Here is a 60948-nt window from a genome sequence, read left to right on the forward strand (position 1 = left end):
ATTCGTATAAACATATATTGAGCTTTGAGAACTCTAGACGGCAAGAATTGTCTACTTCACGCCATAAAATTAATATAGAGAAAAAAAAAAAAAAAAAAAAAAAAAATCTAACTGTTTGTGTTTCACAACTCGCAAGAGCAAAGAGCAGGTACCTCATTCTTGTTTTAGAGGCCATCACTTCAAACTTGTTGGGGAAATGTCACTCACCGACTTTGGGAATAGCATTCACTGATTGAGTGGGCCTGATGATGATGTCACTGTGATTACGTGGATGAATCCAAATAGTACTACAAATAACAAAATCCATAATCCATTGCATGCTGGGGACGGATCGAAATGACTGAGAAAGCGTTGTAAACCGGTATGCGAAGACAACTAGGGGGTATGTGAGATCTCGGACCATAGAACCTCGGACGATTTGAGGACCGGGATCGTTTCTATAAAGGCGGTCGGACTGACCGCACACGGAGCATTAAATGCTCGAGATCCCCTTCATTTATTAGTATCTAAGCATTTATTAACCCTTGTACTTGAGTGGTCAGATCAGGTCATACGACTGATAAGCTGTTCCAATAAGATGTCAAAGTGTCTCCCATGATCCATATCGGGGACACTTTGGTGCGTCTCATCGCCATCCACGAGACTACTCGCACGTGGCAACAATTAATGCGGACCACTTCTGAGGCTAGAGTGGTAAGCATGAGAAAAACACACCCATATATAAGAAAAAAAAAAAAAAAAAAAAAAAAACAACCACAAGTAACATAATTGGTTTTTTGCCACTTCATTTACTCTCCCTCGTAAAAGCCTTCACTGACTTAACTATTGGAGGAAGCTTGCCGGCCAAACCCCGGCTAGTCTTTATTGTTTTGAAGATTCCTACATTCCTCCGGTCAAAGACCCAATCAGAGCTTGACACGTCATCGTTCGAAAACTGTCACTAACAAAACTATAGATTAATTTATTGTTAAGTCATTTATCAAATAGTAATGCTATTTATGTGGTAGTAAAAATTAGTTTTTATATACCAGCATATATATATATATATTAAAAAAATAATAATAATTTTCATTGTTATGGCATTCCACTTTATATAGCCTCATAGTCTTACAAAAGTCGTACATAGAAAAGCCTATTTATAGTCTCAGACTCTCATAAAACTAAGTTTACTAGTGCAAATAGGCGAATTCTGCATATGACTCTTGTCACTCTCATTGGGCTCTTTACCTGATGAGTGATGAGGTTGAGATGGCTTTAGCTTCTGAATTTGAGTTCGATCTGGATTCTTCAATTGATGCTCTTACAAGCCTTCAATATATCTCGAAATAGTTTCTAAAGCCCTAGTTGTGTCCGAGAGATTCTTTTTTGAAAACTTCAAGTTTCTAACATTTATGTATATATGGATATACTACTAAAGCTTAGTTATGGCTTTTTCCAAAATCTACGCGATTATATACTAGTATTTGAAGGAACTGTAAAATTCCAAGATCCATATAATTGCATATTACTAAAAATGGGTTTCCCATAAAGTTGACATTATACATGAAAACACATTAATCAACGTGATGAAACAGTACCATCCTCATATATTAAGATAGTATACAATATTATACACTCATAATCGCAGGACAAGGTCCTAGAATCCTTGGACACGTATGTACATGTTAACGCTACATTTCAAACTCATAAGGATATATTAGCTTAATTTGCACATTTTGACCTACAGTTCATATCCTGGGAACCTAGAGTTTTCAGGTGCTAGCAGATCAAACCAGAGACAAGCGGTTCCGGCGAGTCCTTGGAAAAGAGAGTAAGCATGGTCAGCCCCGGGAGCATGTCCCACTGTCACAAGCTCTCTAGCATGATGATACAAGAAGCTTGCAAATGCCTTTGCTCTCTCTTCATATATGGCCTCTCCTGTCAGTCGATAGAGGGATAAGAAGGCGTAAGCATTCCCGGCCACACCATCTGCAAGTCCCACCTTCTTCACCAGCCCATTTTTCCACACAACTTCCCCCGCTTCTATTGCAGCGTCCCGGAATTCTCTATCACCTGGAAACACCTGATTAAAAGATAGAACAAGTTCCCTTCAATTAGTTTATTTTTGCCAGATGCAAATATCTGTGTCCTCAAAATATTATTTCTAATGGCACTCCTATGCAGGTCGCCAAAATAAAAACCTTTGTAATTTAGAGTGCGAGTTATTCTTCTAGAAGTGTATGCATTGATATGTGTTCATTTTACATGGATTAGTGTAAACGAAACTGATTCAGGGATTCAGGATAAGTGATTTGGCTTATTATAACAATTTTTCTATTACGACCTGATAATTCTGTTTTGCATATATATCATGAGTGCTTAAACTTTATGCAAATCCTCAACCTTATGGAGAATTCCATCACAATGAATGGACCATTATGCCTAATAGTTCTCATACCTATGTTTATGTTAATTAATCCATTGGTAAGAATAGACCTGCTACTAAACCAAAAAATAAAAAGAATGGGCCTGAAGGAATGCAATTATAGTACTTAAGTTACTAACCTTTGATGCCTTGCACAGAGTAAGGGCCACGCCAGTCGCACCATGAGACCATTGCACCAACTTGTCCCTAGGGTTTCCTTCGCTTGTGGGGTAATTTCCACTATGAGGAAACCTATTACTCATCATATACCTCAAAGTCCCCTTGACATCATCGGCATCCTCTTTGGAGAGAGGGAAGTGGAGCAGCACTTGCAAGATTCCAGCTAGGCCGTTGGCTGCGCCCCAGTACCTAGTTCCATGCCATCTGTACATCAGTGGGCAGGCTGAGTTATCAGATGCCCCTGCCCTGCCCCCGGCTAGTACAGCATCAACGACAGGCATAAGAAGATCACTGGGCAATGTTTCCTGTCCAAGATGCTTGTTTATGAACAATGCAGCCCATAAAAAGCCAGCTCGCCCATAGAGAAGATCATATGACATTCCAAAACCACCCTCCTCAGGTCCAACAGGGAGAGCTCTCTCTTGTGCCAGCTGTACATGATTAAGTAGACAAATATTAGACATGCTTGTTACTTCCTGTGGACATGACATCCCTTGATAGAGATCTCCATAAAATTTCCACTTTTATATGTAAATGAAAACTGAGGCAGGTTTTGTGAGGCCATTGCAGAATACACAGAACATTTACATTTATGGCAGTTCTGGTTTCTTAAAATGTACCACCTAATATGAAATGATAGGTCCCCATTATCAGTCTCGTTTGTGGAACAAGAATGTGGATATCCTCAACCACAACGATAACTGACCCTTCTAAACAGCTGGGACACATCTCTGTCCCAAGTTTTCTTCTTGCAACTGGCTTCTAAGAGACTAAGATACTTATAAGCACTAGATGGCAAAGAAATAAAGAGGCAATCATCATTTCATAGTGTTTTTAATCTAAATCAGATCCACCAAATGATGGTATTCTTTCTCATCATTCACTAGCTAATTTTGACAATGAAAAGTCTAGAAAAATAGAGTAAACGAATTTCCCCAAAAAAAGGCAGATCCACAAAATGCACAGAACCACTTGTCATCTTAGGAATATTAGTACAAAAATACATGTGTAGATTCAATAGACGCAATGGCATTTTAAGTGGTATGGAGTCCCTACAGCTGAAGATATCTCAATATGCTTGGAATTAAGGCCTTAGGCCAAATGGTACCATTGTGGTGGCCCTGGTGGGTGATGCCAAGGAATAAATGATATTCACTGCCCCAAAAGTTGTAAAGGCAACAAGTATCCAGTACAACTATCTTCGCAGGGCTTGTGGACAACAATATTTTACACATAATAGTTGTACACTTCAAAACTGTTAACAATGTTAAACCCGTAGCTGTACAACAGATACTGTGGCCATCTTCTACTATTAATGGGTTCACCGCTTGTTCCTTGGTTATATCCACACTATAAAAGACAACTACCTCCACAAACCACAAAAGTTACAGGACCACATCTCAAGAAACCAAAAATAAATTCCATTTGAAAGTAAAGGTGCTATGATAGTTGTAAGCTTATCTCAAAACATCAAAGTATGGTATGCATAAAATCCTGCTACAAGTTATAATATTCAAATTGTTATGCACACTACCAACATGTGGAGCATGCAATTTCTTTTTGACATTAGGTTTCTAAATAAACTCAGTGTTTTCATAAAAATGATGAATATAAGTAGACGGTCCAATATATAGAATAATATCTCTCCACCTTGATTATATGTCAAAACTATTTCTCCCTACCAAAAGGTTTTCAAGTATTGTTTTAAAAGCTTATTTAGTACGAGTGAATCTGAAATCAGAATAATGATGTTAGGATTATGAAGTCTCTAGATGGTTGAACAAGGTTTTAAATGACAATCATGGGTGTGAAATGCATACTTTTGTAAAGCCTCTACTTAAATCTCAAGGAACTCTCATGATATCAACACTCCTAAAAGAAATGCATACTTAAACCCAAAAAGCAAAATGAGAAGATTGTGCCTTCGTTAACGTTACAGGGTTTGCAGCATCATGGGTGTGAATAATCAATAACCAGCCGCTACATTGAATCGATGTGAGGTGGATTTACAAATGAGAGCCACTTTTGAAAAGTTTTAGTTGAAAAAGAAAAGACACAAGAAGAAGGAATCCAGATTATTGAATGTTGAAGAAGAGAAATAACGGTCACTTTTGAAAGCAACTAATAAGAAAATACCAATAACCCTGCTTCCTAATTTCTTAGCCAAAAAAAGGGTTTTATTGAAATTCAAAGCATCAGTAGCTGTTTTTTGGGGGGGTCCTGAAAAGAAAAGGCATCTGAGCTTTAGCTGACACTAAATTAAGTGCAGTTTGACAAATATCTTCCCCAAAAAAAAACAAATTGGTTACTCCTGGGAAAACTGTGCTCGGCTGCACATGTTGCAATTCTGCCAAAATCTACTCTTTAGTTGGGACCAGAACTAGCAATGACTAGATTTTTTTCAGAAGCATGCATTGGATTTGGATAGATAATTGGTGGACAAGTTACTTATCAAAAAAATAATTGGTAGACAAGTCCCTTCAATAATATTAGAAGAACGTCATTTTCAATTAATAATTATGGATGCATTTGGGCATATGTGGCAGAGAAGATAATGTGACAAGGATTTTTTGTGACAGTCCATGGTCCATGGTCCCAATTCCCAAAGGGCCAAACAGATATTATTTCCAAGATATGTCGTTACTTGCTCTAATGGTGGACCAAGATATGAAAATGAAACCATAAATGGATTAAACGAGACTCCAAAACAGGACACAACCCAAGAAAGATTTTTGTATTACCTCAAGAAAGAGACTCAAGAACAAGTCTCGCCTCTGATGGTCCCCTCTGTAATTAGCCACCACAGCCCCAAGTGCGTAAACTCCACCTCGTCCACACAAAAAGGTCACGTGCCTGTCATAGCAACATCACAAAAATTACTTTACCCAACACATAAAAAATCTTTGACCATATAGAAGATGACCATACGCCAATAGGATGTCCAATTAAAGACAAACGACAAATAGCAAATACTATACTGCCATTCCATCCACCTTCTACTGGGTTGATGGACAATGCCAATCAACCCTCGCATAAAACATATTAAAAATAAAATAAAATTGAGGGTTGATGAACATTGTCAAATCATGGGAATAGTATATAACATTTCTTTTCTTGTAATGTTATATGCTATACTTTTATCCTACTTTGCTGATGCGACACTACCGATCAGCCATTGAAATATTTTTCTTTTAAAAGATGGCTAATTCAATGACTAATAAGCAATCTCACATCAAGTGAAATAAAAGTGGGATAAAAATATGTTTATAGCATTTCTCATTTGTCAAAATCTCTTCAAATCTTTCAAAAAGGAAATGCTACTTTTACAACACTAACACAACGTGGACATAATACTCCTCCTCCTCCCATGGGGTGGGACCACACACTAGGCCCCACCCCATATGAGGGGGTGTAGTGCCCATGTTGTGGGGGTGTAGTGCAGCAATCAGTAACCCCTTCCAAAAAATATCAAACATAAGATACAGGACGTGTCAAATGATGGTTGGGTTGATTAGGGTCCAAAACCGTAAGAACGAGTTCAAACTCATACATGGGCCCACACGGTTTCTAGCCCCTTGCTTCACGGGTTAAGTGCTAGTTATAGTAGAATATTCCTTGTGTTCTTGTGGATTAGGATGCTCCAACAAACGTACCATAGATGCCTTAAGCGTCAAGTTACACGTACATATATGATATATCCCTAGTGATAGATTAATTCTCTTGATATCTAAGTTTTTGTTTCAAACTGGAAATAGACATCCTTTGTTAACCCGATTCGAGGAATTTTTTCTCTTAGAGAAAACTTTGTCATTCTATTTAATTTAAACCGTATACTAAATTATGTTTACTTATTAACGACGTAGTTTCAGGGATATCTCAGACGCAACAAGGTCCTGTGATGTTCACCGCTCACCTTATTTCCGACAACTTTCCTAAAACCGATTAGACAAGATAAGAACCCACTGAACCTCTTTAAAAAAAAAGAACAAAAAAGAACCTGGTGGAGGCACGTGCGACGACAGCACACGTGTCGACGATCTCGGCCGACAACAGCAAGTCCTGCTGGCTACCGGTGGCCTCGTACGACCGCAAGCAGATGAAAGCTGTCCCGAGCAGACCCGTATAAACAGCCGGGTCCATACCCGCTTGTCCCCTCCACGTCGCTTGCACCACCTGAACACCAAAAATTACAAAAGCCTCGAGCCCTTCAGTTAACATGCGCAGTACTCATGGTGACACACCTAAACCTACTCCCCCCAACACGTACGTAACATACCTGGTCCTTCAGCGACACTGCCGCGCTCAAAAAAGTCTCACTGGGGAGGGACAGGCTCCCGGCCGTTGGATCCATGATGTGAATCAGCTGGTCCAGCCGCTCGTTGTCGCTCTCCTCGTGGCCCTCCTGGGACGACGCGATCTCCATCACCCTTGACATACTACGCACCCTCGCCGAAAGGTTCTTCTGTCCCTGTTTGTGGACGTGCGTGCTTGTGTGTTGCTCTAAATGCTCTACAGTGGTCAGTGGAAGAAGAAGCTAGTACAAAGGAATGGAATATATATGTAGAGGGGGAGAGAAGACTTGTGTGTGGGAAAAGGTGGACAGCTGTGGTTGTACGAGGTGGTCGGTGAGGCGCGGAGAGGCTGTGGACGCGTGCCACGTTAGCAACTTTTTGAGGATTAAATACGACCGTCAGATACACAAGGATCATGTGCTTCGGCAGATTGGGCAGGGTAATCAGATATGTGGGACCGGGGATTTTAAGATAATTATTACTGATAATTATGGTGTTTAATGACGATGATGATTTGGATATGACTGGTTTCAACTGATTTGACAATTTTAGTTGGGAAATGATCCGGTGGGCAGGATTAAAAGTCATTAAAATATTTTTATTTTTAAAAATAATTGGCAAGAAAGATTATATAAAATACATAACGCCAAACAGGTGTGAATTTAATAATTTAATAGCGTTCACTCTAATGGAATTGGCCGTGTGTTTCACGTGTATGGATTGAATTAGTGTGTTTCATTTGTGCTCATCCAAATATTCATATAATTTCATATTAAAATTAATTTATAAGAAAATAGATATAATTAAAGTTTAAACTAATAGCTATTTATATCTGATATAAAGCTTAAATTATATATATATATATATATATATATATATATATATATATATATATATATATATATATATATATATATATATATATTAAATTATTACTATAAACTAATGGCACATCCGGTGTAAAACTTTTGACGGTCAAGATTTAGTAACAACAAATTTATTCTAATCACATCATCAAGAACTGAAAAGAAAAAGAGGCGCCGTTGGTTTACAAATAGTAAAAAAATCTTGTGAGATTGACTCATAAGAAAAAGCCTCTTTTTCTTTATTTCTTTCTTCTTTCTTTTTTTATTTTTTTTCATTTATGGGTAGAAAAACAGTTTTTTTTTTTTTTTTTTTGAAGAATAACATTTCCTTTTTACAATAAATCTTTGGATCGGGTCTTTAACAATCTTATTTGAAAACTAATTAGTGTCCTGTAAGAAAAATTAAAGCTTTTTATAATATTTGAAATCGCATCCTCTAGAACATATTTTAAAAACGTAAGCAGAACAACACTGTTATACCCCAACGTAAAGGTTACATTTATCTCTTAAAAGTTGTAATTAAAATATCATGCAAAACAAAATCAATATAAAAATCACATTTTTTCATCAAAGTCGGAGCCAATTTTTGTGATATTTTTAACTAAAACAAAATATGGATTTTTTAATAATCGAAAGAGGAGGGAGGAGGACAGTCAGATGATCAAAGCCAAATTAATTAAACTGCTTATGATACTCGTGGTCCTTAATAGAATATGGATTTCTTTTTCCTAATGCGCCGACAGGGTAGCGTATGCCCATATGGTGCAAATGACAAATTGGAAGTGGGAAATGGGAAGGATTCTTCAAATATTTTATCCCAATTTTATTAAATTCGGACAAAAAATAGGAGGAAGTGCGAACCCAGATGTCATGGGCAATTTGAAATGTAAAAAGTCCACTTGTTCGAAAACAATGGAATTGTATTGAGCAACAATTTGTGTTCACGTTTCAAGTTCGAGTCGTGTTGAGATATGGGTATAAGATTATATAGGTCAACCCTAACTCAACACATTTAATTAATTAAAAAAAAAAAAAAAAAAAAAAAAAAAAAAAAAAAAACAAGATAGAATGTGATTTTACTTTATAACGATATTTGTTATATCTGAATGTTCTCCAATTAGTTGTCTGTTTTGTGTATTTATTTTGTAGATATAGACAAAGAAATAAGAAGGTAGATCATTTTGTTTCTGGAACCATCTCTCTTTTTAATTCGTTGTTTTTGAGTTGGTAACTGCATTGGCATGTGTAACATGAGATCGAGTCCTCTTGTGTGTATTGGCTTGTCACTTGCATTGGCATATATTTATTGAGTCTGAATGGTAGATTTCTTTTTTATGTTGTGAATGGTAGTTTCATGTTGAGTTGGGTTCTGATACGCACCATTGATATATTGCAGATATATTCTGCTTCAGATGGGCTCAAAGATGATGATGATCACATGATTTTGGTGGATTTACAAGATCTGTCTTGTTTCTTTTTGCTGTCTAACAAAATCTAACTAAATACTTTTGTAGCTTGTTGCTAACGTACTATGGGATTTACTTGAATGTTTCTTAATTAATAGTTGAGATTGTTTAATGTTATTTTATTATATATATTGATTAAACATATAATATGTTTGACAATATATATTTGTCAATTTCAATTCATTCTTAATTTTTAAGATGAGTTATCATGAAAATTTCATTTTTGGCGCTTTGTTTGATGTTATTCACAAGTTTTAAAAAATTAGATTATACTGGAATTTGACAATTCTAGTATAATCAAAATTTTTAAAATGAAAACATATATAGTTTTCTGGCACATAGATTAAGTGCCAAGAGGAACATCTTTTCCGGCACATAATCTATGTGCCAAGAAGAACTTCTTCCCTGGCAAATAGATTATGTGCCATCTATGTGCCAGGAAGAAAGGGAAGAACTTCTCTCTTAGCATATAGATTATGTACCAAGAAACTTTTTTGTCATGTAAGTTATGTGCTAGGAAATGCATTTTCTCTACTAAAGATGATGCGACCTAAGTCTAATGTCAGGAATTAAAGGTCAGGGAGGATTTCTTGACTTTTAATGCCTACTTCCTAACTCAAAATAAACGCAAAAAATGATAGAATTTCCTGTAGTGCCTCAACCCTAACGCTCAAATTTTCTATTGATTTCTTATCAGGTTCACGGGTAATGTCAAAATTTGCACGACATTATGTCGCTTGTCAGGTTCGGGTCATATCGAAGCATATATAAGAATAAAACTATATAAATCAACCTTAACCTGACCCTTTTAATGAAACGAATCAAACTCTTCAATTTTAACCCTTTAATATAAAACACATGACAAACAGTAAACACCCATGTAGAGGATATGCGAGGATAACGTATGAAAAAGTATCATTACATTTGAAATAAAATACGCCAATGAAATTCCTCATGATGGGGCCATGTAAAAAGGAATATAATAAAGTTGGAGGAATATGTGGAACAAATGGATTCTACTACGTGCATTTGAAGCCACATATTTTTGGCCTTGTGTGGCTAAACTATGTTTAATCCCTCGTTATTACTTAGAGCATTTCTAGTAATAATACTTATCATTAATTAATTGCTTTTAAATATTAATAGTTCTCATTCCTTATTTAATTGTATTCCATTTTTCATATTTTCATTTGGAAGAGAAAAGTATGGTGAAAGAGGGACGGTGAGAAACAATTTGTTATTCGAAGTAGTATTTTAGCTGGAGCTTTCAATTACAGTATAAGTCATATGTCAGTTGGGAATAACTTCAATCAGGCAGTGGCAAAAATTTCTTAGTTTTTGCCTTCTAATTAGAGATTAACACGTCAACATTAAAAAAGAAAAGTAAATATTAGCAATACCTAACAAGACACTGGATTTAAATCCTCTCTTTCACTCTTTTAGTTTTAAAACAAAAAACCATCCTGCCCAGACGCCGCCGCCGCTGCTACCCCACGCCGGACACCGCCAGTTTCGCCGCTTCGCCACCGGTAAGTTCAACCCTCTCTCTCTCTCTCTCTCTCTCATGGTGTGGGTCTCTCTCTCTATGGTTTCATCCGATTTCTAGATCGATGGCCACGATCATCTCCTATTTCTAGATCGACAACCGATTTAGTGGTTGTTGGCAACATCCAGCCATTAAAGGTGGTTTTAGTGGTTTCAGGTGGCTGTTGTGGATTTTTTGGGCGAGTTTCTGCAAGTTTGTGGGTTTTTTTTTTTCTCCAGCGGCGACTGAAGTTGGTGAAACCGGCGAATTTTCAGTTCCCGACGGCCTTTTGTGGTGATTCCAATGACGTCTGCATGTATCCGGTGAAATTTGGAAATTTCCCGGCAGTTGTTATGGACTTTTCCGACAGATTTTGAGTTTTCATATTATTTTCCTACAATTTTTGAAGTAACCAAACAGAGATGAAGCTGCAATTTTCGTAGTAACCAAACAAAGATGAAGCTAGAGGATACTGCTGGAGAGAGAGGGGGGTTGAACTTACCTGTGAAGGAGCGGCGGAATTGGCGGCGATGTCCGGCGTGGAGCAGTGGTGGCGAAGGCGGTGATGGCGAAATTCTTACAAACAAAATTCTTACAATAAAGAGTTATCTATGACTTTCATCTTCTGCTAACACATGTACAAAAATAGTTAAAGAGCAGATTTGCTCCGAGTAAATTAGATCTAAGACAAGGGTAGCCAAATATCCTAGAAAAATTTATTTAAACCGGCCGTGAGAGATAACCCTTCATACTGAACTATTCAGGCCGTGAAAGATAATTTCTCACACTTGACTAACCTTCATCACATAGATCACTCATGAGAACAGATTTAAAGAGAAGAAAACTCTTATTCAAATAAAAAACACAACCAGCAACTACCATCAGCGATAAGAAAGGAGATGTAGGCACAGCACGGACGTAGATGGACTAATACAATTGTATGAGTCTTTTTAGTTTCTCAATTGTGGTTAGAGTCTTGAATTTGTTTTACATTAGGATTAATATAGTTGTAAGTCTATTTAAATCAAGTTCTTGAATAAAATTAATATTAAAAAAAAAAGTTTATTTCAAAAAGTGAGTTTGAAGAAGGTCCACCATTATTATTCCCTCTAAGAACCTACTATAATTGTCACGTTATGGACTTGATATTCGATCTATAACAAAAATTCCTATGTTGTGTACATATAACTAATATGAAGCAAAAATCAAGTTAGCAGCTTTTCTTCTTATTATGTAAAACACATTTTTTGCTTAGTGATTGTCAACCTTTGGTCAATCATTATAGCAAAATATTCAGATACAATTAACCCATAAATAGAGAATATTTTAATATCATCCAAATAAAAATATATTATAGTTTTTCTGTATATTCTAACAAGTTTATTTTATTCATTCTCAACAAAAACAGCTTTATTTTATTGTTTCTCTTCTCAATTTGCCACTGTTGGTGTCCAACTCATTCAGTAAATTATGCCATAATTCCTAGAACAGGGGTGTAGACTCATTCTTCTTGGAATAATAATATGGCTTAGAAAAAAAGAAAGAGCATCTTTGACCCGGATGCCACTTTTGTAATTTGGAAGTTCCTTGATATTGAAGTCAGATATCCATTGACTTGGCCTGTACGTGTGGACTGTAGTCGAGGATATGGATGGAAAATAGAAAAAGATAATTTAATTATTTAATTGATATTTTAATTAGATGTGATAATTTATGTTCGCATATAGAGTTTATATAAGTCAACCTTAACATGATCTATTTAATTAAATGAGTCAAACCCTTCAAACTTAACCCGTTAGTTTCGTGTTGAGTTCGAATTAAGTTCGCGGACTGTTTAAAAAATTGTTTTGTGTCAAGTTTTGATCGTGTTGATACATGAATATAAAACTATATAGGTCAACCATAATTCAGTCCATTTAATTAAATGGGTCAGGGCCCTCAATCCTAATTTGCTAATTACTGTAGTCGAGGATATGGATGGAAAATAGAAAAAGATAATTTAATTATTTAATTGATATTTTAATTAGATGTGATAATTTATGTTTGCATATAGAGTTTATATAAGTCAACCTTAACATGACCTATTTAATTAAATGAGTCAAACCCTTCAAACTTAACCCGTTAGTTTCGTGTTGAGTTCGAATTAAGTTCGCGGACTGTTTAAAAAATTGTTTTGTGTCAAGTTTTGGTCGTGTTGATACATGAATATAAAACTATATAGGTCAACCATAATTCAGTCCATTTAATTAAATGGGTCAGGGCCCTCAATCCTAATTTGTTAATTTCTTGTCGAGTTGTGTTAAAAATTGTCAGTGCTAATTCTAACAATCTATCTTACTTGTAGGCTTAAACCCTTTCTAGTGAAGTCCTATGAAATATTTCACTGAAATATGGCAAACTGTGAGAGTCATAATTTGTACTCGTAACATTTGCTTTAAAATTATGTTAAATCATTATTTATCACAAAAAAAAATTCTATCATAATAAGTATTAATGGCTAAGAAAGTTATGATCTTCCCTTAATTATTCAGAATCAGGTTTGCAGCAGTTGGATTCCCAAATTTGGTTTCTTTGTTTGCTATTCTCACCATGTTTCTGGTGCTTGCCTTGCCTGGTTGTGTTAAGTATTATTTGATTATTTAATTCCTCTACTTCAAAATATATATGTCTATGAGGTATATATAAAGGGGAATTGCGGTACAGGCAATTCAAATGTGTTGCCCATAATGACAATTTCAATGAAATGTTGCATTCCTCTCTCTCTCTCTCTATATATATATATAAAGGATAGAGTTTTCATTTTATGGTAAGCAGGGTGATACTTTTGATTCAAGGGTCTTCATTTTTTGTGGTACCATTTTTTTTTTTTATTTGCAAGTGAATTAACAATGACACGTCAATATAGTGAGACAATAGCGTGATATATATATATAAAGCATTATTCTTTACTTTTATATTGTGAGTGTTGATCTTTGCACCTCTTTGCCTGCTGAAAGAAAGCAGTTAAGGGCAAGAAACAATGGCAAAAATCTGCCTGCTTGGCCAATCTCGAGAGAATTATAAGAGCATTGAGTTTGGGTGACCATGTAAAGACATTGGTAATTAGATAGAAAATGAAAGAGGAAGAGGAAGAGGAAGATATAAAGAAAATGGAGACAAATAATTATGGATGGTTTGGTGTTAAATACTTATATTTATCATTAGAAAAGAGTCTAATGAGACTACATTATGCTTTTATTAATTAATCTGACTGTGTACAATGCTCTATTCATAGAGCTTACAAATTATTTGAACAATTTTAAATGTAATCAAATCCATTCACTTGCTTAGGATAAACAAATCATGGTTTGTTACGAAGGATTTTTGTCTTTATCATATGCTCTAACTGCCCATTAAACTCAGGATGAAAGTTTGTGAAAGCTTGAGTTTGAAAAGAGAAATAATTGATTTTTTATTATTATTATTTATTTTTCGCTGAAACGAATCTGGTGCATTAATGACCAAATTCTGAACTTGAGCTTAGCCTTTATATACGTCGATGAAATGTTGATGAGATGACGAAAGTGATGACAATCTTGTATGGCAACAAAAAATGGTTGGTTGTAAGCTTGACCAGGACAAGAATAAAGTGTACGTAACGCGCAGTAGAATTTGAGCGAGAGCTCAATCGAATAATGGTAATCGAATGGTGGCTAGAGTTGGCCGGTGATGGTGGAAAATGAAGATGGTGGCGGCCGGAAACAGTGGCCGAAAATTGGGCCAACAATAATAGGCTGATAATGTGCCATAATAGGCCAAACAAAACCAACTATGGGCTAAAGAATAAGGCCAACCTGGGCTGAAAATAGGCATGAGTCAACAGGACCAACAATAGGCATAATAAATGGGTTAGCATAAGGTCAAAAGATAAGCCAAACAGGCAAAAAGAAGGGCTACTTGAGCCTTTTTGTTTTTGTTTTTTTTTTTTTTTCCAACCGATTAATTTTCTCGGTTTCTCTCCTCTTCATTTTTTTTTTAATAGAGCTAAACAACATGTCGTTTAGGGGTCAAATCTGCTCAACCACCTAAACATGTCGTTTACAACAAAGAAGGATGAAGGTTACCAATGCGTTGTCGCGTGACATGATTAGCATAAGCTTTTGGTGGTACATGTGGGCGGGTGCATGGAATGTCAAATTTTGGTTGATTTTTGTGGTGCTGTATAGATCTGCCAATGAGCTTTTGATTTATGTGGTCAAAAGCTTGAAAGGATTCTCAAGAGACAAGAATTCGAAGTAAAAGATGTTGTAATATGTGTGTTACAAACATTATTTCATTTTTAGCCATCTTTAAATGTTTTACCATTTGGTATTAAAATATATTCATGAGTTTTTATGGCAAAGAAAAAAATTGATTTATTAAAATATATATTTATGAGTTTTTATTTTATAACCGTTGGTTATTAAAAATTGTTTTTATGGCTTTTTAATCTTCAAACATTTTGTCATTATTAAAGTTTATTACTTTTGATTTGTAACGGTTAATAGTTATGAGTCTTATGACCGTTTGTCATTCATGAGCCTTAAAAGAAAATCTATAGTGCTAACATTTTTTGACCGTTTATATAAATTGAGTTCCCAATGCATTTGAGAACGATCTTCTTCTTTGGCTAAAACCTCTAACATATTTTTCTAGTGTGCATTCATATATTTCAACGTGAATTTGGTTTTAAGCCATAAAGCTATTGTTATATTATTAGCTTTTCTACAAGAAAATTTATTCTTAAGTCCCCCATCTACTTTGATCAAAGGGTTGTTCTATTTGATCTTTGTTATTGGAAGTGTGTCCTTAACGAAGATAGACGCTATAGTCTAATCCTGGGAGGTTGCGTGTCAAGAGATCCGATCACACCGAGTTATACACTCCGGGAGGCACGAATCAACCTTTAAGGACAACGTTCTTCTTGCGTGATTCTATAGCATTGTGAGATCTTTCCTTAATTTAATTTTAATCTATTGTACAGTATTTATTTTATTATTATTATTATTATTTCGGATCAATATGGTCTAGTATCAACAATAATTTTTCAACCAATTATTTGTTTAACAATTATTTATTTAATTGTTAATTTTCATATTGATATTATTTTATTTCAATAAGAACTTTGTGCACCATCCAAAATATATTTATTTCCAACAATCTTAAAGGTTGAGTTACATTGATGGTTGCACAAATATTTTGATTAAGGTGATAACAATGGTATTTGAACTTATGAGAAGTTAAATACAATTGGAGTTTGCGGTATGCAATTCGCATACAAGAAAGTTGAAATCAATTAGTGGTTGAAAAGATGAAGACTCTGTTGTGAAAAAAAATTTATCTGATTTGTTTGTCAAAAGAAAAGCTTGATTTCATTTGTCGATATTGGAAGTGAAAATATTTTTGACAAAAAGAATTTTTCAATTATTTGAACTCAAATTTGTATTATTTAATTTGCTTGTCAAATAATCTTTTCGTGTTAGGTCACAAATCTTGCAATAAAGGTTGAGACTTTTATAGATTTTTAGAACTTAGCAATTTCTAATTTGTTGTGCTGAGTTTGTTGGAGAACATTCACATCGATTAATAATAACAAATGTGAATGATTACTTATGTTGTAAAGAGAAAATAAACATTGCTAATTGTGTGCAAAGAATACCATTTTGCTAAATATTCTTGTAGGTAAGCACATGTAAGAGGAAGAGATGTGGTGTGTATGTTCAATTGATCGGTTTTCATGACATCCAATTGGTATGTGGTGACTTAGCCTATTTTGGAGGATCTTGGAGTACAACCGTTGGCTCCACTGTGAGTTCTTAAATTATGTTTTATATGCCTTGATTTTTTTGTTAAACATGATATACAATTTCATTTATTAAAATGGAAAAAAAAAATCAAGTAATGAAGGTGCTCATTGATTGAATTAAAGCTGATGAAAAAAATTATAATTATGTGAATATTGTATCTAATAAGCGGCATATGTTGATTGATCTATTTTAAAAAAAAAAAAAAAAAAAAAAAAGAAATAGCACATAGCACTTATGTTAGCTATGGAATGCTAGATTAGCATGAATACTTTAAAAGTATTTGCTAATTAATTTTTTATCTATATCATTTAACTTTCAATTTTCCTAACATGCTGATTAGGAATAAATATATGTGATGATTGATGTTCCTATTAGAGCTCATTTAACATCTGCGAATTTATCATATCGTAAGATTGATAACAATGGCGTATTTATAACAATGAGCCAATAATAGTTGATTATTACATGGTTGAGCCTAATACTTTGCATATTTATTGTAGCTTAAATTGGAAAGATTTTTTTCATCTTGGTAGAACTTAAAAAAATTGTTACAAGCAGTAATAATTATTTAGTGAAGTTCCTTAGAAAATCACAAGTGGTGATTCATATAAAAGAGAAAAAAAAATAAAAAAATCAATGCTTCAGAAAATTCTCAATTGAGAGAAAACAAATAAGAAAAAAAGATAACAGATCATACTTAGAGAAAGATGGGCTCATGTAAGACACATTTCTTAAAGCACTTGTGTGCTGTTAATGAATATTTGATTTCTTGTTCTTACTTGGGTTATTCATTAATATTTGATATGATAGATTTATGCATGTAAATCTTGGCTACATCAAACGAATGAAAATAAATTATGAATGCTACAATTGTTAGTTTTGGACTATCCACCAATGTGTGGGGGAAGCCAATTTTTGGCTTGTTACATTTATAATAAAGTGCTTCATAAGAAAATTAGTAAAACTTCTTATGAACTTTTTAGAAAGATATTATTAAGTCTATCTCGGAATACCTCAAAGTGTGGGGGTATTTGGCAAAGATTATGTTGCCTGAGCCTAAAATAAGGAAACTTGGTTCTAGAATTTGTGATTGTGATTTTATTGGTTATGCTTGCAGTAGTTCATGCTATAGATTACTTCTTATAAAAAGTGATACTTTAGATTACAATACTATTATTTAATCTAAAAAATGTTGTTTTTCTTGAGCATGTATTTCCTTTGAAAAATAAGGAAATGTTATTGCATGAATCTTCTGTTGCTTCTAATAAATTTGTTGATGATTTGCAAGAATTGAGAAGAAGCAAGCGAGCTAGAAAATAAATGAATTTCGGTAATAATTTTATTGCTTATATTGTTGATGATAATCCAACATGTTATTGTGAAGCAATTAAATCTATTTGATGCATTATTTTTGGTTAGAGGCTATAAATAATGAATTGGAATAAATTATGTCTAACCATATTTGAAACTCATTGAGTTATCTCCTTCAACCAAATCACTTGGTTGTAACTAGATGTTTAAGACGAAGCTTAAACTGGATATGATAGATAAGTATTCCAATTCAAGGCAATTAAATCTGTTTAAGTACAAGGCAAGCTTGATAGCTAAAAGTTATAAGCAAATGCCAAATGATGATTATTTAGTACTTATTATCTGTTTACTATAATTGCATATATAAAATGTTATTTGCCATTGCTTCTATTTATAAATTTGTTGTACATCAAATGGATGTCAAAGTTGTTTTTCTAAATGGTGAAGAGATTTATATGGAGCAGCCCAAGGGGCTTATAATCCTTGTTCAAGAACACACAAGTGTTCAAATTGGTGAAATCCTTGTAGGATTAAAGCAAGCTCATAAACAATGGCATAAAAGTTTGACAAGGTGATGTTGTCTAATGCATATTTGATTAATAGTGCAAGTAAATGCATAGCATGTTTTTACAATAATGAATGTGTCATTATTTGTTTATATATATTGGTGACTAGCTTGTTTATTTTATAAACTAGCATTGATATTGTGCATGAAACTAAAAGATCTCTTGCGTATAATTTTGATATAAAATAAATGGGTAGAACTAATGTCATATTGGACATTAAAGTTCTTAGAGATAATGATTGCATTATTTTATCTCAGACATATCATGTTGAAAAGATGCTTAAAAGATTTGAGCACTTTGATTATTTGTCCATGTTTACACCATATGATTCAAAATACATTTGGTAAAGAACTACGGTGATGATGTTATGCAAGAAAAATATGCACAATTCATTGATAGCTTGATATTTTGACAAGTTGTACACGTCCTGATATTGCATATGTTGTTGACATGTTGAGTAGGTATACTTATAATCCTACTATTGGGCATTGAGATGCTATCTCTAAATTGTTGAGATATTTAAAGGGCACAATTAATTTTGGTTTGTCATATTGTGATTATTCTCCTTTATTGAAAGGATATTGTAATGCTAACTGAATTTTTGATTCAGATGAGCTAAAGCCTATATGTGGTTTTATGTGTTTACTCTGACTGGATGGACTATCTCTTGGAGGTCCTTAAAACAGAATTGCATAGCAAGGTTTACTATGGAGTCAGAGTTAGTTGCCTTGGAGAAGGCAGGAACTGAAGATGAATGGCTAAGGAGCTTATTAATCAATTGATTTGCCTTTATATACTAATCCAGTTCCATTTGTGTTTTGATTGTGATTGACAGGCTGCCATAGCTCGAGCACTGAGCAAGATCTATAATGAGAAAAGTGCACAATATTGTGAGGCAGCTTATTGAGACCGGTATAAATTCCATGGAATGTGTGAGGTCAAAAAGGAATTTTATAAATTCTTTGACCAAGCCACTAGCGAGAAGGCTGGTGAGTAAAACATCGAGGGGGATAGGACTGATACCCAAATTATGACACTGTGATTGATACCCAACCTCTGTGATTGGAGATCCCATGAATGAGGTTTAATGTGAAACGAAGTCACAAGTGATCATGTTGAGGTACTGTCATTCTATGTTTATTCATTATCTTGTTGAGAAGATAGTGATGAGTCCATCCCTATGGTGTAAGACAGTACAAGATGCAGAGTGATTAAGGATGAGTTTAAATACTCTTAATGGATCCATAGTCCCTACGTGTTGGGATGGGGTGTTCCCTGCACACACTCTTGATGGATGCCACCTATGTGAGTGTGGAGGTGGTGCCGCCTCCTATGAGATTAGGGTAGGTCTCTAGAGCGCTCATGAAACCCAGGGGCGCATGGCCTGTATAAGGCGCCAACCCGCTATAGAACAACCCAATTTTGTTTTGAAGAAAGTTATGTGGGTGATAAGTTTGGTCAACTTGTGAATTTGGTTAAAAGAGTTTAACTCTACCACGATTCATTAAGTTCCTACTTATTTATCCTAGGTGTGGTTAAAACCTTCGGGTACCACATTGATGCATGCTTTCAATCTCCTTATATTCTAGTGTTTGTAACATGTGGGGGATTGTTGTAATATGTGTGTTACAAACATTATTTCATTTTTAGCCATCTTTAAATGTTTTACCATTTGGTATTAAAATATATTCATGAGTTTTTATGGCAAAGAAAAAAATTGATTTATTAAAATATATATTTATGAGTTTTTATTTTATAACCGTTGGTTATTAAAAATTGTTTTTATGGCTTTTTAATCTTCAAACATTTTGTCATTATTAAAGTTTATTACTTTTGATTTGTAACGGTTAATAGTTATGAGTCTTATGACCGTTTGTCATTCATGAGCCTTAAAAGAAAATCCATAGTGCTAACATTTTTTGACCGTTTATATAAATTGAGTTCCCAATGCATTTGAGAACGATCTTCTTCTTTGGCTAAAACCTCTAACATATTTTTCTAGTGTGCATTCATATATTTCAACGTGAATTTGGTTTTAAGCCATAAAGCTATTGTTATATTATTAGCTTTTCTACAAGAAAATTTATTCTTAAGTCCCCCATCTACTTTGATCAAAGGGTTGTTCTATTTGATCTTTGTTATTGGAAGTGTGTCCTTAACGAAGATAGACGCTATAGTCTAATCCTGGGAGGTTGCATGTCAAGAGATCCGATCACACCGAGTTATACACTCCGGGAGGCACGAATCAACCTTTAAGGACAACGTTCTTCTTGCGTGATTCTATAGCATTGTGAGATCTTTCCTTAATTTAATTTTAATCTATTGTACAGTATTTATTTTATTATTATTATTATTATTTCGGATCAATATGGTCTAGTATCAACAATAATTTTTCAACCAATTATTTGTTTAACAATTATTTATTTAATTGTTAATTTTCATATTGATATTATTTTATTTCAATAAGAACTTTGTGCACCATCCAAAATATATTTATTTCCAACAAAAGATTATTGAACGACAGTGAGTTGTCTTAGGAGGAAGGCACCACTATGAAAAAAAAAAAAAAAAAAGGAGTCGTCCACTAATCGGGAAGAGCTGATAGGGCTACAATGTGCTTTTATTAATTATTTTAAGTGTGTACAAGGCTTTATTTATAGAGCTTACAAATTATTTGAATAATTTCAAATCTAATCCTTTCAAAATTCCTTTTCTTAGGATAAACCAATCCTCATTTATCACAGAGGAATTCTATCTTTATCATATACACTCTAACACGATGGGAAATCACTTGCTTAAGAATAAAAAAAGGGCAACATAAAGACTGTACATAACTATAGATCATGGGGAGCATGTTCAGTATAACTCTCTGGTGGCAAGTTTCATTTTCCAAGAATCAAAACTACGTGGATAATCTGTTCCAAGAATAAAACTAAGTGGTAGGAAAATTTGTTTACTCCAAAAGGTTTATTCAAATCAATGGTTCCTTCCTCTGAAGATGACTTCTCCTTATAAGATCTCCAAACCTTCGTAGTAGCGCTCTCTTTTTTCTTGAGCCTTTATCATTGTCTGGGTCATCAAAATGGGTTCCATCAGGATGTAGTGTTTCTCCTCCATCTCTGAATACAGAAGACGGATTTTTCCTCTGATGGGCTGCTGAATCTGATGAAGCTAAAGTGCCAAATATTGAGCTCGTAAGAGCCTCATCATTTTCAGGGTCCTCATCCACATTTCTGTGTTTATTGGGAAGTTTCAACTCCTTGAGACGAAAACTGAAAGCTTTACCCATTTTGTTGCCATCTTTGTGCTCCTTATCCTCCTTCTTGAACTCCTTTGTTGGTGATTTCTCCTTATCTTCTTTCCTAAACTCCTTTGTCAATGCCTCAGAAAGCAACCGCTTCAACTCTTTGATGTTCTCAAAAGCAGCAGCATCATTAATCCTAAGGTGTTCATTTTCTCGGGTAAGGAAATTCAAGGCATCCTCCTTTTCGGCCAGGCTATCCTTAAGTTGGGAATTTTCAGCCTTAGCAATCCCTGCAGCTTCTTTTGCAACATTGGCTTCATTTAAGGCCTGTTTAAGTATGTCACGCAACTTCTGATTTTCTTCCTTTGAGGCCATAGCCTTTCTCTCGGCTGCTGTAAGCAACTCAAGCAGTCTACTTGTCTCTCCTTGTTCAGCAAACCTCTCCTCTTCAGCTTTTTTTATACAATCAACAAAGCCAGTTTCTTTCTCATTCCATGCCAAGAGCGACTCTTCAGCCTCTAGTCTCAACCTTTCTGCTGTATTCTTATACCGTTCAGCTTCTTTCTTTGCTTCATCCAAGAGTTCTTTGTACATCTCCTCCTTGCTCTTTAACATCACCTTCAAATTCTCTCCCTCATCTTTTATGCAGTCTAGCTCTGCTTGGCTTACACTGAGTTTCTCCTTCGCCTGGCTAGCTTCTGTTGCCACTTCCTTTAGTGCTAGTGCTAAATCATCCATTGCCTTCTTCCCATTCTCTTCCGCCTCTGTTACCAACTTCAGTTCATTTTTAAGCATCTCCATTTCCTCCCTCAGTGTCTTCACCTTCAAGGAATCCATTTTCTCACCCTCCAATTTCTTCATTCTCTCATGAAGAGAAGCAATCTCAAGCTTTGCCTCTTCAAGCAAAATCTTGGTTTGCTCAAGCTGCTTTGTCTGCACAACCAATGAATCAAACGTTTTTGAATTCAGCTCCTCCCCTTTTTTTATTTCCTCCTCCAATTCCTGAATTCTAATATTTCTGTCAGACAATAAGGCAATCACGTTAGCCTCAGAAACTTTCACACTACTCAACTCCCCTTTCAACTTGCCCAATAAGGCATCTCTCTCTGCCAGTTTAAGCTCCAATTTTTTTGCCTTCTCTAGTTCAAGTTTCAAAGGGATCATATTATTTTCTTTGATGTTCAATTCCTGGCTTGCAATCGACAATGCATCCTTTACTGAATTCAGCTCCATTTGCATCTCTCTGACCTTCTGCCTCATGTTGGCCTCCCCAGCCACCTTTTTCATCTCTTTCACCTCATCAAGTGCTCGATCCCTTTCTTTCTCGGTTACATATAATTGGTCCTTCGTCTTCTTCAGCTCCTCCTCAAGATGTCCCGTATGCTGCTGCATCTTCGTAACAACGAACAATTCTTTTCTACACAACAATTAACATAAAACCAATCAATCATATGTCTAATCAAAATCCAATCTTAGACAAGAATTCAATTAATCAAGTTCCTCAAAACCAGTGATCATCTAATTGATACAAGAATTCATAAAATCATATTATAAATCAAATTGAAAGTCACCAAAATAAATAAATACCTCGGGCAGATTGGCAACCTCCACAGGCTTTTGGATACGCTCGAAGTCGAGAGACTTTGGATTAATTTCCGATGTTTAGAGTTTCATTTGACATGTTTTGATTCATGGATGGTCTTGGCTACAGCTAAAGAAGAATTCTTCTGAGAAAAAAGAAAATACCCAGATCTAGAAACCAAGAATATGTGACAGATTTGATGCGAAATGCATAAAAGAAAGGGTAACTAAGCAACGAAAGCGTGAAGGAAAGAAAAAATAGATAGAACCCACCAAAGCTAGCTAAAGCATAAGAAAAAACTATCAAGACAGAGACAATTAGACAAACATATGCAACACAAAAGCATGAAATCTCCTTGAAAGATTCAGCTAAGAGAATGGACCGAATCAAAGTATGTAGCTTTGAAGGCAACAAGCATTTTGAATTGGTGATGCTTTTATTTGTATTTTCTATATATATATATATATGTGTGTGTGAGAGAGAGAGAGAGAGAGAGTGGTCACGGAGAAAAATCCGAAGTTGGCGGGTGTTCCACTAAAGAAACCGACGGCTTGAATGTTTGACGTAGCGGCAAATATGAGAAAGTTAGAGGTGGGTACTTCGAAATTCGAAGAGACTAGTTTGGCGAATGTTGGACCGAACCTTCGGAATGTCCGCAGGTTGTTTCTCATTGGGTGTGCTTCAGCCGGCTGACGTGGTCTTAGGATACTGTTCCAACAAATACCAACTAAAAAAGGTTCATCTTGTTATTAGTTTATTCGATTAATGCATTAAAATTCGGATAACGCCTATAGGAGTATTGCAAGACTCACCTGCTCCTTAACAGATGGATTTTGCATCTTAGATTGTTTGGAATAAGTAAGTTTTGCGTTATTCAAACAACTTAATAACAGAAGATCTCAATCTCATAAATTCACAATAAGAGTAGGCTTAACCTTTAAAGTTGATCAAGAGACATTTTCTTGAATTGAGATTCTCTTTTATTAGTCTATTTAAATTTCCGTAAGAGATGAAAATTGAGAAACCCACTTATCCGAGCAGATAAATACCTTATTCAAGGCTGTCGGGAACGGATAAACCTTGTAACTCCTCTCTTAGACTTTCCAAATTTCGCCTAAAACCAGGATATACTCGTCACTTTCTCTCATGCCAAGCATTACTAATTTTCTCTACATCTTTGATTAGTTCTACGAGTGACGAAAGCATCACCTACTCGTCATAGTTTGTTGGAAGGTTCGCCAAGGTCGGCTCTTGACACCTTTCTCAAAACTCGAACTATATTTTAACAACAAAAATAGAACAGAATAAAATAAAAAGTTGTTGATGCGTGCATAACAAGTAGCAAATTAGCTTTGTACAGAATAAAGAAAGAAAGAAAGAAAGAAAGTAGCAAATTAGCCAAGGAAAGGATATAACTCGACCTTGGTCACTACTGTTCATGGAGATGTAAGGCCAACCAAATGTTGTACTGCCCAATCTTCTTACTTCCTGTCAATTGGGACATGCAATTGAGGGATGCTTCCGATGGGGGCTCGCATGTCCGACTGTTTGAACACTTGTTCGAGCAAGTAAGTTTTACAAAAAAAACTCTCAAAATTACGGTTAAACAAATTAAAATTCAGACAGAAAATTACAACGAATCTCAATCCGAATGCAAACCAGCATGCAACTGGTTCTCATATAGAGGTGGCATTATCAATATTATGGACTCACTGCATTCTTCCATAGCAAGTTATTCTAACTCATGGTCCCAAAAAGTGATACACTAAAGTTGTTCCTCTTCCAAATTATTCTATGTAACATGTGCTCTTAGCCTCTGATACGGAAATAAATGACCAAGATCCATTCAATTAAACGCCCATAAAATCTTGAGATTATTGCCCATTAGACAACTATTACAAAGTTGTGCCCATTATGAGGCCGAAAAATCAAAAAAGACCATCTCCAAAATCCCGAAAAATCCGGGAGTATTAGCCAGGATACACCTCCAAAATTATGTAAGAAGGGTAAAAGAAACTCTAATGATGTAGAGTATAATAAACCCCCAAAAATTATGTTGAGGATATTTTAAAGGTGTTCAAACTTAATCATTGGAGGCTCTCCGCCGGGATCACTCTGGTAGTCTTTTCAATTTTGCCTATGCCTATCGATCAGGGCTGGCTTAATAGATTTTGAGGCCTAAGGCGACAAACTTAGGTGGGACCTTTTTTATATTTAAATTTTTATTTAAATAATTTTAATTTTAAATAATTCTTTTTGCTTTTTGCCTTTAATTTTTTTTCCAAACAATTTGCAAAATTCATATTTGTTTGGAAACATTTAATTTCAACAGGTGTCATATTTTGTGTTGAGTTACATATAGTTTCAATTCTTTGAATTTATTTTTTTACTGTAATTGAGGCCTAAATTAAAAAAGCACTAACTTTTTTTGTCATAATATTATTTTTGACCATATATAATTGGGGCCAAAATTAAAGAACATTGACTAACTTTTTTTTTATCATAAATAGGGCTTAATTGTTTTTCTTTTTTCTTTTTATATATAAAATGAAACTTAATTATACTATCTGTATTTGGGGCCTTACTTAATTGGAGGCATTAGACGATTACCTAATTTGCTTAGGCATTGAGCTAGCACTTCTATCGGCTAGCCTAATTGGGCAAAAATCCGCATCAATGTGCTCCTTAGTTCTTGATTTGAAGCACTCCCTCCCTCCATCCTCCGAATCCCCATTAATTTTCTATCAAAATTGCTATCAATGTGAACAGCAAATATGAAAGAGCCTTTATGAAGCCCATCTACCCAAACTAGTCTCAGCAGCAAATTGGACAAATGGGCTTCATATGAAAACTCTCACATTTGATGCCCAAATTGCTCCCCCCACTCTTTTGTTAAAACTTCCCTGTTTGATTTCCAAATGCAACCCTAATTACTGAAATGCAATTTCCTAGCAAGATGTTCAATCTTATCATGCTTTGTTGCTCCCCCTGTTTTCTAAATTCAACATAGAAAGCTCCATGCATATCATCTAAATTTTTTCTCTCACCAATTTATCTCAATTAAGATCGAACTCTATTTACCTCTTCAAGAGCAAATGCAGAGATGCCTCTCAATTAAGTAGTGCCGAATCTGACCTCCTTTCGACGCACAGCTATTCATCATGTACTGCATTTCAGTTTATGTTGACAAAGTAAGGTAAAATTGACAAGCAAGCTTAACAGTCCAGAAATTCGCATAGCACTATAAACCAACACTAATGGTAAATGGCCTTTAGGCTGATTTTGAGAGCCATTGGGCAAACTTCTAGGATAGTCTTCTCCGGCATCTACTCGTTCAATTCCTTCGCTTCATTGAATCTCCCATTTTCCACGTACCCACTAATCCATCACTGTCCAAGAAACAGCATTCTTACGCGGCATCAGCATGGAATTGAAGAACGTCGTCGACTTTTCAAATTAAAAAACCCATTTTGCCAGTACCCGGTAACGATAGCATTCCAATACAGTACGCCTTTCGTTGACATTTTATCGAACAGTTGGCACGACGCTTAGATCTGGCGGGCACTGATCATGGCGTTGCAAGCATACACGTCATGGATCAAGTAAACTTTTAAGGAGTGCCGTGAAGACGTGGCAAGAAAAGTATCATGTGCTAGCACAATGGAATGAAGAAAAGGACATTATTCCAAGATTAGGAATCTGAATTTTGGGCCAGAGGGCCATTACGTATGAGAAAGCGAATGACAAGGTAAAATGTTATAGTATAACATTTATATCCTATCCTATTTTGCGGTGACTGACATAATGCTTTTAAAAAAAGAAAAAAGAAATAAAAAATAAACGACTTCGTCGTTTGAAGGTGATTGATAACTATTTAAGAGTTTTAAATAACATTGTAAATTTGGCTTAAATTTAAAGAGTAATAATTACCTTTTTATATAATTTTTCACATTCTTCCTCATATGGTAAAAGTCTTACTTATATGATAAAGTGATAAAAAACTTTTATAAAAAAATTGACAATAAATCATTATTCAAATTTAAAATGGTCCCTTGGCACGCACAACTTGACAGGGTCACAACCATTACGAGAAAATACCTCGACACTCCTCCCCAGCCAATGGGGCAGGAGGACCCAAAACTCCAGATGAGATAGCAAATATGAAACGGCAATTATGCAACTACTTTCGACCTAACGTACAAGCAAAACAATTGGGCCACAACCTTTAAAAAAATCAACTTCATTGTCATCATCTTCCACCACACACCGCAACATACAAATTTTTTTTATCTACTATTCGACAACCAGGTGGTATCTATCAAACAAGGCCTCATCAGACTAACAGGATACAACTAAAACAGCCCCAAATTCTAAGAATAACAAACTAAACTAGATTAGATGCAATAAAGGTTGTCCAACACATTACTGTGGCTGCACACATCCACAGAAAACAAAATTAACAGCAATACACCACTTTAAGATCCACCATTCCCAGAAACAAAACACCCCATTAGCACACCACCAATCCCAGGCAGGCATCATTACACAAAAGGTCTTTGTAGCCTGTTAACAATATTCCATATCAACTACAACTCAATACTAGAACTACATCAAACTAACTAAGAGAATTTTAACAGAGAGAACAAAACAAAGACACCTCCCCATCCACAATCACCAAAGCATGTTCAATTCGCTCCACCGCACGCAGCCACAGTTTCCCCCATTAGAGGCACATCCGCTTAGGCACGCTCGCCCCTGATCCTCCTAGCCAGCTGGATATCCTTCGGCATGATGGTGACCCGCTTGGCATGGATGGCACAGAGGTTGGTGTCCTCAAACAGACCTACCAGGTAGGCCTCGGCCGCCTCCTGAAGAGCCAGGACTGCATGGCTCTGGAAACGCAGATCGGTCTGGAACCAAAACATCCCGCACAATAAAATCATTAGCCAAACAAAAATTAACCACCAAACCCATCTACATAACAACACAAACAACATAAAAGATTACCTTGAAGTCCTGTGCAATTTCACGGACAAGCCTCTGGAAGGGAAGCTTCCTGATCAGGAGTTCGGTACTCTTCTGGTACTTACGGATTTCACTATATAACATTGATAGAAAATTACGTGTTAGACAAAACCAATAAACGCAAATCACTAAATCATGCAAATTTAAGAGCAAAGGGAGGGAAAACCGACTCACCGAAGAGCAACAGTACCAGGGCGGTAACGATGGGGCTTCTTAACACCACCGGTGGTGGGGGCAGACTTACGGGCAGCCTGTGAGCGTAAAGAACGAACAAATTAGGACTAGCAACAGAGAATCAACACCTTTATTTTGAAACAGAGAAGACGAGTTCGGTTGAAAATCACAAACCTTGGTAGCGAGTTGCTTCCTTGGAGCCTTTCCTCCGGTGGACTTGCGAGCAGTTTGCTTCGTACGGGCCATCTGCGAGAAATACAAGAATTAAAATCATCCACAATCTTGTTCTCTATGCTTGGGTCTCACTGGTCTATATAATTGAACATTGACTTTCTGTTTGGTTACCGTGAAAGAAACAAAGAAAATCCAAATACTCGGTGTTCTCCAAAATTTTCCGAAAATTCAGAATTTAAATTCTTTAAAGCCCGCTAATCGAGTAAAATCCAGAGAATAATAGATCTATGAAATTCTTTCAAGAAATGTTCTCGATAACCAAAACAAACATGCGCAAAATCAGAGAGGCCCTCTCAGATAAATCGACCACATGAAACAATAAAAATCCAATAAAATTTCATAATACCAATCCTTAGGGATCAGCTAATTAACGAACACACACACCTTCTAAAGCCGGAAAATTTCAGAACCCTAACTTTCAATTGAAATCATTTCTATCTACATGCAAAATAGAAAACCCTAAGTTAAGTTCCAAAGATAAATAGAAAGCAAAAAGAAAAACTTACCTCTCAGTGCTTCTGTCTCTCTCTCTCTCTCTCGAAGAACCAAAGATTTGCAAAGGACAGAGGTTGGGGTGTATATATAGCGTGTGAGTCGGGATCGGACGGATAGAATTCAGTATCTGTGTGTTTTCTCTGTACAAGATCGGACGAAGGATGAAGGCATAACTTGTGTTTTCTCGACTAAAGTGGACGGCGAGGATGAGGTATTGAGTGGTGACGCGGATCGTGACGCCTGAGTATTAGATTTCTATTGGTTGAACTTAATTGAACCTTTTTTTTTTTTTTTTTTTTGGATGTTGATACTTATTTTATTGTTTTTTTGAACGGATCGAGTGCTAGTTAGGAAGGTTTGCCTTTTCTTTGTACAGAAGTTTACGTGGCATTTAATTTTAGGTGTATTTTTAAATTTTAATGGACACAAATTAACAAAATATATACCGCTAATCGTTAGAGTAAAACTAAAAACTGCACGTGAAAAAAAATTAGGTACTCCATAAACATATATTAATTTGATAGATTAATTTAAAATTTATTAATTTTTCCGATTCAATTTAAAATAAAACTTTGTTCTTTAATTTGGACATGAGCCCTTTGAGTGTTCAAAAATTTTGGTGAACCACTTCTCGACTTTTTGCTTTTTGGTAATTTACACTTTTGTCACAAGTTTTTTTTCTTTTTTTCAAATATATATATATATATATACTTTGAGAAAGATTTTGTTTTAAGTGTTGAAAATATATATATATATATATATTACAGCCCATATGCTGTAATTTTTTCTAACAATACATATTTAATTCAAAGTTTTTCATGAGAATAAAGAAATTAAATTTGAATTATTGAAAAAATTAAAACACATATGCTGTAGTTTTTTAACTGCATCTAAGCCAAACCTAGCTATTTGAAAATAATTAATAGAATTATCTCATTGATAAGTGGTATGTCTTTTATGGTTAAGATCCCTATATCACTCACGGTATTCACCTCTCTAGCAAAAAATCATCAAAACATAAATACAAAAAATTTATAAAACACTTAAAACTATTTTTACCTTTATTGATGATCTTAACATTTTTTCAAACCAAAAGTTAAAAAATGAGGGTTGATTGGCGGGGGACGGGTTACCGTCCCCTTGCCCCCCCTTTTAATTAAAATAAGTTTTTTTTAATCAAAAAGCAATTTTGATGTAACATTAGAATTGCTTTTTGATAAAAAAAAAAAAAAAAAAAAAAAAAAAAAAAAAAGCATTTATTTATTATAAATGCGGTTGGGGGACGGTTTTTCGTCCCCAACAATCAATTCCCGTAAAAAAATACCCTCTGAAAGTACATTAATAAAGTACTGCTCTGTTTGTTAAAATCTTAAAAAATTCACATATGGCTAGCTTGTAGCAAAAAGTAACCAAAAAAAGAATACAAAATATTCACAAAACCTTCAAAATTATTTTCACATATATGTAATATCAGAACATTTTTTCAAGTACGGCTCTATTTGATAATGTGTTTTGAATGTGTTTTTGTTTTTTTGTTTGAAAAAATGTTCCGATATGTCATAAATGTGAATTTTTTTTAAATAATATTTTGTAAGTATTTTATGTTTTTAGTTGTTTGTTAATATTTTTATTTTGAACAACAAAATGCTACATCTTTCTAATTTGCAAAGCTTTTTTGGAAAATGTTATTGAGGATCAGGATCATGCGTTAATCAAAGTATGCACAACAAAATATCAATCCCAAAAAAAAATTCTTCAAAATAAATAAGGCTAGATTAATTAAACTAACATGCTCAAAGTACTTACAATCGAAATCAGCACTCTAATATGTATTTTCAAATTAATAAATCAATCACAGCTACATACTTATTTATTACATATTACCCCTCCATGGAATCATTATGTAACCGAACCAAAGTCAATACATTGTTACTTTCACTGTCTATTTTCCTTGATACTATTAATTTAATTACATAATATATCCTTTTTATATCTTATGAGTTTTTCATCTCACTTTGCACAAAACAAAATTTCAATAAATACCACTGAAACACTTAGGCCCAAACTTTATGATAATCAATCTCATTAAATCTACATAAAGGAGAATATTCCTTATCGCTCTGTTCCATAACAAAGGATTTAGATTCCTTATTGAAGAATGTATTCCCACAATACTACGAGCGATCACTCAACGCACAAAAGTGTTAACCATCGATTTGATCTAATTATATACGTCAAAGTGACCTACACTTTATATACAAGTTTACAATCTTCTCAGAATTTAGAATGACTGTTATAAGTCGTCATGCACATACATCATAATTAATCACAGTATTGAAAGAATAATGATTCGCATAGTCCGTTTGATGCATGACACTATCTTGCTCATCTACCAACATATCAATTATAAGCTCTTCTTGCCTCTCCTAATAAAGATAAATCGTTAAGATTGACATGTTATAGTCTATATGGATTTCTCGGATCTATTTATAACTACGAACAATCATTTATAAATTACAAGGACCGGCTTATGACTAGTATCTTATGTGTGATAATCTCATTACTTACACTTTAGTCAAATACAATATAACTTAGGGAACTTACATGTATATCATATGAAATATTCAAACATATATGTACATGTAAAGCAATAATTAATATATATATATATATATATATGTGTGTGTGTGTGTGTGTGTGCGCGCGCGCGCGCTTGTGTGTCCAATGTTCAATACTATACGATTTATAAAAAAGCAATATTAATGCAATTAGAGTTTTGGACACCAATCCCAACAAATGTTCCACCACTCACCAAGTATGTTGACTATTGTTGCACCCAACAAAGGCAAAAAAAGATGTTTATTCTTCATTCTTTCTCCTCTTGAAATAGATTTAAAGTGGTATTGTAAAGAAAAAATAAAATAAAAATAAGAAAAAGTATTTAAATGGAGTGAGAAAAATTTAGAGAGTAGGATGTGGGGTGTTTTTGAAGGATTATGGCTTTAAGTGCCCAAAAAAAGAAAAAAAGAAAAAAAGGGAGAGACTGGAATAAAGTATCAACTGTTGAAAAAATTACAAAAAAAATTCTTGAATTTTTATTTTTTATTTTTACAGTACTAATGCCAAATCTAATTTTGAAATATAGATAGTTAAAATTTAGCTAAAGTTTGGAGAATGGGATATGAACCGTTAAATAGATTATGAGGAATACGAAGGAAAAACTTCACTTATCCTACTAAACTACCAATCATTTTTTAATGTTTCTCCCTAAACTTTAAAAATTTGCAATATGTGTGTTCTAATCTTACCACCCCTTTCAAAGTACCCATTTTAAAATTAAAAAACAAAAGAAACAAAAGTGAAAAAAGAAACATGGCCGTGGGTCATTTTTTTTTTTAATTATTATTATTATTAATTTTTTAAAAACTAAGGGTATAATTGTATTTTTATAATTTGTATAGGGTAGAATGAGCATTTTACATGCTAGCCATTCAAGTTAATGAAAAAATTAAACGGTGCGGGGTGATTAAAAGGGGTCGAAAGATAAAAGCCCCACATTGCAAAATTTTAAGTTTAGAAGGACATTGAAAAATAGTTGGTAGTTTAGAGATGACAAGTAATGTTTTATCTAAGAATAGTGATCACATATTTAAGTAGATTGCCCATGTTTACTTTTATTATTTTACAACCCACTACATTGAATATTGGGTTAAATATAAGGGATAATTACATTTTTGTCCACGTAGTTTAACGACTTTTTTTTTTTACCCTATATGATTATTTTGCAGATGGTACCTTGATTATGGCAAAAGACGAAGATAATACTTCCGTCCAAAAATTAACGGAAGTTCACGACTACACCATTAAGGTGCTAATATGTGTCCTATGCATTAAAAGAAAAAAGAAAAAAGAAAAAAGAAAAAAAAAAAAGCATTTAAAAATTAAAATAGAAGGGGGTGGCTTGAGCCACCTCCTTTGGGCCAAATGGGGGTGGCCGAAACCACCCCTAAAAGCCTTGGGGGTGGATCGGCCACCTTCAAAGGCCAAACCCCTAAATCATTTTTTTTGTCTCTTTGACTTTGTGGGGGTGGCCGAACCACCTCATGGGCTACGAGGGTTGTTTGGAGCACCCCAAGACAAATGGCCACCCCAGGACTTTTGAGGGTTGCCAAATCATTCCCTTTGGGATATGGTGGTGGTTCGATCATTCTTAAACCGACCATGCCACCCCTTTCTATTTTTATTTTTAAGTTTTATTATTTTTATTTTTTTAATGCATATGACATATGTCAACACCTGAGAGGTGTTGACGTGGACTTCCGTCAATTTTTAGACGGAAATACTATCTCCGTCTTTAACTAGAAACGATGTACTATATTCGATACGAAATGAATCACGGGAGGCAAAAAATAAAAGCGTTAAAACACGTATGGGGTGTCAAACTTATTTAGAATAACATATGATTTTAGAATAACCTCTTGAATTTTTAAGTGTGCTAAAGTGACCCATCAAACTATCCCCGTGTTCCAAAAATGTCACTTTTTTTGAATAATACCCTTATTATCTAAAAAAGATCTAAGGGGTGGATTTATAGCCAAAAAAAATAAAAAAATAAAAAAAAATAAAAAAAAAATTATTTTTTGAGATAAATGCAAAATCAATTTCCATAATTGGCCTAAATCACATATCGCTTCCTACAGTATACAAATTACGTAATCTTTTTTTACTACATGGACTAAATTGTAATTTTAGCTTACCCTTAAGTTGGGTGAAAATGGAGGGCACTCAAAATAGACATTTCATATTTAGTTTTTCTCTACATTTTAACAAAAACCATAAAAATGCCCAAATAACAGAAAATGCCTGCTGTGATACCAATGCAAAGTATCAGTTCCAAATCCAATACCCCAGCTTTCACAAAGAATCAAATTAGCATATATATATATATATATATATATATATATATATATAAAAGAGTGTCTAGGGTTATGCAGGAAGGGTCCCCTTAACGCTTTCTTTTTTCTTCTCATTTTACAAAACCCCTCCATTTCCGACTAATTAAATCTATGCTCTTACCCTCACAAACCACATCTCGTAAAATCTGCTCTTAAGTTTTGAGTCTTGCCATGTCTAATAGCATTTCTCAGCAACCAAAGATGATACACAGCTGCACTTAAATTCCTCAGCTTGCAGAGGGTAACCAGAAGACTATTACCCAATCAGTTTCTAGTTCCAAAAGCCAACAATATGGACTTCCTCATAATACTCTTCCACAACTGAGCATTAAAGCCACAACCAAAGAAAAGATGCTCAGCAGTCTCAACACAACTACGGCAGAAGGAGACGAAAAACAAGCCAAAGAAAGAAAGCTTGTTCGGGGATGGCTAAAGCAAACCAAACCAAACCAATTTCCACCGCTCAATCTAGCTTAGGCTTAATTACTTTCCCTCATATCATCCCAAGCAGCCCGACTACTATACCTCAAGTTTTTTGAAGCATTAATCCAGATGGCCTGATATTAATACTAGGAATTAAGTTGGCTTAGAATTAGCATTGAGGAAGCTACCAGAATCATATATGACACGAAAGCCATATTTTTTCCACAAAAATCCCATCTAGATGCCGCCAAACTAACCAAAGGAAGAGAGAAGACCGTTCTCCCACTAATTAAGAGCACTCATAGTGAATTATGTAAAATTTACTTTTGGTTAGAATAGATAATGAAAGTGCCAAAAAATCCTCCATTTGCCTATCTATTTTAAAGCTAGAGTAGATTTAGTCTCCATTTGTGAACAGTGTGGAGTTGCATCGTTCACAAATCTATAATTATTTTATTATTTTTTCTTTCACCTTTTACCTTTCAACTTGTTAATAAAAATAAAAAAAATAAAGAAAGAATAATGAGTTAAGAATAGATAATCGAATGTATAGTGCCTTTTAAAACTCATTAACTAAACTAGATAAAAGTGAGTTTTGGTTAACTATTCTAAATTGAAAAATACATAAGCTATTGGGAGTGCTCTAAGAACCAAATTAATGATTTTTTTTTTTTTGGCAACATTTACCCCTACTCTTCAAAATCTCCCTCCAACACCAAGAACAACTTTGGGGAACCTTAACTTACCAAAATCATTTCCCCTTCAATAAATTAGCTCTAACCCAAGCCACCCACAAAATATGGGTTTAAACATAAGGTTTAAAAATAAAAATAAAAATAATAATAATAAGAAAGAAAGAAAGAAAAAGAAACCTACTTTAAACCCATATTTTCTCGTAACCATATCTATGGCTATGGGAGTGCCGGACATGGAGCAAAAAATCTAATAAAGACAAAACGCAAGTAAATTAAGAACTCAGAGATGGGTAGGAAAAGAAAATGATCGACGATCAAAAAGTGTTTCATTTCATAAAAAAAGACGCAGAAGAAGTACAAAAGGACAAATCATGGCCGGGGGGAGAGGTCTTGATCCTTGTCAATTAATGAAACTTGGTTAGCAGAAGGAAGACCAGCTCAACCGAGACGACTCCTTAAGATCCTCAAGATCTTTCAAGAGTTCGGGCGGCATGGGATAGTCATGAAACTCAAAACTCGAGACATCAATCTCTGGGTGAATCACTTTATGGATCATCATGCAGCACTCAAACCCAGCACGGTAGCCGTCCATAAAAGTGATCTCTACGATGGCACTAATATGCTCGTTAACAAGCTCAAACAGGGTCCTAAGGATGGACGACATGGTTCTCTCGGACTCCAAGTCATTCTTAACGGTCTCCCACTCGCCCCGAACCTTTTCCAACTGGTCAAGAGCCTTCCTGAGCAGCTCCTCGTGCTTACGGATTTCACTATATAAATAACATGCATTTTGTTGAAAAATTACGTATCAATCTCATACCCATAATAATGCATTTGGGAGCAAAGGAAGGGAAAACAACTAACCGGAGAGCAACAGCCCGAGAGCTGTAGAAACGGGGCTTCTTGACACCACTAGCGGTGGCGCTGGTGGGAGGAGCCTTACGGGCAGCCTGTAGTGAGCGTACACAAAGAATAAAATTCATACATTTATTCTGAAACACATCCACCTACGAGAGCAGACGAGTTCAATTGAAAAACACAAACCTCGGAACCGCGTTGCTTCTTGGGAGCCATTCCTCCAGTGGATATGCGAGCAGTTTGCTTTGGCTGCGAGAGAATACCGGCCAGATTTCAATTTCCTTCTGTTTGGTTGGGGTCTATATATAGCGTTGTCGGGAATTCGAAGCACTTCGGAAGCTGAATGGTTGTCATAGTTAATTTCCTTCACGAGAAGCATTTTATGGTTGCCAGTTCGTTAATTGGTCGATTTGTTTTGATTTCAAGTGTCTTTTGAAATCCTTGTGTCTAGTTATGTTCTTCTAGAATGTACAGAACGTGGGTCATTTGAATGGGTTGTTAGATAATGGGTTAATGGGTCGAAACAGTTTGTCAGTTCAATGGTTGTGTTGTCCGAAACTTAAGGTTATGGGCCGATGTTTTTACGTGGGCCTAAACTAGTAGTTGATGAGCAGTTATTTTATGATTGTATATTTTTTATTTTATTTTTGGGGCTTAATTATAAAAAAGCTTCTAAACTATCGGTCATTTTTAAAGTAGTCTCCTAAACTACTAATTGCATTACTTGAGCCCCATAAACTACTAAATTGTGCCAAAAAGATTAATTTTGTTGAAATATTCTTATAGTACCATTGTCACGTGTCATATATTCAGATTAAAACAATTCAAAAAATTAAAACAATTTAAAAATTAAATTTAAAAATCAAAGAAATATTAAAAAAAATTAATAAAAAAAATAGTTTAAAACATCACTGAAGGCTTGAAGCATAGTAAAAATTTGTTAATTAGCATAAAAATGGAGTGCACTCAAGGATTGGACTTAGTTGATTTTGAATGTTTAAGGGTATGCTTGGATTGCAATTTTAAAACGCACGATTTGAAAAATATAATTTTTAAAATCGCAGTTAAGCGTTTGGTAAAATTGTAATTTCGACTTTAAAAACGTATGCTTTTTTAAAAACACACCTTATTAAATAGGGTTTGAAAATGCAAATTTTTGGACGTTTTTAAATATATATATATATATATATATTAAATATGATTTGGTTTAATATCAAACTTTTAATCTCTTAAATTACAATGTAAAACTCACTCCAGAGATTGCTCATATGCTGGGCCTAAATTAATATGTTCTTTTTTTTTCGAAGGCTTCTACTGGTGTTGATGTTCCAACTTTCAATCTTTGATCCATTTTCTATCAAAGGGAGAAAAAGGAAAGGTTCGAAACTTCTTTAGTGAAGATTTATAGGCTTGTCAAAGTTCAATTCAGTGACCCACACACAGCAACAAAAAAAAAAAAAAAAAAAAATGGATAGGATCATACGGTAAACTTGAAAAAAAAAAAAAAGAACAAAAAAAAAAAAAAGAGCTTGTCGTGAGTCAAAGAAAAAAAATATTATTGAGAAATGTTTAGTTTCATTCTTTTACAAATCTCATGTCCATCTTTGTACAAACAAGGCCTTATTTGTTAAGTTCCATTACACTACACAGTAGTGCGCCTGGGTCCCACCGCAGAGCCTTTCAGTCCACTTTATCTCCATACCACGTAATGCTCTTCCTGTTAATGTTCCTGCAACGGTCAACGAAAATGAGTTCCAATTTTGCCCCTCATTTCAAGTGTAGCTAAGAAACCAGTTGTTCTGGTTCTCCTTTCTGGTGGTCCGGTTGATATATCTTCAGCCAAGAATGACAAGAACATCGGAAGCATCTTGTGGGCTGGTTATCCCGGCCAAGCTGGAGGAAGTGCGATTGCAGAAGTTATCTTTGGCGACCACAACCCAGGTAGCTTATAAGAGAAAAGAATGTCTCTGATTATTTCCTTTAACCGCAGCTTTCATGGTGTTCTTCATTTTTGCATGCAGGAGGAAGATTGCCAGTGACTTGGTATCCGCAAGATTTCGTAAAAGTACCAACGACAGACATGAGGATGAGGGCAGAGCCATCATCAGGCTATCCCGGGCGCACGTACCGTTTCTACGAAGGTGAAAAAGTTTTCGAGTTCGGTTACGGCCTCAGCTACTCAAAATATGTTTATGAGCTCCCAGCTGTCACACAAAGCATGATCCACTTGAATCAATCATTAGCTCGTTTTTGAAGACAAAGCATGATTCACGATTGAATTTATGAAATTACACGTAGGCTTCACAAATTTAATAGTAAATTTGTAAAATAAATTATAAGAAATAGATAAGAGAATTGTTAGAAAATATAATCGAAAGCAGAAAAACGAAATGCTCCTAAGGCGCGTTACAACGTCGCTTTCCTTAAGAAATTATTTGCTCCCACCAGAAAGGTATGCAAAAAGGTTACAGCAAATATTTCTCCAGGATACAATGGAGCCCAGAAACCTCTGTTTTTAATCTCGTTTTGCACTAACGAAAAATTAAACCCGAACACTCAGATTTTTCTATTATATCAAGAGACAGACATAGACTCTTTTTAATTTTAAAATACATAAGGTATCAGAAAAAGCATTGAAAATAAAAGAAATTTTATTATTTCTTTTTATTAAACACTGTACAGCAGTTATTTCTGTATATTTCTGATAACTGGACAGCAGTTACTTCTGTATAATATTTAAATAACTGCTAATCTAACCGTCCATAACTGCTTCCATAACAGTCATAAACTGCTGTTTCAACAGACACTTAAATCTGACCATCAGATCAAATAACTGTCTATGATTGATTAATAATAACCATTAGATCGTTATTAATTAATCTCAATCATTAGATCAAATGTGATTTGACCTTACAGTTTATTTATTTGATTGTCCAGTAAATCCGACCATTGGATCTACCTAAGAAGCATCCTATGGTTTAGATTAAACCACTAGATCAATTGATCATGACCATCCAAAATTGAAAGGTCATGATTAGATCGCTCCGAGCTCCGATGCCAAGTGCCAAGTGCCAAGTGCCAAGTGCCAAGTGCCAAGTGCCAAGTGCCAAGTGCGCGTGTGCGTCCGGTGCTTCGCACCGTACTATAGTATACGCATAAGAGTATATACCTAAGCATTACTTTAAATGCTTAAAGTGTGTTGGGCCTTATAAATGCCAACTTCAGTTTCTCTTTTTCCCATGTGGGACTATCTTCATTTAATGCTTTTAAACACCTTCCTTTTAAATCATTCCCAAGACACAATATAAATATTTATATACATATTAATTTTGAAAATACTTTAACAATTCCCCACCATTTTCAAAATCAAAACACAACTTGACTATAATAGGAAAAAGCATGCATAAATGAAGGTGTCTTGAGGACTTGAACCTTTACTTAGTGATAATATGTCAGAGCTAATCAGAATACCATGGTAGACAAGCTTTGAACCAGTTATCCTATTTGACTAGCCGGGCACATCTCACACATGCTTTTTCTTCTCTTTGAGTAGTTCTAGAAGCCGACACGTGGATTGGCCTTGTGTCAATATCCTGGTTTCATGAGCGCTCTAGAGACAAAACCTTAGTCTCATAGAAGGCGGCACTACCTCCGACACTCATATAGGTAAGCTTATCAAAAGTGCCCTGTAACTGATACACTTCAACATAAATCTGTTATAATCCTATTAAGTGCAAAAGGCACAACCTCCATTTTAACATTACAGATTCCAAGCACCTTAGCCTTGAGATGGTTTATTAATTTAAAAACTAATATTATATGGGTGCTTGCGATCACATCATATAGTGTACTTTAGCTCATTGAACTCAAGATCTTAATAATTTAAGTGTTGAGTTGAGTTTCCACTATTGGTGATCTAAAGGTTTTAACCCCATCTCCTTTGATGTTTTCCACACCAAATCCCTTGCAAGTCCTTTAGTTAATGGATTTGCTAAATTTTGAACAGATCTCACAAAATCAATTGTAATTACTCCATCAGTGAGTAATTGCCTTACATAACTATGCCTTAAACCAATATGCCTCGATTTGCCATTATAAATATGACTATAAGCCCGCGACAGTGTTGCTTGACTATCACAATGTAAAGAAACAGGAGGCATAGGTTTAGGCCACAAAGGAATTTCCATTAATAAATTCCTTATCCATTCCGCTTCTTTGCTACAAGAAGCTAATGCCACAAACTCTGCCGCCATGGTAGAGTCTGTAATAAGGGTCTGTTTCTTAGAACCCCAGGAAATAGCTCCTCCACCAAGGGTGAATATCCACCCACTGGTTGATTTGTGATCATCGTTATCCGTGATCCAACTAGCATCCGTATATCCTTCCAATACTGTAGGATACCCGCTGTACAAAATTCCATAATTAATGGTTTTCTTTAAATATTTAAGAATCCTTTGTACAGCAATCCAATGAATATGACTAGGGTTACTAGTATATCTACTCATTTTACCTACTGCATATGCAATATCAGGTCTAGTACATGTCATTGCATACATCAAGCAACCAATAACTCTAGCAAATTGTAATTGGTCTACAGCTCTACCAGTATTAGGATATAATTTCATGCTAGTATCAAAAGGTGTAGTCACAGGTTTACTATCAAACTGATTAAACCTTTTGAGAACTTTTTCAATATAATGTGATTGAGTAAGAATTAAATTTCCATTATTTCTAATAATTCTAATACCAAGAATCACATCAGCTACACCCAAATCTTTCATGTCAAAATTAGAAGACAAAAAATTCTTAGTATTAACAATGCTATCATAATCAGTACCAAAAATCAACATATCATCAACATATAAACATATAATGACTCCTTGATTTTTATAAAACTTACTATAAACACATTTATCAGAATCATGGATTTTAAAACCATTTGCAATTGCAGATTGATCAAATTTTTCATGCCATTGTTTAGGAGCTTGTTTAAGACCATAGAGAGATTTAACTAATTTACAAACTTTACGTTCTTGATTAGGCAAAACAAATCCCTCTGGTTGATGCATATAAATTTCTTCTTCAAGCTCACCATTTAAAAATGCAGTTTTAACATCCATTTGATGAATATCAAATTTATAAATAGATGCTAAAGCAATTAACGTTCTAATAGTAGCAATCCTAGCAACAGGAGCATAAGTATCAAAATAATCCAAACCTTCTTTTTGTTTAAATCCTTTAGCAACCAACCTTGTTTTGAATTTTTCTATGGTTCCATCTACCTTCAATTTTCTTCTAAAAATCCATTTACAACCAATAAGAGTGGAACCAGGGGGTAAGTCTACTAAAATCCACGTGTTATTACCTATTATAGAATCCATTTCATCATTAATGGCTTCCTTCCAAAATTCAGAATCTTGAGACTTCATAGCCTCTTCATATGTCAAAGGATCCGATTCTATATTAGGTGATATCATCTTTTGCTTACAAGATGAATCTCTAGATCCTTCAACCAAATATACAATGAAATCTGGTCCAAAAGATTTTTCTTTTCTCATTCTTTTGCCCCTCCTTATTTCAGAAGGTTCACTTGGTTCACCAAATTCATTGTTATTTCTTATAGGTTCCACCATCTTATCATTAATAGATGGAATTGATGTGAACCTATGTTCATAAAATTCTGCATCTCTGGATTCTATAACAGTATTTACCTCAACAGAAAGATTAGGTTCGACTACTAAAAACCTATAACCTTTACTATGTTGTGCATAACCTAAGAAAATGCACTCTATAGCTTTCTGTCCCAATTTCCTGATTTTTGGCTCAGGTAATCTGACAATAGCTCTACACCCCCACACCTTAAAATAACTAAGGTTGGGTTTTCTTTTCTTCCATAATTCGTATGGAGTAACCTTGGATTTCTTTTGAGGTATTCTGTTTAAAATATAACACGCAGAAAGAATAGCTTCTCCCAAAAAACTTTTGTTTAGTCCAGAATTACAAAGCAAGGAATTTACTATTTCAACTAAAGTTCTATTTTTCCTTTCCGCAACTCCATTTTGTTGTGGAGTATATGCAATGGATGTTTCATGAATAATGCCTACAGATTCACAATATGAAGGAAAATAATATTCTCCTCCTCTATCGGATCTGAGGCATTTAATTCTAACATCACATTGATTTTCCACTTCTGTTTTGTAAACTTTAAAATTTTCCAGAACTTCATCTTTTGAAAACATAAGATAAACATAACAGTATTTTGAAAAATCATCAATGAAAGTTACAAAATACTTTTTGCCTCCTCTTGTAGGATTACCATGCATATCACAAACATCACTATGTACAAGTTGTAACAAAATTGAAGATCTATCAATTTTTGGAAAAGGTTTTCTGGTAATTTTTGTTTGCATGCAAATTCTACATTTATCAATTATATCATTTACAGATTTAGGAATCAAATTTAAAACAACCATATCATGCATTCTTCTAGTATTAACATGACCTAATCTATTATGCCATAAAGAAATTGAGTCAATCAAATAAGCAGAATTATTAACTTTATTAATAAGGTTCAACTTAAACATTCCTTCAAACAGATAACCCTTCTCAACAAAAGCACCTCATTTGGTCAGCACAAACTGATCTGACTCAAAGACAGCCTTAAAACCAAATTTATTAAGAAGACCTCCAGACACAAGGTTCTTCCTAATTTTAGGTACGAAATAAACATCAGTTAAAGACAGAACTTTTCCAGAAGTGAATTCAAGATTCACTGTTCCTTTTCCTTTGACAACAGCAGTGGAAGAATTTCCCATAAAGAGAACACAATTTTCCACCGTTTCAAAGGTCTTGAAAAGACTCATTTCCTTGCATATGTGCCTGGTTGCACATGAATCAATCCACCACGAACCCTCTTCCTCGAGCATAAAACCTCGGAAATCATTGCCACAAACTCTTTCGAGTCAGAATCCTGCTGTTTCTTTTTCAGAAAACGGCAGTCTCTCTTAAAATGGCCTGGCTTGCCACAATAGTAGCAACCACCCTTAATCTTCTTCTCATGGTTCTGGTCCGGCTTTTGATTCTTAAAGTTCTTCCTCTTCTTCTGATTGGGCTTTTTGAATTGAGAGGGCTTCTTTGAAGAATTCCCTTCCTTTCCTTCCTCCACCATATGCACTTTCGAGGACAGAATTCCTTGCTCTTCATTTTCTTTGATTTTCAATTCTTCCTCTATCTGAAAGTGTTGGCCTAACTGATCAACAGTTATCTCCTCCTTTTTGTGTTTCAGAATCTTTCTCTGTTCTTTCCAGGAGGGAGGAAGTTTATCAATGATGGATGAGACAGCAATTTCCTCATCCATTTTCATGTTATGCTGACCAAATTGACTCAAAATATGCAGAATTTCGTTAAATTGTTCAACAATAGGTCTAGCATCAACCATTCTGTAATTCATAAATTTAGAGGCCAAAAACTTCTTACTTGTAGCATCTTCTAAAAGATACTTAGCCTCGAGTGCATCCCAGACATCTTTGGCCGTTGATTTGCTTTGGTAGATGTCGAACAGAGAATCCACCATAGCATTGCAGATGTGGCCCTTGCAGATGTAGTCATCCTGCTCCCATTTCATCCTTGTCCGAGTATCAGCAATTGTCTCGTTCTCATGCGCTTCGGGTTTGGGAGTTGTAAGCACATAAGCCACCCTCAGTCCAGCAAGGAGGAAATGCATCTTCTTCTGCCATCGCTTGAATGAGGAACCATCAAACCTTTCGAGTTTGATGAAATCAGCAGCAAGTTCTTTCAGAGATTGCGGTGCCATTGAAGCAAAAATAATTTCTTAAGATTGTTAGAAAATATAATCGAAAGCAGAAAAACGAAATGCTCCTAAGGCGCGTTACAACGTCGCTTTCCTTAAGAAATTATTTGCCCCCACCAGAAAGGTATGCAAAAAGGTTACAGCAAATATTTTTCCAGGATACAATGGAGCCCAGAAACCTCTGTTTGTTTAATCTCGTTTTGCACTAACGAAAAATTAAACCCGAACACTCTCAGATTTTTCTATTATATCAAGAGACAGACAGAGACTCTTTTTAATTTTAAAATACAGAAGGTATCAGAAAAAGCATTGAAGATAAAAGAAATTTTATTATTTCTTTTTATTAAACACTGTACAGCAGTTATTTCTGTATATTTCTGATAACTGGACAGCAGTTACTTCTGTATAATATTTAAATAACTGCTAATCTAACCGTCCATAACTGCTTCCATAATAGTCATAAACTGCTGTTTCAACAGACACTTAAATCTGACCATCAGATCAAATAACTGTCTATAATTGATTAATAATAACCATTAGATCGTTATTAATTAATCTCAACCATTAGATCAAATGTGATTTGACCTTACAGTTTATTTATTTGATTGTCCAGTAAATCCGACCATTGGATCTACCTAAGAAGCATCCTATGGTTTAGATTAAACCACTAGATCAATTGATCATGACCATCCAAAATTGAAAGGTCATGATTAGATCGCTCCGAGCTCAAGTGCCAAGTGCCAAGTGCCAATACAGCCCACTGCCCACTGCCACGCGCGCGCGTGCGCGTGTGCGTCCGGTGCTTCGCACCGTACTATAGTATACGCATAAGAGTATACACCTAAGCATTACTTTAAATGCTTAAAGTGTGTTGGGCCTTATAAATGCCAACTTCAGTTTCTCTTTTTCCCATGTGGGACTATCTTCATTTAATGCTTTTAAACACCTTCCTTTTAAATCATTCCCAAGACATAATATAAATATTTATATACATATTAATTTTGAAAATACTTTAACAAAGAATAACACTAAACACATCTCAATATTATATATTAAACAAATATCTACATTTCATCCAGCAAAAAAGATTCAAAACTGATGTAGGGTGGTCTCCCAACCTTAGCATCACCACCGTCAGCTTGGGCTTAGTCAGCAGCATCATCATCATCATCATCAGGACGCTTGCCGAAAGTAGTCCCCCATTGCCTTACCATCACGCATCTCTCTTCGTGACACCTCTCAAAAGGCGAAAAGCACTCTCATAGGCAGTCATAGCCTCAGCTTGTTGAGAAGGGTCCAAGCCCAAGGCCAGATTCCGACAGGTCTCAAAGCCCCAAAGGAAGCCGAAGCACCAGGCCTTGTCCCTAATTTGGGCCATATACGACAACTGCTTCGAATAGTACTAAGCTTTCCATTTGTAGGCTCGGCACTTCTTCTTCAGCTGATGGGCCTCCGTCCGCTGCTCAGTCTGCTCACCCTCAAGCTTTGCATGAGCCTCCAGCAGGCCTGAACTCAAGGATGCCTTCTCTGCCTCCAAGCACAGAAGCTTCATATCGGCGGCGCATAAGGCGTCTTTTGCCTCGTCCTTGGATGCCTTCTCTGCCTCAAGCTTTGCATGAGCCTCAAGCAGGACTGAACTCAAGGATGCCTTCTCTGCCTCCAAGCACAGAAGCTTCATATCGGCGGTGCATAAGGCGTCTCTTGCCTCGTCCTTGGTTTTGCAAAGCTCGTCCAAGAACTTGGCATGCATGGCTTCCAACTGGGCAGCCTTATTATCCGAGGAAGACGCCCTCTGAGTGGCGGCAACAAGCTCGGCGTCCTGTTCCTTCAAGATACCTTTCAACCGAAGGTTCTCTCTCGGACTCTCGAGCCGAGCGCGGAGATCCTCAATCTCTGAAGCAGACGCCTTCACGAACCTCCTGTGGTCGGCAAGAAGACCCACTGCCCTCACAGCACTCTGAAAGCCAAAAAAGGAAACAGTAAGTAAAACAGGGCATGCAGTGAAAGAGAAAAAACGAGAAGATGATCAGATTCTCTCACCAGAACCATGGACTGCACCATCATCTCGATAAGAGCAGGCGCCTCCACTCCACCGGCACCCATGGTGTAATTTTTAGGGATGATCTCTTCTAGCAGTAACAGGGGATTGGCCCGTAGTGCCTGCTCACCCCCCGACGGAATGGCCGGGGCTTCGGGAACAACATTCCCCTCCGGTGCCTGCGACTGCTTACATTCTTTCTTTCTTGCAGGTGCAAAATGGTCACTAGAAAACTATTCTAACAAATCCCATACCCATAATGGTGCATTTGGGAGCAAAGAAACGGAAAAGAACTTACCGAAGAGCAACAGCACGAGAGCGGTAGCAATGGGGCTTCTTGACACCACCAGTGGTGGGAGCAGACTTACGGGCAGCCTAAGAGCGTACAAACAAGGAATAAAATTAACACATTTATTTTGAAACACAGGTACGAGAACAGACGAGTTCGAATGAAAAGCACAAACCTTGGCACCGAGCTGCTTCTTGGGAATCATTCCTCCAGTGGACTTGCGAGCAGTTTGCTTTGGACGCTTCATCTGCGACAAAATACCAACATTAAAATCTTCAGTTTTGTCAACAAAAAATGAAAGAAAATCAAAATACTTGGTGCTCGATCTCCAAAATTTCACCAAGGCGGTCCTCTCAGAAAATCATCCACATCAAATATAATGATCAAACAATAAAAATCCAATAAAATCTCACAATGCTACCTCTCCTAGATTCTCTCCGAACCAAAAATTAGGAAAGGCCAGAGGTTGGGGCCTATATGTAGCGTGTGACTGTGTGAGTGATACGCGCATCTTCTCCCAAAGCACTTCGGAAGCTGAAATGGGAAAGTTGGAAACAGGTCTTCATGGTTCATACGCATAGTCTATAGAAGCAGCACTGTGTTATCACTTGTCATTTCCTAGTTAACGTCTTATCATTTGAGTTCATTTCCTAGTTAACCATTTCGACAATATCCTCCTCTTTCCTTTTTCTCTCTCTTCTTCTTCTTCTTTTTTTTTTTTTTTTTTTTTTTTTTTTTTTTTTTTTTTTTTTTAGTGCAGCTTAAAGAACAAATAACATAAACAAAATACAGGGAACAATAAACAGGTAGAAACAAAAACAAAATCAAGCTAAGAGCAGTCCCAGCAAATCATTTATAACCCACTTTTGGCCAAAGTAGCTAACAGAAACCTTAAAAATACACCTCCAACAGATTATGCACACCAACGCTACAATAGCGTTTTGCTGCATCCGTGAACAGTGCAACGCCAATTTTATCTTTCTTTCTCTCCCCTTTCTTCTTCTCTCTCATTTGTCCCCGCATCTCTCTCTCTCTCTGTGTGTCATCGTTCCACAAGTCCTCAGCAACGAGGCCGAGCGAGAACTGCTCGGAGGCGGATCCTGCGCTCGGAGCTCCAAGTCCAGGGTTCGTCAATCACAAGGACATGGACTCGATTCTTCTTCCGGAGCCTCTCGCCGTCGCTAACCACCGAGCCAGGGCTGCGTCGCTCACCGTTCGTTCAGTTTCCAGCTGCCGTGCCTGCTTGTCTCGCGTCCCGGGCAAGGACTTCGTTTGTATCGCTCATCGGGGCTCCAGAGGTCCTTGGCTATGGCTTCCACCGGCACCTTGATGGCCAATTCCGTACCGAAGAATGGGATTTTTCTGGTTAAAAATTCATGGCCATGGGTCATGTGGACATGAGTGTAGATGCGTGGAGGTGCAGACGCGTGGCTGCGTGGCAGCTTAGAGATAGGTTTTAAACAAAACAAAAATAAAAAATAAAGAATAAAGAATAAAAATGCTTATTTTAATAAAATAAAGAGAAGTTTAGATAAGCTGATGGAGGAAGGTGTTAAAAAGTGGTTAGCTAATCTAGTAGAAGTGAGTTTTCGTTAGCTATTATAGATAAAAGTTTAGATAAACTGCTGGGAGTGGTCTAACAACTGAAAAATCCAACCAAGACTGATACTGGAGCGTCATTCTCGAGGAAATCCAAAAAGGTGAAAGACACTTGGTAATGCAGTCAATGAAAGCCTTGGCCCACTAAGATGGATAGAACTATAGGCAGTGAAAGAACTACCAAATACTTAGATATAGTCTAGTACTTTTCAAGGAAACCAAATAGACTAAGAAGAGAAAGAACGGAGGAAACGAGATCCCCATCACAGACAAAGAGTCTGAAGCCCAACCGATTTGGGTTAAGTTGAAAACCACAACACAACAACATCCAACATAAATACAGAGAAATTAACGAAATAAATCACTAAACCCAAAAATAAGCAACACCAGCGGCGGAAAAGGCTAGAACGCAAAGGCAGCGTGGCAGTCCAATGTAGGAGTGAAAGGTAGCAACATGTAACGAGGAGGCCAGAGATGATAGTGGAGAGGCGCTTTGATGAGTGAAGCTGACATAGACTGACAGATCTAGCTTTGAAAGAATCATATCTGAAAACTAAGATAGATTCGAGAGGTGGAGGAAGCTGCAGAGTAGCAGTGGAAAGGCTAATATTGCGATTTCAGGAGGATCAAGGATAAGACCTCATAAGAGGTGGAAAGGACTAGAGAAAACTCTAGCCAAACAGCAGCAGCATGCAAAAAGAAACAACGACATGAGAGAGGGTAGGAGTTCTTCCCTCCTCCCAGATCAATGCAAGTTTGGGAGTTCTGGTTTTTCTTTGGTGAGGAGAGAGATCGGACTTTTAAAAAAAAAAAATATTTTTTTTACAAGGATTCTCTATTGGTTTCAAATGAAATTGACATTATTTATTTGATGGTTAAGATTTAAAGTTGATACATTTAACGGTTTACATAATTTTACATTATTTAAATTTTTTAAAAGACTTGCTAATATTGACTTCATATATTTGAAACTTCTATCCCTTTTTCACTAACCAAAGAAATTATATTTGAAAAAAAAAATTACAATTCTCATATGCTAAGAGATTGAAAATCTTAGAGCACTCGCAACAGCTTCCTTTTGATTTTTCCTAAATTTAGGGAACTAAACTATTTTTTCTTTCCTTATTCAAATAATCTTCAGAATTATTACTTATATTTCCTATGCCAATTAAATATTATTTTTTACAAAATATAAATTCCTTACTTACCCTCACATTTTTTACAAAATCTCAACATTGTCCCTAATGAAAGGCAAATAGATGAGAGAGAAATATTTTGTGTTAAAATAATGAATATGAAAGCTTTAGCATCCCTATGCACCGGGTAGCAAACCTAACGTTTAGAGAACCTATAGAAAAGTTGTTGTAAGTGATTTTTTGTTGTTTTATATTTTTTTAATAATTTTTTTAGTTTTTTATTTTATTTTAATAATTTTATGAAGGGTATTTTTGTCATTAGGGGACATTGACATTTTTTTTGGTAGTTTAGGGGGGGCATTGACACAATTGATAGTTTGGGGGAACATTGACAATATGATGGTAGTTTAAGAGAGTTATGTGTACTTTTTCCTAATAATAATTGGATAGCCGAACCACCCCCAAAACTAATGGGGTGACGGGGCCACCCCAGACACCTGGCCACCTGAGGGTGGTTCGGCCACCACCATCCCCATACCACCCTTGAGTAATATATTTTTTAAATTATTAATATTATTTTTCAGTTGGATTATTATTATTATTATTATTTAATTAGGTTGAAAAAAAATTGAGTTTAGTTGAAAATATTGGAATTGGGTGTAAACGACATCCAAACAAGCCTCAAGGAGCCCAAATGAATGATTTCTGTTAAAGCACTAGCAATAGATTCCCAACTATTTTCTTTATATTTATGGAACAAAATTATTTTTTGCTTTCTTATAAAAAAACACTTCACAATAGATTCCCTTATATTTTCTTATATCAATTAAATTTTCTTTTTTTACTCTTATTTTATTCTTTTTATTTCTTTCCTACTTTTTCTCCCTTCCCTATATCAATTAAATATACATTTTTATATTAAAATAATACATTGTAAATGTACTGTGCCCATGTATATTTAGGAAATTATTGTATATTTTCAAGGCCCTCATGTATATTTAGGGCATCTGTTGTGAAAGATATTTTGTCATTTTGATGTCTTTCATTTCCACTTCCTCTTCTCTCTTTCTTTCTTTCTCTTTTTCTTTTTTTTTCGAGGATCCTCTCTTGGTTTAGAATTTTACTAACATAAGAAATTATATTAAAAAAATCTGGGTTCCATGCTTTTTAATAACAGCACATATGATGAAATTTAAACAACAGTATTCACCTAACAAAGAGTTATTTTGCTTTTAACCTTTATTTGGTCGCCCTTGTTTAACCATGGTTCCAAATGACTTCATGCCCTCCACCGTACGTTTTCTCTAACCCATCTGATTTTGTTCCTCCTCTAAATCTCACACCCTCAAATCGATGGATCTTTTTTTCTTAAACCCACAACAAAAGGCTAGAATAAATAGGTGGGAGAGATAGCACAAGGTCAGTCTCTCTTGAAAAATGTTTGAGGTTTACTGCTGACCAAAAACAATCATTCATGCGAACTAATCAAGTAGAAGAAGATTGACCATGCAAATAATTGCATCTACATAATACATACAAAAATTATAAATTAGACAATATAGGTGGGACGTGAAAGATACGAGTCAAAGTAGAGAAATAAAGCTAGAAATACAATATGTTGAATTATAATCCATGAATGGGTTAAATCAAGAAGGTATCCTGTAATAAATTACCGACTATGCTAGGTATATACTGCCCCGACTTTGTTGGTAATACCCTAAAATGATAAATTTCAAGAAAACAACTATTTATATCATCCACAATGGAGAGGCATTGAGAGAGAGTTTTTTCTTTTATTCCAAGTTTTGTTTCACTAGATGGAGTAGTACTGTGCTTTTTTTGTTTCTTTTATTCTAGCTTTTGCGTTTATTGTGGGTCTGAGAAATAAAAATCGTCCATTTGAGAGAAAGAATTTTCGAGGGGAAACTGAAACAGATGGGAGAGAAAAAATGGAGATTGAGGCAGGAAGGTGTGGTGTCATTTTGAACTATGGTTAAACAAAGGTGATTGGTAAAAGTTAAAAGTAAAGTTACTTTTTAGGAGGAATCTTGACCATTGTTTAAATTACCGCATATATGTTGTTATTAAAACTATGCATAAAAGTCAAATCCATTAAAAAAAAAAAAGTATGTAATTCTCGTATGTTAAGAAATACATGATAATCTTATATATTATATTTAAAAATGAGAAATGTTAAGACTTATTAATTTTTTTTTATAAGAGTTGGTTTTTAAGTGATGTGTCACAATCCCGTGAAATGGTGATGCATTTTTCAAAATAATTAATCTCATGAGATCGTAACACATCATTTGAGAATCAACTTTTGGAAAAAAAAAATTGAAGTTTATCATTTCTCTTGAAAAAATTGATCCAATCCAATTTGGAGGAAATATATGTCTAGCCTAAATTAAGATTTTTTTTTTTTTTTTTTTCATAGGCTTCTATTGGTGTTGATGAAATTGATGTTCCAGCTTTCAATCTTTGATAACATTTTCTTTAGGGGTGAAAAGGCAAGCGGTAGGCCTATACATATAGGGCAATTATAACCTCCCAATAACTGCTAACCACTTATAACTACGTACTAACATCAAATCGCATAATCATTTTTGTATGTGGTTATAAAAAACTGCTAACTGCCTAAGACGGGCGGTTAGCAGTTTTTGGGGTAGGGGTAGTTAATAATCGCTTACTTTTATATATAAATTATATAATTATTTATATTATATATTTAATAAAAAAACATAAGATCAAAATTGACATTGTTTTGGTATTAAACACTAGAACAACGTTGTTTTATCACTTCTATGTAGGTTTGGAATTACACGACTTTATGATTTGATCTCAAACTCGCTCGCATCAGTCCATCACGCTGTTGCTAACTCTCATTGCCTCTCTCGAATCTTGCCTCTACGAGCATTTTCAATGGGTTAGCTATTTGCAACTTTAGGCTATAATAGCTAAGTAAAAGCTCAAAAACCTCCCTCATTCGATTATGTATTCCAAATGCAAAATAGATTTATCTTGGATGTGTGAATAGTGTAACTCCACATGCATATTTTTTAGTATTTCTTTTGGGCCTCTCTCATTCTCTCTATTTCCCTTCTTTTCCTTTTTTTTTTTTTTTTTTTTTCTTATTTTCTCACGGTTGCTTGTGATTATAATTAATTAGTAATTGTTTTTTACTACTTGTATTGACATTTACAGCTTAAGCAAATTTGCGATTGATTTTGTGGATAGTTTGAGAAGCCTTGGGTTGTTTCTAATTTTGGGAGTCTCTTAATTTTTGTTTGTTGATGACCGAATCAGTTTTGCAGATCTTGGGATGGATGGAAGATCTTGGGTTATCTTGTTTTTAATTTTGGGAGTCTCTTAATTTTTGTTTGTTGATGACCGAATCAGTTTTGCAGATCTTGGGATGGATGGAAGATCTTGGGTTATCTTGTTTTTCTACAGTTTAGTTCTACAGAAGTGTTGTTTGTAGATGATTTTGCTGCACTTCATTCCAATTTGATTAAACTAGAGATTTTTGTAGAGTTTTCTTTATTAGGAAAAAAAATAAAAAAATTGTTCATCGATTCCAATTTGTTTTGGTGGAAACTGTTCATGCTGTTGGCAGATTTTGGGTTTTATTTGGTGTTTTTGGTGGATGAGTTTTTAATTAAAATGAATTTGCCATTTTAAAATTAAAATAATGCTATAATATGAAATTTAAAATTTCGATTGATTATATATTTGCCATAAATATGCTTGATATTGATATAAGGATTTTATATTTATACTTATCATTAGCACTTGCACCATGCAGATCGGCCGGCCACCTATCGTCCGTCACCGCGCCGACATCGAGCTGCCACCAACATCCAGCGGTCGGTAGGCAGTATAGATTTCGCCTACCGATATCGATTTGGTCGGTAGGCGAAAAGATTTCCTTGAAGTCGATTTTCGTACCAACCCGATTGAATCGACAATGTTATTTTTGTTTTTTGTTTTTTTTTTAATATTAATTAAAACGACGTCATTTTGTGTTATAAAAAGTAAAAACAGACGCCTTCTTCCATCCTATCAATTAATCACTCAAAAAGAAGTCAAGAACCTAATCTAACCTGAAAGGTTGAAACATTGTTAACCATTCAGCAAATAAAAATCTCAAATCACTCTTTGTCGTTTCCGTTTTGAGAATAGAAGAAAGTCAGATTCTCTCTCTCTCTCTCTTGCTGCTGCCAAGACCGTCAAACTCTGAAACTCATTTTTTTGACGTGTTTGACAACACTCTCATTTCACTCTCCATTTTTTTCTACTTCTCTCAAAAAAGTCAAATCTAAAGCATTCTATTTTTTATTTTTTTATTTTATATTATATCAATAATTTTTTATTACTATTCAAATAAAAAAACCTACTACAAAACTAATTTTTTTTACTTTTCTATAAAATAATTCTAAACTTTTTTTATAATTTATATTACATCAATCACTTCTTAATACTATTCAAACAAAAATTTAACAACACAATCATTTTCTTCTAGAAGTGATTGATGCACAATTCATATAACATAACTATCTCACAACCAAGACACATGAATGAGACCTAAGCATATATATCTTACATGTGAGTCATACCCGATATATTTTAGGGTTGTGAGATAATCATAGAAGGGTTGTAATTTTATTATTTCTTTTTTAATTATGTCTGTAGCCTACTCGTTTTCTCTTCTTTTGATGATATATAGCACACCGACTTTGACACAGGAGCCAAAAGTGGTTCTGCATGGCAATTATCTCAAGTTCTGCAGCCCTCCATAAAATACGATGGTGCTAATATGCTCGTCGATCAACAAGCTGAAACAGGCCAGGGTCCTTAGGATGGACGACATGGCTCTATCTCGGCCTCCAAGTCATTCTTAACGGTTTTTCACTCGCCCCGAACCTTTTCCCACTGGTCAAGAGCCTTCCTGAGCAGCTCCTCGTACTTACGGATTTCACTATATACATAACATGCATTTTGTTGAAAAATTACGCATCAATCTCATACCCATAATAATGCATTTGGGAGCAAAAAAAGGGAAAACAACTAACCGGAGGAGAGCAACAGCACGAGAGCGGTAGAAACGGGGCTTCTTGACACCACTAGCGGTGGCGCTGGTGGGAGGAGCCTTACGGGCAGCCTGTAGTGAGCGTACACAAAGAATAAAATTTATACATTTATTCTGAAACACAGCCACCTACGAGTGCAGACGAGTTCGATTGAAAAGCACAAACCTCGGAACCGCGTTGCTTCTTGTGAGCCATTCCTCGAGTGGATAAGCGAGCAGTTTGCTTCGGCTGCGAGAGAATACCGGCCAGAATTCAATTTCCTTATGTTTGGTCACCAAAGAAAAAAAAAAAGAAATTTTCAGGGAATTCAGAAATTTAACTCCTTATTATAACCCGCAAATTGAGTAGAATCCAGAGAACAATACAACTAAGAAACTTTTTATTTCTCGGCAACCAAACATACGTTCCTCTGAGAAAATCAACCACATCAAACAATAAAAATCCAAAAAGAAACTCACAATACTACCTCTCTCTCGGAAGCTGAATGGTTGTCATAGTTAAGTTCCTTCACGAGAAGCATTTAATTTCAAGTGTCTTTTTGAAATCCTTGTATCTAGTTTTATGTTATTTGTTAACTTTTTATGTTCTTCTAGAATGTACAGAACGTGGGTCATTTGAATGGGTTATTAGATAAATGGGTTAATTGGGTCGAAACAGTCTGTTAGTTTGATGGTTGTGTAGTCCAAGACTTAAGGTTATGGGCCTATGTTTTTTTTACGTGGGCCGAAACTAGTAGTTGATGAGCAAGTTAAAATTACTTCGGCTCTTATTACAATTTTATACAAAATACGTACCAATTCACAGGAGTACCACGTGGCACAACATGAGTGGAAAAGCTAAAGAAACAAAATTTGATAAAGAAATTTAATTATTGTTACGAGGGATTTTAGAATCTTTGCCCATGAGAGATCGGGCTAATGGGCTGGGCTAGAATTCAGTGTCCACTGTGATTTTGGAAGTAAACCGAGCTTTTGTATGAAAAAATTGATATTGGGAGTTGGGATTGTGGCAACCCGATCAAAAAATTTGATTCATAAGATCAAGTGACCCAGGATGAAATGCATACTTTATATTAACATATTAATTAAATCATTAAAGTTTCACTTTTCTATCGGTTTAAAATTTTAAAATAATTGATAATTTAATATGATGTTAAAATGAGTAATTCTAAATACTCATATTCCATTACAACTCCATACCATTAGTGCCACATTAGCCCAACGGTATGAAGGTGGGATGTGAGATGCGTAATTAGTATTATAAGTAATTAGATCGAACCCCGCATTCTTTCTCATCAACATAAGCTTTTGAAATAACTCATACCAGTGAGGTAGATGATCATTATCTTCCTCATTATAAGGGAATTACATCTTATTATCATTAGATAGTAACCTTTTGAAGATCGATCATCATTAGCATTGCATTGTTCTATTGTTAATAAGGAAAGTACAAATAGGATTTTAGTTTAAGTTTGGGTATAAGTAGTGATTTAATACAATATATCAGAGCAAAGATAATAAATTTGAATCCCCACTTTACAGTTTTCCTCCCATTTTAGTTAAATACCATTTTTTTATCCTCTCAAATTGATATAACTTTTAAAATTATCATTAGATTTGAGATAGATTACTATTAGATTTTGATTAAATAGTAATTTTAAAAGTTACATCAATTTTATGATGATAAAAAAATGATTCCTAGTATTACCTTTTTAGTTAATTATTCTATGTGTTGGGTTTTATTTATTGGGAGAACGTTTAAACTCACGCATGATAAGAGTGCTAGAAAATAATGAATATTCTATCTAATCAAACTGTGTGCGTGTGAGAGAGAGAGAGAGAGAGAGAGAGAGGTGGTTGTCTAAAGAAAATTGTCATTAAAGTGCAAAAATGATGAACAAAAATAAAAGGATAAAAAATAGGAGGACATGGACATCCTTGGCATGGCCTTGGCTAATTATCACCGATTCTACATTTGGTCAACAATGGCCCCAACAAATGGGAAATAATGCACTTGAAAAACGAGGTGAAGGGCAAAAGCCAATTAACGAAAGTCAAAGTATGTTGACATTCATGTGCATGGGCTGTGCTGGATTCAACTTCTTAGAAGAATATTAAGGCAGAAAAAGGTCGTGTTTTTTTTTTTTTGTCAAAAATTGATCCTTTTTAGTTTTAAATATGTAATTTTTAAAAATTACATATATTTTAAAAACAAATATGATCACAGTAGAAGTGGATGTTGAAATATTTAAAATAACATCCTAATACAAATATCTCTTGCATTGGCTGCCAAGTTTTGGCAGAAGGGCTTTGATATATAACTGAGACAATTGGAGCTGGGAATTCTGGACCTCTGGTGTGGTGGCTGGAAGCCAACTAGCCAAGGACCCACAATTTCCGATTTATTCCCGACGAATGGCACCCACCGGCCACCAGGCCTGGCACCACGTGCACATCAATGCATATCTTGATATCTACCCTGGCCCTGGTCCCCTTTGTCCCATTCTTTTTCTGCTTCTCTCCCTTCCCTTCTGCAACTGCCAAACCTTGAGCTGCATGCCTTAATTCTTCCAGCTGAACCCCCAGAACAGAAGACGTGTCTCTTTATTACATTAAAGTTTCAGACTTCCATGCCTCAGAGTCTCAGACAACAATTCATTGTTGTGACACATCAGAGATTGCCATGTGAGATGGGCATATATATTGTCAATTTATTGTTTAAGTTTAGATTACAGCAATTTGAGTAGTAATCGTGAGAGAATAATTTATATGGGACCATGTGTTTGGGTAAGTGGCTGAACAACTCAAAACTTATTCGGATATATGAGTTCTATATGAACTCTCTCGCAATTATTGTCCAAATTGCTCAAGATTCCAATCTCGGATGAAAACCATGCAATTGCACTTTTCTCAAGTAGGCATTGAAATCATATAATTGTTTATTTTTGATAAAATTAATCGATCATATTTACAGTTAAAATTTTATTTTGCTAGATCTAACTATGTGCATAGTACCACATCATTTAAAATGATATGGTGCGCAATGTATACACTATTAAATTTATAAAATCTAATATTGACAATAAAATAGAAAACATCAAAGTCCCTGCTTACCGTTTCTTTAAATGGATAAATAATGACCGGATATTGTCTATCAACAATTGATGAAGCTTATTAAATAAATAAATAAATAAACAATAACAATTGATGATGAGGTTCGTTTATTTTTATTGAGATGTAATTGGTTTCATTTTCTTGCACATTTTTTCATACAGAGATGAACAAGAGATGTGTAAGAGAATGAAAGTAAACATTTCTCATTTTTATATATAAATAAGATTATTTACAAATTAAAGCCATTCCAAATAGATCAATAAATAGTGAAAATAAATATCTTTCAAATTTTGTTCAAGTTAGTAGGGTCAAATAGTTTTTGTAACTTGAATTTAAATGGTATATGCAGTGTATATATGAGTTAAAATAAATTTTTATATGAAGACACATTTAACCCATATTTTTTTTTTTTCACTTTATTATCTGTTATATTTAAATATTTTAAATTGATGCAAAAAGTCATAAAGTCAAATTTAACCTTTCAATACCATGATTTGCAAATTTTATCTTTTGGCCCCTTTAAGTAGTCACCTTTAGTGGTTTTATCTCTATAATTATCTAATACTTATGAGATGAGATTTTACATATGTTTAATAATCAATAGAGTGTTCAAGAGTCTCAATACCTATTAGAGGGATAAAAATTGGCTCTAAAGTATTGAAAATGCTACTCAAATGCATAGTTTAAAATGTAGTCGTAGTTTAATAGAAAAATAATGTAATATGCATTTAATCTCCTAAAATCATTTTATCAATTTAATAAAGCAAGTTCATATATCAATTCAAGAATGCAAGGTGTCCTTGCTTTTTTCTTCTTCTTTTTTTTTTTTTAATGAAAAAAAATGTTATAATGTAACATAAAGGTAAAATTTGCTTTTGTGTTATAAGGATTGTTTTGTGTTTTTAATTTTTTGTTAATGTATTTTTTTTTTTAGAATAGAAAACAAAAATTTTACAAATATGGCCTAATACTTCTCTATGTATATTGGGCATTGGCCTATTCTGTGGGTCACATTGTGTGGAGCACACTCCATTGTGCCTTGTGGTAGTGCACTTGTTGTACACCATAAGTATTTTGAACATTTTTCTTCTTTTATATGTATATGAGATTCTAGAAATTTCACACATACAAAAAAAACTAACGGTCATAAAGAGATCGAGGAACGAGGTATATTGGGCATTGGCTAAATTTTTGTGGGAAATAATGCACCATATTTGCGTCCGTGTGTATGTTCTCTTTTTTTTTTTTTTTTTTTTTTTTAAAAAAAAAAAAGGAATAAATGTATTTTTGGTTTCTATGATTCGGCTGCTGGATTTGGCTCGAATACATAAATTAAGGTTGAGCTCGAGCTGAGTTTTAAAGGCTTGTTCGAATTCAATTTGTTAAGAGCCTAGGCAAGTTCGAGTTTAGCTCGAATTAATATTAAAATTCAGTACAATTTTAACTTTGATCTATATTTCACATTATAAATAGAACGTTTGTAATATTACATATATAATATTTACTATGTTAATATTTATACACTAAAATTATAAAATTTTATATTTATAAAACTTTTATATATATATATATAAACGAGTGAGCTAACGAGTCGAGTTGAACTTATACAAGCCGAGGTCACAAGCTTTGTTCGAGCCTAGCCAAGTTTATACGAATATATCTCATTTAATATACGAGCAGATTATTATATTCACGAATGACTCATTTATTTTTCAAACCGAAACCGAATCGAATTTAAGGGAACCGAGTTTACGAACAGTTAAGCTCATCTAACACTCTTAAATGCGACATATTAATAAATGCTATCGACTTTTTCTAAAAACATAGATGCCCATTAACAGCACAAAAGAACAAATGCTGCCCTACCATACCCATGTTATAACTAAATATATTCTAGTGTTCCAACTGTGTTTTACCAACCTCAAATCTGTGTCAGTCAATGATCTCCTGTTTGAAACATTACCGGAGTGCACAGGTTGGGCCACCAACACCCATGAAATTTCCAAGGTGCACCACTCACACTCACACTCACGCAAACTGTCAAATTTTGAAGCTTCCTTCCCTCTATTCATCATTAGGTTTACTATTTTTTTACTGTTATTTTTCTTCTTCTTCTTCTTCTTCTTCCTCTTCTTCCTTTCTTTTTTCGCACTCGATCGCTTTTGATCACTTCCTCTTCCCTCTTTTGACCCTCAAAACAGCAAATGGGGGGATGCTTTTTAGAAGATTCTCATACGAGAATGGGAAAAGCTCTGCACTTCCTTCGGTGGCCATTGGATTCTTTTTGTTTCTTTTTCATGACATGGATGGCCTTTACCTTTTCCGTCTTTTCCAAAGCTCTACTCAATGACCCACAACTATTTTTCTTCTCACGTCACACGTGGCAATTACTTAATACAAGAAAGAATTGGCTTCCACCTCACTTTTGGCCATTACTAGATAATTAATCAAGTGTGATCAATGTAGCATTACTAAAGAATATGAACTTTTTTCTTTTTTCTTTTCTTTTTTTTTTTTTAAGTCCTTTCGGCACCCTAAAAAGAAAGGAAACGGATTCTCTCCCTTATAAGTGAAGGGTAAAATTATGAAAAGACAAGACAATTTTACTCTCCACCTATAAATGACCGGCTCCTCCCCAAATCCAAGGAAAAAAATTATGTACAGAATTCAATAAATACTTTCAAATTTTTGGAATAAATAATGTTATTATTCATATAAATTTTATATTGGTTGACGTGACATGTTTCAAGTAACTTTCCATCTAAGTCACTTATAAAAAAAAAAAAAAAAGTCATTTAAAACATGTCAAACGTTAGCTAGTGTAAAATAGGTACGGAGGATTAGGCCTAGGTGCTGTAGTTTTTTTAACGGTCCAGATTAATTTATTATTTTTCTTTTCTTTTTATTTATTTATTTGTTTTAATAAAAAAACTTAAAATTCAATATGAAGCGTAAAAAAATTACAGCACCTTTATTCATAATCAAAACTCAACCTTCATTTACTTACCAAAAAAAAAAAAAAAAAACTCAACCTTCATTTAGGGATAACTTTGCTTTGAGTGGGCAGGCCGCGATATACTACCGAGTTGGTGATTGGACAGGGTTTTCAGTGTAGATGGTTATGGTTAATTACCGGATTTCGCTACTTGATTCTAATTAATATAAGCCTCATGCTTCGTTTGGTTCCCGGAATGGATATTTTATTAAAAAAAATAAATAATTATTACTGAAAATGAGGAAGAGTGGAATGAAATAATTATTTCAATTCCTTAATTTGGTGACAATACACATATCACAATTGGATTTGATCCAAAATTACCAAAAAATCCACATAATTTCTTATTTTTTTTAAAAAAAACTCAAATCTTAAAATATACATGTATTAGACCCTATATATGTGGGTGACAGATCTGATATAAATTCTTTGTTTTTTTTTTTTTAAAAAAAAATATAAGTTTAGTTTGAAAAAATTAAAGAAAAATATGGGTTTTTTAATCTCAAAAAATTATTTTCATGGAATAATTATTTTAAAGAATAAGTCATTACCAAATAAAAAAATAGCTATTCTAACCGAATAGTCATTCAATTTCAAGAACTTGTTTCACGAACTAGCTAGGCTTTAATTTTTTTCCTGAGTTGAAGTGCAAAATCAACTCGGTCTCCTCAAACTGTAATCAACCTTTTTAAAGGAAAAGACAAGAATATTGGGCTTGACTTGAAATTCAAAATCAGGTGATCACTTTCCCCAACTTT

The 60948-nt window shown here is 34.8% G+C and overlaps 4 protein-coding genes across 4 annotated transcripts; 1 reads left to right on the forward strand and 3 right to left on the reverse strand.

Annotated features, from left to right (window-relative positions):
- Positions 1-1563: 1563 nt before the first annotated feature.
- On the reverse strand, positions 1564-7127 carry LOC133857257 (lanC-like protein GCL1). Its single transcript, XM_062292453.1, has 5 exons — positions 6861-7127; positions 6582-6757; positions 5326-5437; positions 2545-3015; positions 1564-2062 (listed from the first exon to the last, which is right to left on the reverse strand). The coding sequence occupies exons 1-5, from the start codon at positions 7017-7019 to the stop codon at positions 1721-1723; spliced, it is 1260 nt and encodes a 419-aa protein (XP_062148437.1). The 5' UTR covers positions 7020-7127; the 3' UTR covers positions 1564-1720.
- Positions 7128-21212: 14085 nt separating this feature from the next.
- Positions 21213-23703, reverse strand: LOC133858175 (WEB family protein At4g27595, chloroplastic). The gene is made up of 2 exons (XM_062293653.1): positions 23267-23703; positions 21213-23096 (listed from the first exon to the last, which is right to left on the reverse strand). Exon 2 carries the CDS (start codon positions 23069-23071, stop codon positions 21407-21409), a length of 1665 nt encoding a protein of 554 aa, XP_062149637.1. The 5' UTR covers positions 23072-23096; positions 23267-23703; the 3' UTR covers positions 21213-21406.
- A 3926-nt stretch (positions 23704-27629) lies between these two features.
- On the reverse strand, positions 27630-29289 carry LOC133858120 (histone H3.3). The gene is made up of 5 exons (XM_062293566.1): positions 29201-29289; positions 28635-28706; positions 28461-28537; positions 28269-28359; positions 27630-28171 (listed from the first exon to the last, which is right to left on the reverse strand). Exons 2-5 carry the CDS (start codon positions 28704-28706, stop codon positions 28001-28003), a joined length of 411 nt encoding a protein of 136 aa, XP_062149550.1. The 5' UTR covers positions 29201-29289; the 3' UTR covers positions 27630-28000.
- Positions 29290-37587: 8298 nt separating this feature from the next.
- LOC133856811 (probable beta-D-xylosidase 7) lies at positions 37588-38374 on the forward strand. Its single transcript, XM_062291853.1, has 3 exons — positions 37588-37604; positions 37898-38061; positions 38142-38374. Exons 1-3 carry the CDS (start codon positions 37588-37590, stop codon positions 38372-38374), a joined length of 414 nt encoding a protein of 137 aa, XP_062147837.1.
- Positions 38375-60948: the final 22574 nt, after the last annotated feature.

This window comes from Alnus glutinosa, chromosome 14 (genome assembly GCF_958979055.1).
Source record: "Alnus glutinosa chromosome 14, dhAlnGlut1.1, whole genome shotgun sequence".
Taxonomy (NCBI): Eukaryota; Viridiplantae; Streptophyta; class Magnoliopsida; order Fagales; family Betulaceae; genus Alnus; species Alnus glutinosa.

What these genes read in the sequence shown, in the direction of transcription:
- LOC133857257 (XM_062292453.1), bottom strand. Translation starts at nt 7,019, where the DNA reads ATGTCAAGGGTGATGGAGATCGCGTCGTCCCAGGAGGGCCACGAGGAG. An exon ending in GTCGCACGTGCCTCCACCAG is followed by an intron (nt 5,438 to 6,581) that starts GTTCTTTTTTGT and finishes TTGCTATGACAG; the next exon opens with GCACGTGACCTTTTTGTGTG. An exon ending in TCTTGAGTCTCTTTCTTGAG is followed by an intron (nt 3,016 to 5,325) that starts GTAATACAAAAA and finishes AATCATGTACAG; the next exon opens with CTGGCACAAGAGAGAGCTCT.
- LOC133858175 (XM_062293653.1), bottom strand. Translation starts at nt 23,071, where the DNA reads ATGCAGCAGCATACGGGACATCTTGAGGAGGAGCTGAAGAAGACGAAG.
- LOC133858120 (XM_062293566.1), bottom strand. Translation starts at nt 28,706, where the DNA reads ATGGCCCGTACGAAGCAAACTGCTCGCAAGTCCACCGGAGGAAAGGCT. An exon ending in GGAAGCAACTCGCTACCAAG is followed by an intron (nt 28,538 to 28,634) that starts GTTTGTGATTTT and finishes TTACGCTCACAG; the next exon opens with GCTGCCCGTAAGTCTGCCCC. An exon ending in CCTGGTACTGTTGCTCTTCG is followed by an intron (nt 28,360 to 28,460) that starts GTGAGTCGGTTT and finishes AATGTTATATAG; the next exon opens with TGAAATCCGTAAGTACCAGA.
- LOC133856811 (XM_062291853.1), top strand. An exon ending in CTTTGGCGACCACAACCCAG is followed by an intron (nt 38,062 to 38,141) that starts GTAGCTTATAAG and finishes TTTTGCATGCAG; the next exon opens with GAGGAAGATTGCCAGTGACT.